This window comes from Salmo trutta, chromosome 36 (assembly GCF_901001165.1).
Source record: "Salmo trutta chromosome 36, fSalTru1.1, whole genome shotgun sequence".
NCBI lineage: Eukaryota > Metazoa > Chordata > Actinopteri > Salmoniformes > Salmonidae > Salmo > Salmo trutta.
In genome coordinates, this window is record NC_042992.1 from 29,732,588 (window position 1) to 29,804,676 (window position 72,089).

At 42.6% G+C, this 72,089-nt stretch overlaps 1 protein-coding gene across 1 annotated transcript; it reads left to right on the forward strand.

Moving 5' to 3' along the window:
- The first annotated feature begins 9,839 nt into the window (after positions 1-9,839).
- LOC115175812 (teashirt homolog 1-like) lies at positions 9,840-44,662 on the forward strand. Its single transcript, XM_029735340.1, has 3 exons — positions 9,840-10,359; positions 10,547-11,161; positions 40,170-44,662. The coding sequence occupies exons 2-3, from the start codon at positions 11,122-11,124 to the stop codon at positions 43,550-43,552; spliced, it is 3,423 nt and encodes a 1,140-aa protein (XP_029591200.1). The 5' UTR covers positions 9,840-10,359; positions 10,547-11,121; the 3' UTR covers positions 43,553-44,662.
- Positions 44,663-72,089: the final 27,427 nt, after the last annotated feature.

The following is a 72,089-nucleotide window of genomic DNA, read 5'->3' on the forward strand; positions in this document are numbered from 1 at the left end:
CAGTACATAACTGGGGCCAAGCTTCCTGCCATCCAGGACCTATATAATAGGTCCTGGATGGGGCGGGGGTGGCAGGTAACCTAGTGGTTAGGGCGTTGGGCCAGCAACCGGAAGGTTGCTAGATCAAATCCCCGAGCTAACAAGGTAAAAATCTGTCATTCTACAAGGCAGTTAACCCACTGTTCCTAGGCCGTCATTGTAAATAAGAATTTGTTCTTAACTGACTTGCCTAGTTAAATAAAGGTTAAATAAATAAATAAAATAGTAGGTGGTGTCAGAGACTCCATGGTAAGCGGTACTGGAGCGCCAAGTCTAGGACCAAAAGGCTCCTCAACAGCTTCTACCCCCAAGCAATAAGACTGCTGAACAATTCAGAAAATCGCCACCGGACAATTTACCTTGACCCCGCCCCCTCCCCCTCCCTTTGTACACTGCTGCTACTCCCTGTTTATTTGTTATCTATGCATAGTCACTTTGCCCCCACCTACATGTACAGATTACGTCAACTAGCCTGTAGCCCCGCACACTCACTCGGTACCGGTGCCCCCTGTATGTAGCCTCGTTATTGTTATTCTTATTGTGTTACTTTTTATTATTACTTTTTATATGTCTTCTTGGTAAAAATGTTCTTCTTTAACTGCACTGTTGGTTGAGGGCTTGTAAGTAAGCATTTCACGGTAAAGTCTACACTTGTTGTATTCGGCGCATGTGACAAATAAAGTTTGATTTGATTTTGAATTGATTTGATTATAATGGCGATTCTGATCCAACCATTAATTCATATATTGTACCCTGGCCTGAGAGGATGAACGTTCAATATGTAGCTAGATGTAGAAGGCTAATGTTAACTAGCTAACATTGCCCATGAAAGTAAGTTAAGTTTAGCCAGGTATCCTAGGACCAAAAATTAATAAAGGCGTGTACTGTAGAGCGATAGACCATTTCATCACATGAAAGAGGAGGATGGCATTGGCGTTTCTCTACAAGTAGGGTGAGTCAACATGTTTTTTCTACTTGCACAAACATACATACACACACACAGAAACCAGAACTATGTACAGCCACATCATATTTAGCTTATGTTGACTTGACTAAATTGTTTTTGGTATCTTTTAGTTGTCACTGTATTAGACTAAGCATGAGTCATTTGATGATTTTGACATTTTGAAGTTGAAACGATGCTGGAATAGTAGAGGCAGCACCTGTTTACTTAGCAATTAACTTGCTTGACCATGTTGTAGATCATGTAATTGTTTGTTAGATGCAATATGCCTTGTGGACTTCACCGGACAGAGGTTGCTTGCAGGTTTTGTAATGCATTTATTCTGCCACTATGTCTTCTTGTGGTATCGGCCTTTAGGCCTATACAGTGCCTTCGGAAAGTATTCAGACCCCTTTACTTTTTCTGAATTTTGATATGTTACAGCCTTATTCTGAAATGTATTAAATAAATAAAAATCCTCAGCAATATACACACAATACCCCATAATGACAAAGCAAAAACATTTATTTTTATGTTTGCAAATGTATAAATAATAAAAAACATAAGTATTCAGACCCTTTGCTGTGAGACTGAAATTGAGCTCAGGTGCATCCTGTTTCCATTGATCATCCTTAAGATGTTCCTACAACTGGATTGGAGTCCATCTGTGATAAATTCAATTGATTGAACAAGATTTAGAAAGGCATACACCTGTCTATATAAGGTCCCATAAGGTTGACAGTCAGAGCAAAAACCAAGCAAAGAGGTCGAAAGAATTGTCCGTAGAGCTACGAGACAAGATTGCGTCAAGGCATAGATCTGGGGAAGGGTACCAACAAATGTCTGCAGCATTGAAGGTACACAAGAACACAGTGGCCTCCATCATTCTTAATTGGAAGAAGTTTGGAACCACCAAGACTCTTCTTAGAGCTGGTCGCCCGGCCAAACTGAGCAATCGGGAGAGAAGGACCTTGGTCAGGGAGGTGAATAAGAACCCGATGGTCACTCTGACAGAGGTCCAGAGTTCCTCTGTGGAGATGGGAGAACCTTCCAGAAGGACAACCATCTCTGCAGCACTCCATCAATCCGGCCTTTATAGTAGAATGGTCAGACGGAAGCCACTCCTCAGTAAAAGGCACATGTAAAAAAAACGCTTGGAGTTTGCCAAAAGGCAACTAATGTCACGGTTGTCGAAAGGACAGGACCAAGGTGCAGCGTGTGTGTAGTTCCACATTTTATTTACTCTGTGAAACTATGCAATACATCAAATAACTGAAATGACAAAACAACAAACCGTGACGCAGAGGAGAAACAAACACTACTCAAAAATAAATCACCCACCAAACCCAGGAAGAAAAACCCCTACTTAAGTATGATCTCCAATTAGAGACAACGAGGACCAGCTGCCTCTAATTGGAGATCATCCCAAACAAACCAACATAGATATACAAAAACTAGAACCTAAGAACATAGAAATAGAAAACATAGAAAAACACAAAACACCCCCTGTCACGCCCTGACCTACTCTACCATAGGAAATAACATCTTACTATGGTCAGGACGTGACACCTAAAGACTCTCAGGCCATGAGAAACAGGATTCTCTGGTCTGATGAAACCAAGATGAACTCTTTGGCCTGAATGCCAAGCATCACGTCAGGATGCACGCCCAATTTTTCAGTTTTTTATTTGTTAAAAAAGTTTTAAATATCCAATAAATTTCGTTCCACTTCATGATTGTGTCCCACTTGTTGTTGATTCTTCACAAAAAAATACAGTTTTATATCTTTATGTTTGAAGCCTGAAATGTGGCAAAAGGTCGAAAAGTTCAAGGGGGCCGAATACTTTCGCAAGGCACTGTAGCTGTGCAGCAATACTCCCCATCCAACCTGACAGAGCTTGAGAGGATCTGCAGAGACCGGTGTGCCAAGCTTGTAGCATCACACCACAGAAGACTCGAGGTTGTAATCGCTTCCAAAGGTACTTCAACAAAGTACTGAGTAAAGGGTCTGAATACTTATGCTTTGTCATTATGGGGTGCTGTGTGTAGAATGATGAGGGGGAAAAAACAATTCAATAAATTTTACAATTAGGCTGTGACTTAAAAAATGTGGGAAAAGTCAAGGGGTGTGAATACTTTCCAAATGCACTACATATCACTGTCGCAAGGCATGTGAACTAACAGGTTATAAAGCAAACAACGCAATTATCACAGCACATAGGTTGTATTATGGCTTTTTTTCTGGCTTCCCGAGTGATTTTACCCACACACCGCTACTGAAAGCACACGCATATCACGTTGCTCAAAATGCAATAATGGTACAAATACAGTTTTCAAAGCAACTACTGTTGTTCTAGTTACAGAGAGGAGAGTCACAGCTTTCTGTGAGTATATGATTTATTTCTCACTTCTTAATATTGAGTTCATGGCACCACTTTACAATAGGAGTAGGCTGTAGGGTGGTTTTGATGCGCCTGCTGAGCGCAGTAGAGCGCGCCATTTGCAGCGAATAGGCCAACATCAAGTAGGCAAGGCCTAGCGCTGGAAAGTCTTTGTAGGACATTAGCCTACCTTTACTGATAGATTCATCAATTAGCCTAGATGGCACAGGAGGTTGGTGGCATCTTAATTGGGAAGGACGCGCTTGTGGTTATGATTGGAGTCGGAATCAGGGGAACGGTATCAAATACTCGGAGTGGAGGACAGCTCATAATAATGGCTGGAGCCGAGCATCCATTCCAGATATTATTATGAGCCTTCCTCCCCTCAGCAGCATCCTGTGCTGCATGGTTGTACACTGAGTGTACAAAACATTAGGAACACCTACCTAATATCGAGTTGCACCCCCTTTTCCCCTTAGAACAGCCTCAATTCATCAAGGCATGGACTCTACAAGGTTGACTCCAATGCTTCCCACAGTTGTGTCAAGTTGGCTTTATGTCCTTTGGATGGTGGACCATTAATACAGTGTGAAAAACCCAGCTGCGTTGCAGTTCTTGACACAATCAAATCGGTGCACCTGGCACCTACTACCATACCCCGTTCAAAGGCACTTATATATTATGTCTTGCCCAGTCACCCTCTGAATGGCACACATACACAATCCATGTCTCAATTGTCTCAAGGCTTAAAAATCCTTCTTTAACCCGTCTCATCCCCTTAATCTGCACTGATTGAAGTGTATTTAACAAGTGACATCAATAAGGGATCATAGCTTTCACCTGGATTCACCTGGTCAGTCTACGTCATGGAAAGAGCACTCAGTTTGGTACCCTCAGTGTATAGCAACAATATCATATTTAGATTTAGCAATCTAGCAAATTGTTTTGAGTTCCCACTTCCTCAGGTGGTGAATAATGTAGCCTATAGTATAGGCCAATATGCACAAAGATGTCGGCAAATTCTCTGAAGAGCCTGAAATAAATTGGATCATTCTGGATCCTATTTTGACAGGTTACATATCAAAATATCAATCATTCATTTCTTGGATATGTTAGATGAAATAGCTTACTTTTTCAATCATAGGCTACCATAGCAGGTATCTTAATTGGCACTAGGAAAAAAGGTCTAAAGACCTGCCGCTAATTTAAAGTAACTGTCCATAAAAAAAATACATTGTTGTATTTTTTGCTATCGAGCAAAATAGTTACATTTATCACAAAATAACATTTTGCCCATATCACCCAGCTCTAGTACATCCCCCAAAAATGATTTATCTTAATTTATCCCTGATTTATCATTATCGCCAAAACATTTTCCATTTATCACGGTATGGATTTTTTTTCCCATATCGCCCAGCTCTAAACTATAGTCTAACTGTCAATCCAAAATTCCATGACAATCACTGGATTAGGCTGAACATCATAATATCTTGAATCATGCATTCCTGCTTGGATGTGTTAGATAAAACATTTCTTGAATACCTCAGTAGTCTAAGAAGTATAATAAATAATAAAGAACTATGAATTACTTTACAAGACGGTTACTCGTGATTTGGCTCCAACCAAATCCTGGGCTGGTGCCATCAACTGTAAAAGTTAGTGACACCAGGGGAAAATGTTAGTCTGGAGCCCTGTAATAGTAAGTAAAACTTAGGGTTAGTGTTGCTGCAGAACACATATGACAGGCACTAATTTACAATATAGCCTATGTTGTTCGCTTGGCTTTTATAACGTATGCCTATAAAACTTAAGCAGACAGACAGGCAGATAGACAGAGAACAAGAAGAAGCACAGAGTGAGAAGATGCTGAGACAGATAGGCAGCACAGCAGGGAGTTAAACAAAATGGCTAGAGAAGCGGCTCAGTTATTTATAGTGGTGAGTTGTATCTCCAGTCCGCCCCTGTTTCTTAGTGTGACTGACAATGAGGTTCTCTGATAGCAGGTCAAAAGAAGCATCACACTCAAACATTTTGTCAGAAACTTTGCTGAAAATGTAATAATGAATAAATATAGACGTAGCACTTTGTATCCAAACTTTACATATAATAAAAAAGTTAATTTGTCAAACAAGTGTCAATTAGTGACAAAATAAATACATTGGCTAAACATTTTCTGCCGTTGTAGACATGTAACAGTAAGCTTCAAGACTTTTCTTTACAAAAACTTCCATTACTATTCTTGACATGTTTGAGAAACTTTTCATGGATATTACATTGCCATCTTACCCGTTTCCATCTTACATTTAGGGGCTGTAAAGTTAAGGGGTTAAAGAGTAATCTAGCTATGGCTAAATATCTTATCCTTACCTTATCAATAAAAGCTTAAAAATAAAATCCATATACATTTAGTTTGTATATCACAAATGTTTGGGATGAGGCTGTTTGTTTGAGTAAACAGTAGGCTACTTTAGGAATGTTCCCTCACCTTCTTGCACTGGGCCTTTAGCCGATGTAGTATGTAAAATCAGGGATGAAATGGTAGCTTCATCCTCACTGGTATCACTGTACACCATCCATACCCTCCGTGCGTGTTCACGTCAACCAATCTATACAAAAAAGAAAGAACAAGAAAAAAGAACATAATGTATGCAAATATACAGTACATTATAACTACATGAACATGTTCACAGGTACTGAAGGGAGTTTTTTTCAACATAGAAAAAACTGAGACCACGGTGACACAAAACGATGGTGACTCGTCGTCGCGTTGTCATTGTGTCAGTATGAAAAGGTACTTGATATGTGACGGGGGAAATGGGACTATGCCATGTTATTGTTTGCAAATGTGTAAGATCTTGACATACATGTGTGTGGACATGTGTGAAGGCGTCCTAGGTTTGTGTAGTTTAGAAGCAATTTGGACCATAATGCACTGATTCACTATGACTGGCTGTAAGGAAGGGGAGAAAAAAATTGTAAAAAGAAAAAAATATGTCTTCAAAGGCGCTAGCACCTAGCACTACAAAAATAAAAATTAATATAAAAAAAAACCTTCAATCTTGTCACTGGATATGCCGTACGTGTCCTCAGACACCCACTTCCAAGGAACTGCAACACAATTCCAAGAATATTCCAGGGAGTTATGGTCTGGCCTCCGATTTTCATTCTATGTTGTTACTGACAATGGTAGCAATGCTCTCAACAGGGTGCCATCTGACTCTGCATTTAGCCATGTCTCTTTTAGAATCACCATGTTCTTTCTCAAAGATTCAGTTATTTTGATCTTTCCAATGTTCATGATAGAATGAATCGTGTGGTGTAAAGTACTATCAGCATGGCTGCTTTTAGTTTTATTCAAAGTTAATTAAAAAAGTTGAATTCAAATTCTTTTTTTGTGTCCTGTAGATTTCATGGCTATGTTATTACTATGGTATTGTGGAATCTTCTTTGTAATAATCTTGTAAATAAGGTAAAAATACATCAAATAAGTTATACCCAATATTTAATGACATTGTAAGTACACAATAAAATGTAATGATTTAGGAGTAATGCATCAGCATTGCTCACCACAGCAACTTGTGAATAGTGGTGGACACTACTGAAAATACTTTGTTGTTGACAAACATATTACGAGAGGTTAGGCTAGTGCACGGGTCGTGCGATTTTGCTACATTATTTAAATATATTGCCCTAAACACATCTCCTATTGAAAAATCCCTAGGGACGTACAGCCAGCCACCATCTTGTTTCCCAGTTGAACCCTATGTGATAGGGCGTTTGTGTTGAGTCATCAGGGTCATTCAGCAACAATTATAGTTATGATGTAAGTTTATGGAGCCACACACTGACAACACCACGTGCGTGTGTATGTGAGTTTGCGTGTGTGTGATTGCTTGCGTGTGTGTTTGCATGCGTGCGTGCATGCATATGTATGTGTTTGTATACCAATGTATGTATTTGCGATGTGCATGCATGTATGTATGTGTGAGCTGCATGTGACTGCCTTCCTTTGGGCTGACAAGAAAGCAAACAGCACGATGTGTGCTTTGGTGTAATATGGATAATATCGCATAACATATAATATGTGTATCTAGATACATTTTCCATAATAAACACATGTGAAATAGCACCTCAATTAAAATATAGGCCTACAATATTGCAGAGCTTCACTTTCGGTCCATATGATCGTCGCATAAATATTATAACACATTTTCAATGCCATGCATATTATGAAAGTTAAAAACACAGGAGAGAACAAGGAGGACCTAATTATTTTACATCTTACTTTGAACCCAGCACAATGCATTGGGAAAATGTCATACACTCAGGGCTTTTTAGCTAACAAAAAACCTATGAACTCTAAATTAAACACATTATTTAGCAGGCATATTTTGTGCAAGTTCCTCGGGAATGTCAAATGACAATCACTTTGAGTTAAAGTTGAACTGCATTGTTATTGAGCAAGAGGAGGAAAGCATTGTCGAGAAGTGTCTTCATTCAGTATGAACCATTACGAACCCGTGGTAAAACTTCTCCTGAACAGGTTTTTGCCTTGAAAAATACATTTTGCGTAGTGTTCTGTTATCGTCAGAGCATTCACTGGTGAATAACGGGCAACAAATTAAGCTCTACACAATAAATGTAATACACTATGCTACACAGTTTTGGTTGAATAGTTTGTCATATTTCTAATAGCCTAACTTCTAAATTCTGTCAACTGGTCTATACCTAAATTACACCAAAAATGCCAGCAATAGCTTATAGAAAGAAAGAATCCAAACAAGAAGACAACACAAGACGCTGGTATGCTAAACTGCACACTGGACAGGGCGTACAACTAAGGCAGGGTGAAAGGTTGCATGGATCAACATCGGATCAAATATATATTAATATATATATATAATTCCATAAGGTATAAATCTGTATTAAGTAGCACAAAACATATATTCATTGTTTTTGACTGTTGACCAAAAAGGTTGTATGTCACTTAGCTTAACACATCTCATGGGTATCCTATGTTAAATTACACGGTCAAAATAATAATAAAAACAACAACAATAATAACAACAACAACTGTGTAAAATAATGTCGTTTAAGAATATGAAATTACAATTCAAATGTTCCAATAGTCAAACCGAACACTTACAACTGTAAAACGCAGCTAGAGAAGTCGTATAATCTTTCAAAACTCAGGAGGCCTATTCACTATGAAAAAGCTCCTATAACACCGAGCTCTGTCCATAATGTGCATAAAACCCTCGCCTGTCCGTGTCAGCTCTACTTCCCGATGCACTCACTATCTGACTGAAGATTAGTGACGTAGGAAACATCAATCGCGACAGGCATGCCAGGGTAGATGGAGGGATGTACTTGGAAATATTGCCACATTATTAGCCCCCTCCGACCACCACATACGATCATTCTGATAACACGTTGGCAATGTCTCAAGAATGTCGCACAGTGAGAAGTAAGGATTTTATTTTAGGGGGTAAAACGATGACATTAGTCTCTTGGTTAGTCATTTGTTACTTTTTGACTTGAGAAAAATATCTAACATTTTAAAAAAAGAGTGAAGTCGTGCGGCGTGAAACTTGAACAGATAGAGGCTAACATATGGTGCAAATTCCCGAGAACTCACCCAGGGTCAGTTTTAAGCAAGGTTCGTCTGCCGGCCGCCCGGGCGTTGGAAAGTTAATCCGTCTCTCAAAGACGCATCCATGCGCCGGAGAATGTGTATAGAGTTGGTGCATTTGCAAGAACCAGAGGCCGTGGTGGTGATGGAAGCTGGGCTGCGCTGGGAAATTCTCCCAAATATCCGCTGCATGGGGTGATGGGTAGAGACGTGCGTATACACTGCTGAGCAACGTAACACAGCTTCAATGTCACCCAAGTTATAGGCTAGCCTAATTAGCGCCATCAAAAGTGCATTAGGTAACAGATGCACTCGCACAGTAGCTAAAGAGCGCCTCATAAAAAAGAAAAGGAAAACTAACTGCACGGTCAATTGGGGTTCTCTTGATGTCGTAGGTATAGAATACTTTCAACAGCTTGGCTATCAGTTATTGTACAAATAGCCACTCTTCCTCGGTGCAGTCGGGCAGAATCAGTTGTATCAGCATGTTAATAACATAGTGAATGTTAGAAATTGATGAATAAGTAATGAATAGGGATGGAGTGCAGTGCACTGTTGCAGTCACAGTGGACCTGTGCACTCGGCGCCCCTCCCCTTCCCATGCGAAATAGTCACTTCTTAGCAAGGTGTAGCGAATCAATCTGCAACTTTCAATGGCCATTTTTTAAGGGTGTCACTGAAGAGGTAAAAATGCTAAATACCTTTACAGAAGCTCTGCAATCTAATATATGGCCTAAAAAGGTTCAACAAAGAATAGCAGGACAGAGAGCCTACAGAATATCCTGTCACTGTTATTTTCTGTTTATTTATTATCAGTTCTTTCTATTTTGCAGTCCATGCAAAACGAAGGCAGTAATAACCTAAGACATAGGCCTACGTGTTGGCTTATTGTCTCGTGTGCTAAAAACGAATTAGAAAACGAACCATCGTAATGCATGGACGTGGAGACACGTTATTCAGCAGAGCACTGCATTGGACAGGGGCTGTTTTATAATCCTGTTATAGAAAATAATGGCGAGAAAAAAACGGAACAATTAAAAAGATTGACACGGTGGGCTCTGACTGTCAGAGTGACGCTTCCAGAGGGGTGGAGTAACGGAGAGGCAGGAAAGGCATCTCGATGTGTCTTGTCTATCAGTCGAGCCTGTCTGATCAGTCGCGCATCCCCCCCACCAATGTGCGATACATATTTCTCACTGCGGAGACGAGACCCCCGCTTCGCCATCTGGAGTAAAACATAAGCAATAGGTCCCACATTCGTATCCTTTCGTGGAGTAGCTGTTGGCGTTTCGTTTGTTTAGGAAAAGTCTTTGGAGCAGTAATACATCAACTGTCCACATGAAAGCCGAAAGGACATCATTTTTGTGAGTATCGTCGGAATAGGCTATCCGAATCGAGCTCGGGGTGTTTCGGTCGCTTGAAGAGAGACAGAAAGTAGCTTGTTGGTTTGAGCTTTCTGCCGTGGCTATCATGACTGACACGGACTGATTGACATAACCCTCTAATGTCCATATCCCATCTCTCTCTCTCCCATTTTGTGTCGACTTGCAGAGATCGAGCAACCGAACAGCACCTGTGCGGAAACACAGTCTGGAACGCTATCCATCGCCGTGGAAGTTTGTGATACATTGAAAGACTTCTTTGTTACTTTCTACGCGAAAAATCGGTTATAAAGTGTCGTTCTAGGGGTGGAATCCTTTCTTTCGTGGAAGCACGGCGGGATTGAAGAGGCTTTGGCTGCTGTCCACGTTCTCCACGGTTATATTGAAACCTAAACGGAGGTCTTGCTATTTTTGATCATCATGCAATGAGTTATTACTCTGTTTCTACTCAAAACATCCATAGAGAAACATTTTTTTGTTTAGAGATATGCTATTGGGTTCTTGACATTTGCCAAACAATTGCGGAAAGATTAATTCGTTTTTTATAAAAAATAATACTTTCACGGACGCTCAGACTTCCTTTGCCAGTCAAAGAACGGGAATCGACATTTCTATTCCGATTCTGTTGAAGAGAAGGACAAAACGACGAGATATTTGCTTTGATTTCGTTGCACTGGTTTCCTCTTGGGTCGTCTTTTATTTTGGTCTCTGCATGAAAAGTCAAGCGGAAAGTCTACCAGCAGCATGCCGAGGAGAAAGCAGCAAGCGCCAAGGCGGTCCGTAGGTAAGCACAACCCTGAAGTCCATATCCTCAAGTTCGCCTTTTCCCATCCTTATTTAAAATAGCCCTAAATAGACACACATTCATAACGGAAAATAGCCATCTGTGTTATACATATTTAGCTTACAATCCAAAGGAGATAAACGTAACACCTTTTTTCAAATTGGCCAGAAAAAAGTATTTGCCAGCCTGTAGATCATGGAAATACTTTCCAGTTTTCTGTCACAGGTTAAAATTCACATATAGGTTGTCAAAACCCATCGGCCTATTGAACTTTCACACACAGAGATAATAGACCCAATGCAATTGAACGTGTGTTCGCTCATTTTATCTAGTGTTTGAGTCTCTGTATTCCACTCGTGGATTGCCATCCTTGATTTGATGCCTGATTGATCGCCTGTCATGCGACTCCCTTTGATCTATTCATTCCTTATAATAATCAGTAAATCATTCACCATGGAAACGCGCATGCGCTTGACAGCTTGAGCCACTCAAAGGACAACTTTGGCCCCTGTCGAGAAGCAGGAGAAAAGACTAATTGAAAGCAAAGTTCCCAAGCAGGGGTAAATACTTTGAGATTAATGACCACGGGGGAGGGACAAGGGAAGGAGGCGGAGGGAGGCTGCTGGGGCGTGTCAAGATCAGAAAGTAACACCCCAATACTCTTAAGAGTATGTTGACAATACTCCAGACTCACTAGGCTACTCCAGACTCTCTAGGCTACAGACTCTCTAGGCTACTCCAGACTCACTAGGCTACTCCAGACTCTCTAGGCTACTCCAGACTCTCTAGGCTACTCCAGACTCTCTAGGCTACTCCAGACTCACTAGGCTACTCCAGACTCTCTAGGCTACTCCAGACTCACTAGGCTACTCCAGACTCTCTAGGCTACTCCAGACTCACTAGGCTACTCCAGACTCTCTCTCTAGGCTACTCCAGACTCTCTCTCTAGGCTACTCCAGACTATCTAGGCTACAGACTCTCTAGGCTACTCCAGACTCTCTCTCTATCACTAGGCTACTCCAGATTCTCTAGGCTACAGACTCTCTAGGCTACAGACTCTCTAGGCTACTCCAGACTCTCTAGGCTACTCCAGACTCTCTAGGCTACTCCAGACTCTCTAGGCTACTCCAGACTCTCTAGGCTACTCCAGACTCTCTCTCTAGGCTACTCCAGACTCTCTCTCTAGGCTACTCCAGACTCTCTCTCTAGGCTACTCCAGACTCTCTCTCTAGGCTACTCCAGACTCTCTCTCTAGGCTACTCCAGACTCTCTAGGCTACTCCAGACTCACTAGGCTACTCCAGACTCACTAGGCTACTCCAGACTCTCTCTCTAGGCTACTCCAGACTCTCTCTCTAGGCTACTCCAGACTCTCTCTCTAGGCTACTCCAGACTCTCTAGGCTACTCCAGACTCTCTAGGCTACTCCAGACTCACTCTCTAGGCTACTCCAGACTCTCTCTCTAGGCTACTCCAGACTCTCTAGGCTACTCCAGACTCTCTAGGCTACTCCAGACTCACTAGGCTGCTCTGTCCCGATTCACTAGGCTACTCTACCAATTTTACTCACCTAGATTATATTTGAGGTTATAGTAGCCAATGCAGAGTGCACACTTTTTGTTTTCAGCTTTGATAGTGCTTCGAACATCTCATTCCAAAATCATGGGCATTAATATGGAGTTGGTCCCCCCTTTGCTGCTATAACAGCATCCTCTCTTCTGGGAAGGCTTTCCACTAGATGTTGGAACATTGCTGCGGGGACTTGCTTCCATTCAGCCACAAGAGCATTAGTGATGTCAGGCACTGATGTTGGGCGATTAGGCCTGGCTCACAGTCGGCGTTTCAATTTATTCCAAAGGTGTTCAATGGGGTTGAGGTCTGGGCAGGCCAGTCAAGTTCTTCCACCCCGATCTTGACAAACCACTTCTGTATGGCCTCGCTTTGTGCTCGGGGACATTGTCATGCTGAATCAGGAAAGGGCCTTCCCTTAAACTGTTGACACAAAGTTGGAAGCAGAGAATTGTCTAGAATGTAATTGTTTGCTGTAGTGTTAAGATTTCCCTTTACTGGAACTAAGGGGGGGCCAAGCCCAAACCATGAAAAACAGACCCAGACCATTATTTCTGCTCCACCAGACTTTACAGTTGGCACTATGCATTGGGGCAGTAAGCGTTCTCCTGGCGTCCTCCAAATTCAGATTCGTCCGCCGGACTGCCAGATAGTGAAGTGTGATTCTTCACTCCAGAGAATGTATTTCCACTGCTCCAGAGTCCAATGGTGGCGAGCTTTACACCACTCCAGCCGACGCTTGGCATTGCGCATGGTGATTTTAGGCTTGTGTGCGGTTGCTCGGCCATGGAAACCCTCTTCATGAAGCTCCCAAAGAACAGTACTTGTGCTGGCGTTGTGTCCAGAGGCAGTTTGGAACTTGGTAGTGAGTGTTGCAACCGAGTACAGATGATTTTTACGCGCTTCAGCACTCGACGGTCCCATTCTGTGAGCTTGTGTGGCCTACCACTTCACAGCTGAGCCGTTGTTGCTCCTAGACGTTTCCACTTCACAATAACAGCACTTACAGATGAGCTGGGCAGCTCCAGCAGGGCAGACATTTGACTAACTGACTTGTTGGAAAGATAGCATCCTATGATGGTGCCACGTTGAAAGTCACTGAGCTGTTCAGTAAGGCCATTCTACTGCCAATGTTTGTCTATAGAGATTGCATGGCTGTGTGCTCGATTTTATACACCTGACAGCAACGGGTGTGGCTGAAATAGCCAAATCAACTAATTTGAAGGGCTGTCCACATACTTTTGTTTATATAGTGTATATTTTTGGTGAGATGCACAATGATTTCTTTGACACTTAGGTATTTTTATGAAGTATCATGAAAGAAGACCAGAGTTGAGCTTGTCATTTTGGAGGTGTTTTTTTTCTTAGAACAGTGAATGATTGACAGGGATTTCCACCAGTCACCTAATGAGAAAACTGCCTTTGAAGTTCAGGCATTACCGACTGCTGCTGAACAAAACAGTTCTAGAATATTAAACAGACTTTGGAAATGTGAAGTTAAGCAGGTTGGGAAGGAGAGACTTTGAACTCTGTGGGGCTGTGATTTCAGCTTGACTGCAGAGATATAAATGTGAGGATATTCTGATATTAATACGTAATATGGATAAACTAGTAAAAAAAATGGTAACCTATGAAAAGGGCGTCACAGAAGGGTTTTTGTCACGACGCATGTAAGCTACAGTCAACTCTTAATAAATACAATGGCTTGAGACTGTCGTGAATACATTGTACTAAATTGGACCATGCAACTACCCACAGCAAAAACATTATTTGGGACTGGTAAACTGCACTGCACGTCATTATGGTATGCACGTATCCAATGTGTACACTTAACAGGAGGGGAATATATTGCATGCTTTAACCTAGTTTTACCATGCACTGAGTTGTACAAAATGCTGCTGAATTATCTGACCCAGCAGCTTGTGCACTTAACCGACAATCGGCTCCCTGCTCGACTCCCATCCAGCATTTGAATATTGATTTAATTGTCTGTTTAGTGAAAGGCACATGCATCACTGGCAGTAATGTTCAATCAAAAGTTGGCAGGCATCGTCTTTCCATTATTTCCAGTGCGTGACATATGGTGGTCTCCGTCAATACACTGTGACAAGAACTAGTTAGTGTGTTTGTGTGACAGAGAGACTCCTTCCTTACTGAAAAAATGCACCCCCACCACACACGCACGCACACACACACACACACACACACAACTCAAAACACATATTTTAAGTTAAATGAAAATCTTGACAAACACACACTGCAGTCAGGGAAAGAAGAATGCGAAAACAACTAGCCTAATTTTACTGAAAGACGATTGAATATCACTGTTTTAAAATGGAGGTCTCTGCTTTAATGGTGATTTCTAGCCCCTCGGAGGGCGCTGTACCTTGTTTCTATAACGGCCAGTTACTGTACATCAAGCTCCCCTCCATTTGGAACAACATAGCTGCATCTGTTGGTTTTGGCAGTTCCGTTCGATGCGGCGCAATCCGAGCAGCAGCAATTTTTGCTGCAGTCATTTGATCTCCGGGTGGGTGCTTCATTCTCATTTTGGGTGTGTTTTTATTTTGTAAGACGCTCATATTTGGAGTGACTTGCAAGTCCAGGGTAGGCTTACTGTACTTCATACATTTTCAAGCCAGAGATAAACAATCGGTAGCCTATGTAACGCAAGTGTCGTTATATAAGAGAGTACTACTTTTCTTTACAAATGTGTCCAGAGAAGCTTTGTTACACTACATGACCAAAAGTATGTGCACACCTGCTCGTCGAACATCTCATTCTAAAATCATGGGCATTAATGTGGAGTTGGTCCCCCCCTTCACTGCTATAACAGCCTCCACTCTTCTGGGAAGGCTTTCCACTAGATGTTAGATCATTGCTGCGGGGACTTACTTTCATTCAGCCACAAGAGCATTAGTCAGGTCAGGCATTGATGTTGGGCGATTAAGCCTGGCTCGCACTCGTCGTTCCAATTAATCCCGAAGGTGTTCGATGAGGTTGAGGTCAGGGCTCTGTGCAGGCCAATCAAGTTTTTCCACACCGAGCACAGAATCGTCTAGAATATCATTGTATGCTGTAGTGTTAAGATTTCCCTTTACTGGAACTAAGGAGGGGGGCCTAGCCCGAACCATGAAAAACAGCCCCAGACCATTATTCCTCCTCCAACTTAGGCTTGTGTGCGGCTGCTCGGCCATGGAAACCCATTTCATGAAGTTCCCGGACAAACAGTTATTGTGCTGACGTTGCTTCCTAAGGCAATTTGGAACTCGGTAGTGAGTGTTGCAACCGAGGACAAACAATTTTTACGTGAGACGCGCTTCAGCACTCTGCGGTATGTGAGCTTGTGTGGCCTACCACTTCGCGGCTGAACCGTTGTTGCTCCTAGATGTTTCCACTTCACAATAACAGCACTTACAGTTGACCGGGGCAGCTCTAGCAAGGCAGAATATTGACGAACTAACTTGTTGGAAAGGTGGCATCCTATGAAGTTGCCACTTTGAACGTCACGGAGCTCTTCAGTAAGCCCGTTCTACTGTCAGTGTTTGTTTATGGAGATTGCATGGCTGTGTACCTGATTTTATACACCTGTCAGTAACGGGTGTGGCTGAAATAGCCAAATTCACTCATTTGGAGGGGTGTCCACATGCTTTTGTGTATATGTAGTGGATTTTCATACTAGAGCTTATGGGTGACAAACTCTGACCTTTTGCCACTGTCGGCAAATGCTACTTAAATATGTAATCAAAATATTTATATTGATATTTGCACTTTGATGCAACCTGTACTACAAGAGTGCAGAATGTCACATTTCACGTCATCACCAATGCCGAGATTCTCTCCAAGGGTGTTAAGATATTGAGGCCTTGTCTTGTCTTGTTGTAATAGTACCATTTGCCACTTGCAATACAGTACGTGTTCATAAGTGTTGATTTGCAATACAATTATCTTCTATACCTCTACACGCAAAAATGTTATTGTACGACCTACCCAGGATAAACTCCATAATATTCAGATACTTATTCATCACCTCAACGACAAACAAGAAACTGCGACCAACACAAACACGCCTTTTCCATAAAATCACACCTTTTCCAGTGATGCTCTCCCCAGTCAAAAGGAGATGAGTCTCTTAATTATCAACCGAAAGAGAGGGGGGGATAAAGTTAAGCTTCCTCCCTTCGCTCGACGTCAAGCGGGCGGCATCATTAGCCCGACTCCATAATTATCTGGGATGCTGACGGATCTAGTGACAGGGCCCCGCCGATTAATGCTGACAAATTCAGCAAGTGTCAAGTTCCGCAGCTGCCTTGATGTAATCAAGTTGATATTAACCCAGGTCCCCACACACAGACACGTTCGGTCGCGCACACACACACACCTCCAGTCGCAGTATTAACTCAATTATTTAGAAGGGGTGTGGGGGGCAGCAGACAAATGGACTACCTGGCTAATCAATTCGAAGTTGCGGAGGCAATATAACACTGCTAGATAATGGCTGCGGTGATCCTCAGACCTAAGCTGAGTTTCCATGAGTCTTGTAGAAGTGTCCTGTAACAGGGATGGTCTAGGCGTCAGTACATTGTATAGGTTGCATTGCATATTGTCTTGCATCACCTCGATATCTATCTTCCGTCTGTACAGTTTGTTTATATAGTGGGGGGGGGGTTCCTTTACGAACGGATGTAAGCTATATGTTGCTTACTTTTTGGTGTTTCTCTTCCTGTGATTTCAGACTAAACGTTTGGTAGCACTGCAGGTTGTCAGACATTGCAGGTTATCAGACGTTGCTTCTCTTTTATGATAAGCTGTGTGTGTGTGTGTGTGTGTGCATATCTTAACCTAAGCTGTGGTATGTGTGTGTGTCTGTGCGAGTCTGTGTGTAGCTGCCACTGTCTCGTTACCCAAGCTATAGTTACCTAAGCTATATGCAAAGTTTCATTAACAGTTGATATTGACTCTTGTAGTCGATAGTCATGTTTGCCCCCTTATCCCTCAACGCAAATAGTTTCAATTTGCATCTGGGGTTGCAGCCAGGGGCCTATAGGAAATCAAAGAGTTACACACGCACACACACATACTCCCCTTCCTCATCTACATGGAGGTTAAGTGACAAATGAAGATCGATGACTGCTCTTATGGAAAAGAAAGAGTGGTGAAAAAAATATGCCTGGATTAAAAGAGTGCCAAGAGAGTGACGATGTGAAGCCGTCTGCCTCAGCAGCAGCGCCGCCGAGGTAAAACTATCCTTGGGTTTAACAAGCTTTTACGCAGCCGGGGAGAGCTGAGTTTCCATACACTCTGAGGGAGTTTTATTCTGTCTTTCTCGCATATACAGTACATGTCAAAAAGTTTGGGCACACCTACTCATTCCAGGGTTTTTCTTTGTTTTGACTATTTTCTACATTGGAAAATAATAGTGAAGCTATGAAATAGCACTAATGGAATCATGTAGTAACCAAAAAAGTGTTAAAGAAATAAAAATATATGTTATATTAGAGATTCTTCAATGTAGCCACCCTTTGCCTCGATCACAGCTTTGCACACTCTTTGCACACTCTTTGCATTCTCTCAACCAGCTTCATGGGGGGGGCAGGTACCCTAGTGGTTAGAGCGTTGGGCCGGTAACTGAAAGGTTGCTAGATCGAATCCCTGAGCTGACAAGGTACAAATCTGTTGCTCTGGCACTTAACCCACTGCTCCTAGGCCGTCATTGTAAATAAGAATTTGTTCTTAACTGACTTGCCTAGTTAAATAAAAAAACTATTCATGAGGTAGTCACCTGGAATGCATTTCAATTAACAGGTGTGCCTTGTTAATTTGTGGAATTTCTTCCCTTCTTAATGCATTTGAGCCAATCAGTTGTGTTGTGACAAGGTAGGGGTGGCATAGAGAAGCCCTATTTGGTAAAAGACCAAGTCCATATTATGGCAGGAACAGCTCAAATAAGCAAAGAGAAATGACAGTCCATCACTACTTTTAAGACATGAAGGTCAGTCAATCCGGAAAATTAAGAACTTTGAAAGTTTCTTCAAGTGCAGTCGCAAAAACCATCAAGCGCTATGATGAAACTGGCTCTCATGAGGACCACCACAGAAATGGAAGACCAAGAGATACCTCTGCTGCAGAGGATAAGTTCATTAGAGTTACCAGCCTCAGAAATTGCAGCCCAAATAAATGCTTGACAGAGTTCAAGTAACAGACACATCTCAACATCATCTGTTCAAAGGAGACTGCTTGAATCAGGCCATCATGGTCGAATTTCTGCAAAGAAACACTACTAAATGACACCAATTAGAAAAAGAGACTTGCTTGGGCAAGAAACACGAGCAATGGATAATCTGTCCTTTGGTCTGATGAGTCCAAATTTGAGATTTTTGGTTCCAACTGCCGTGTCTTTTTGAGACGCAGAGTAGGTGAATGGATGATCTCTGCATGTGTAGTTCCCACCGTGAAGCATGGAGGAGGAGGTGTGATGGTGTGGGGATGCTTTGCTGGTGACACTGTCAGTGATTTATTTAGAATTCAAGGCACACTTAACCAGTATGGCTACTACAGCATTCTGCAGCAATACGCCATCCCATCTGGTTTGCGCTTAGTGGGACTATCATTTGTTTTTCAACAGGACAATGACCCAACACACCACCAGGCTGTGTAAGGGCTATTTGAAGAAGGAGAGTGATAGAGTGATGGAGTGCTGCATCAGATGACCTGGCCTCCACAATCACCAAACCTCAAGCCAAATTATATGGTTTGGGTTGAGTTGGACCGCGGAGTGAAGGAAAAGCAGCCAACAAGTGCTCAGCATATGTGGGAACTCCTTCAAGTCTGTTGGAAAAGCATTCTAGGTGAAGCTGGTTGAGAGAATGCCAAGTGTGCAAAGCTGTCATCAAGGCAAAGAGTGGCTACTTTGAAGAATCTAAACTAGAAAATATATTTGTATTTGTTTAAATCTTTTTTGCTTACTACATTATTCCATATGTGTTATTTCATAGTTGTGATGTCTTCACTATTACTCTAAAATGTAGAAAATAGTAAAAAATAAAGAAAAACCCTTGAATGAGTAGGTTTGTCCAAACTTTTGACTGGTACTGTGTGATATACATCTGTCCACTCATTTCTATCAGCATGAGACAGAGACGGAGAGAGAGTGAGACAGAGACGATAAAGTTAAATGTTAGAAAGGAAGAGTCATGACCTGGAGAGGAGAGAGAGTGGAAGTCCGGAGTACACTCTGAGGTCAATGTGTACTCTGGAGAGTCCCTGTCTGAACGGCCTCCATCACACTGTGTGTGTGTGTGTGTTATTGTTAAGTGTTTGTGTGTGTGTTATTGTTTTTCCTCTTTTCCTATGTTTCCTTTGACTTGAGAGGATAAGGGTAGTTTATAGGCTCTCACTCTAGTCTTCTCTGAGCTTACATCAAGGTTTGTGTGTGTGCGTGCGTGAGGGAGAGTGCGCACCTGTGTCGGAGTCATGTGGGTGTTAACTGATAAGTGCCAGTCACATGGTGTTTTTGGAAAGGGTGTATGATGTTAGGCAGTCCTCTGTTTGTGTCGATTAGCTAGAACAAACAGACTCTGTGAGGATTTCTCTGTGTACTGAATTACAGTGGCCATGTCCAAATACCCATACTAGCCTCCTAAATAGTAGGCCGTTTGAGAATGGGGAAAAATAGTATGTGATTTTTTCGAAAATGCTGTAAATGTCTGGATGTCATACTCATTTCGGCTTCTCAATGAATTGTCAACTTTTTGTGAATTTCACACCCACAATGAATTCAACCCGGATAAAAGGAGGTCTTAGAGATTCTATAGTTTTCTAAAAGTAGCCTGATGTGCCTTTACTGTAGCTAAATACTGTAGCTAACGTTAGCTGCGTGATTTAGCAGGAGTTGAAGTTAGCTCTATACCCAAAAGCTTGCTGTTGTTGATAGACAACTTCATGTTTAAACTAGCTAGCCAGTTATATATGCGAAGCCGTAGCAAAGTAGTACGCTGCAGCCGTGGCATACTGCATACTTTTTTCCAAAACCTAAATAGTATGCGACGATGAGTAAATACTATGCATTTTTAGTATGTAGTACGCTAGTTTGGGTATTCTGACTAGAGGTCGACTGATTATGTTTTTATTTAATTTATTTGTAATAATGACAAATACAACAATACTGATTTTACTTTTTTTAAAATACTTATTTTAACTTAATATAATACATCAATAAAATCAATTTAGCCTCATATAAATAATGAAACATGTTCAATTTGGTTTAAATAATGCAAAAACAAAGTGTTGGAGAAGAAAGTAAAAGTGCATTATGTGCCATGTAAGAAAGGTAATGTTTAAGTTCCTTGCTCAGAACATGGGAACATATGAAAGCTGGTGGTTCCTTTTAACATGATTCTTCAATATTCCCAGGTAAGAAGTTTTAGGTTGTAGTTATTATAGGACTATTTCTCTCTATACAATTTGTATTTAATATACCTTTGACTATTGGATGTTCTTATAGGCACTTTAGTATTGCCAGTGTAACAGTATAGCTTGTGTCCCTCTCCTCGCCCCTACCTGGGCTCGAACCAGGAACACATCGACAACAGCCACCCTCGATGCATCGTTACCCATCGCTCCATAAAAGCCGCGGCCCTTGCAGGGCAAGGGGAACAACTACTCCAAGTCTCCGAGCGAGTGACGTCACCGATTGAAACGCTATTAGCGCGCACCCCCGCTAACTAGCTAGCCATTTCACATCGGTTACACCAGCCTAATCTCGGGAGTTGATAGGCTTGAAGTCATAAACAGCTCAATGCATTGCGAAGAGCTGCTGGCAAACGCATGAAAGTGCTGTTTGAATGAATGCTTACGAGCCTGCTGCTGCCTACCATCGCTCAGTCAGACTGCTCTATCAAATATCAAATCATAGACTTAATTATAACATAATAACACACAGAAATACGAGCCTTTGGTCATTACATTTTTTACATTTTAGTCATTTAGCAGACACTCTTATCCAGAGGAACTTACAGTTGTGAATGCATGCATTTCATTTCTTTTTTTTCTTTTTTGTACTGGCCCCCCGTGGGAATCGAACCCACAACCCTGGCGTTGCACACACCATGCTGGCATTGCAAACACCATGCTCTACCAACTGAGCCACAGGGAAGACAGGGAAGTCATTAATATGGTTGAATCCGGAAACTATAATTTCGAAAACAAAGCGTTTATTCTTTCAGTGAAATACGGAACCGTTCCGTATTTTCTCTAATGGGTGGCATCCCTAAGTCAAAATATTGCTCTTACATTGTACAACCTTCAATGTTATGTCATAATTATGTACAATTCTGGCAAATGAATTACGGTCTTTGTTAGGAATAAATGGACTTCACACAGTTCGCAATGAGCCAGGCGGCCCAAACTGCTGCATATACCCTGACTGCTTGCACGGAACGCAAGAGAAGTGACACAATTTCCCTAATTATAAGACATTCATGTTAGCAGGCAATATTAACTAAGTATGCAGGTTTAAAAATATATACTTGTGTATTGATTTTAAAGAAAGGCATTGATGTTTATGGTTAGGTTTGGTGCAACGACAGTGCTAAATCATCACCGGTTTGGCGAAGTAGGCTGTGATTCAATGAGAAATTAACAGGCACTGCATCGATTATATGCAGCGCAGGACACGCTAGATAAACTAGTAATATCATCAACCATGTGTAGTTAACTAGTGATTATGTGAAGATTGATTGTTTTTTATTAGTTTAATTAATGCTAGCTTTAATTCTTGCTGCCCTCGCGTAACAGGTAGTCAGCGTGCCACGCAGGCTCCTCGTGGAGTGCAATGTAAGGCAGGTGGTTAGAGCGTTGGACAAGTAACTCGATGGTTGCAAAAACGAATCTCCGAGCTGACAAGGTAAAAATCTGTCGTTCTGCCCCTGAACAATGCAGTTAACCCACCGTTCCTAGGCCGTCATTGAAAATAAGAATGTGTTCATAACTGACTTGCCTAGTTAAATAAAAGTGTAAAAAATCATTTAAAACATTATTTTTTTTTTAAATCGGCCAAATCGGTGTCCAAAAATACCGATTTCCGATTGTTAGGAAAACTTGAAATCGGCCCTAATTAATCGGCCATTCCGATTAATCGGTTGACCTCTAATTCTGACACGGCCAGTACGTGACAGAGTTTGATTCATTTTTCTTTTGTTTTTACAAACCATTACAATTTTATGAGTAAAGGATTGATAAACTTGTGAAGAGCTCGTTTAGTGCATTTGGCGCAAGCGCAATGTTTTGTTTTATTTTATATATTGGACAGTGAGTTTCAGCCAATGCTTTTTTTTGGACCATATTTAGCATGTATTATTTCATCTGAATGACCAATTAGCAAGAAACAAAAAGCAGCTCTCTGATATCCAACTCTAACTGCCTTTCAGAAGAAATCAACATCCGGGAACTTTGTGTAGCTCCTCCCCTAACTTATCAACTGCCTGTTTCCCACTTCCTATCTTAACCTCTCTGTACAAAACGAAACAAAATCACACAAATAAAAATCCTCTTTATTACCATAGCAGAAGCTTTGGACACTAATGTAGTAGAGTGAATTAAAGGGTGAGTGGAGGGAAGAGAGTGAAAAAAGTAGTGAAAAAGAAAGAGCGGGGGGGCGGGGGACTGCAAGGAAAAGGTATTAAAAGTGACAGATGAACAGGAGTGGGGAGAAATTCTCCCGCAGCAGCTGTGACTGCCGCCATTACCCTGACAGGTGTCAATTAAGAATTACTGGCGAGGCCCCCAGTCATTTCTACTACCCCCCACTACAAAACACCCAGCCCAGCTGTGTTGTGTGCAAGAGAAATAACACTTTACCCTTGTCGCTGTGTTAGCACTGTTAGCACGTAGCCAAAGCCCCCCATTGAAATTGAGCCGTCGGGCGGCGGGGTAGCCTCGTTAATCGATAACCAGTGTATTAGCAATTATTCTCCCCATTGATTTACGAGGGCCAGCGACTCCCGCCACGCTGTTATTAGCCCTTGACTAGATGTGTCTGCACTACACACGTGCACACAGATACATACATACATACATACATACACACACACACACACACACTCCTGCAAACTCTGTCCTGCCTCTGTTGCCAGGTGGATATATGTTGGACATCAACACACACGCATGGACATACACACACACACACACACTGTCCGACAGCTGTTGCTAGGTGGATATATGTTCCCTTAGAGGCAGTGGGGTCTAGAACAATCTCTCTCTCTTTCTCTCACACACTCTCTCTTATCACAGGCCCCCCATTTTACGCTGAGGAGCCCTAACACCCTTGGGCAAGCTGAGGGTAGGAGAGGGAGGGGGGAAATGAAATACAGGCCCATTTCAGGTAGTAATTTCTGTGTGTGTGCGTGTGCGTGCGTGCTCTGGATGGATGCTTTTGATAGGGTAGCGTGTATTAACGACTACTTGAAGGTGGCAACATTGTTCCATGTTAGCTAGTGTAATCATGCTAACATGGAATCAAGCCATGTCATGAACAGCCAATTGACACTTGGGAAGTTTCATGACATCAGCAGCAGTTTCCTCATGCTTAGATAGCACAAAGACTAAAGATTGAAGGGTGTTGGCATTTAATGCTCCAAATAAATTGTGCCAGAACATTCCTCAGGATTCATTTGGCTTCAGCATTGATCAAATATCAGATTCTCTTCCTTTCACTCAGAGTACATTGCTGTGTCAACAAGGGCTATTTTTTCCCAGACCCAGATTAAGCCTCCATTAAAATTGCCTTTAGTCCAGAAGACCAGTCCGATAATACTTTGTCTGAGTGCATTTCAGTTAGCCAGGCCCAGTGAAAAATAATATGTTGAACCCCTAATCAGTGACTTGTTACACAGACTTCCATCTATAAGGCTTTCCAGACACACCAGGGGTATCAACAAGCCATAAGCATGTGTGACTAAACTGCCATACTTGGAGAAACATCCCGTAACAACAACACATTTGACAGAGAAGTCAAACGTGCTGCTTTACAAGACGTTGTTGTATCGTTCCTCTCGTTAAAGTTTCACTTGAAATGCGTTAACCCCTTGCGTTTTGTTTCCCCTACCTTACTTGTTGGGGTTGAGATGTTTACATTGCGATGCTACTCATCTTTTTCTCCCTTTGTTCGGGATTTGGGGCATTTCGATATAAATCCACAACTCTAAATCTGCGTTCGCAGTATATCACGACTTAAGACAAATAAAAATTGGTGCTGTTTTTGCTGCGAGCTGATGGATAAAAGCTGGTCTCAGCACATTGAGATGGGGGGGATTTCTATCCCCGAGGAGTGTTTATTTAACCGATAAGGGTCTTAGAAAAGCAATGAATATAATTTTTTCCCGGACAACAGTTTACTGGGCCCTGTAGATAAGATATCTGGGAATGGATACTGCCCACAGATGACAGTTTGTCCTTGAGACTGGACCAGACGCCAGGGCAGGTTGCACAGCTTTCTGCTGAAGCCTCACCTCCCTCTCTCTTTTTCCATTTCTCTCTCCTTCCTCAATCTCTCTGTCACAGTCTCGGTCTCATCTTTATTGCTCTCTCTCTCTTTCTCTCGCTCTCTCTCCCTATTTGTCTCTCTCGTTTCTACCTCTGTCCTCTCTCTCTCTCATATTCTCTCTCATTTTGTCTACCTCTCTGCCTTAATCTACTCTCATACTCTCTCGCTTATTCTTTCTCTCTTTATTCATCCCCTTCTCTCTCCCTCAAGGTGTAACCGCGCAGAGCCAGCGAGCCTGTTATAAGAATATGAACTAGAAGACAAAAGGAGAGAGTGTAATGCACTTCTCTCTTCGGCTCAGTGAGCTTGTGTCCTATGCAGCACTCTGGCAAACCTGTTTTATATGTTCCTCGGTCTAGCACTGTCGATAGTCATGAAGCGCCATACGTCCTGCTTGTACAATCTCAATAGGTTTTGGAGAGGGAAAGGAGGAGAGTAATTTACTGCTTTTTGTCTGGTTTCTTCGATGGCACATGTGGCCACAAAATGGGCCGAAAGCTTCCTTTGGTCCAATGCAGACTCAGACAGTGTCAGTCACTGGGGGGGCTCTAAGCTCAACTCTAAGTCTTCTGTCTTAGGGAACAGCGGGGTGCCCCCAGACCCTCCAGACCCCTTCTCTGTCTGTCTCTCTGTCTGTGTCATGTCTGCCCTGTCACGTAGTCTGTCATACAGTCTGTCTTAAGACCTGTCTGTCTGTTAGTACGGCTTACTGTGGGTTGTTCAGACTCTCTGTCTTTCAAATTGTCTGTATGCCCTTTCAGCGGATCTCTCATATGTCTGTCTCTCTTTCCCATGTCTGTCTTGTCACTCAATCTCTCATACGGTCTGTCTGAAGACTTGTGTGTGCGTTAGTCTGACTGTCTTTCAAGTGGTCTGTCTGTACGTCCCTCTGTCTTCTACTCCTGCTGACTGTTCATCTGTCCCACAGCGGGGAAAATTAATCAAGCCATCTGCAATGATTGAATCCTGTCTGTCTGACACTGAGAGAGCGAGAAAGCTAGAGTCAGGCAGTGGTTAGCTAAGTCGAACATTGGCTAACTATTGTGGCTGACTCAAACATCCATGTTTTTAATATCTCTGGTCATCCGGCAATCATTGACCTGGGTTCGTTGTTGACGCCTTCAGTATCTGTCTGCCTGTGAGAACACAGGTTCAGAGGTTAAAAGGTTAATTGACTATAGGTGTTTTTGGTTGGATTGAAACTAATTATAATTTATCCAATTATCAGTGCGACTTTGACGGGATCCATTTGATCACACAATGTGATGCGAGGTGATTTGTAGATTGTTGACGCTGCGCACTCCCAGCTAAAATGTAGCAGAGCTCAAACACACTACGCAAGTGTGCCGTTTCACTGCTCTGCAGATGATGTTTAATCGCACTTGATCGTTGCAGTGATAATCTGGTAATAGAGAATTCGAAATATTCACTGTCTGTTCGTTGCCAATAATGCAAGGGCTGTTAGCCCTGCGTGAGTGCGAGCGTGCGTGCGTTACAGTATAGAGGGATAGAGTGTCTAAGTCTTGGGGCGGACAGTGAGGAAAAATAGACGGAGGTAAAGGGGGAGACGGCATGGTGTGAGAGGGGGAGTGCAAAAGGCACAGAGGGAGTGGTAAAGAGGAAGGTAAGGGGCAGGGCAGAGTGAGTGTAAAGAGAGGAGGAGCGAGAAACAGTGAGGGGGGAGGTTGGGTGGGAGAGTGGGGCATAGAGGAGAGAGAGAAAGAGCATGAGCAGGATAGAGAGAAAGAAAAAGACAAGGAACTGATAAGTAGGGAGAGAGGAGCGAGGGAGGAGCAAGTGAGAAAGTGAGAGAGGAGGAGGAGTGAAAGAGAAGCATTAAGAGAGAGAGGGAGGGAGAGCAAATGGGAGGGAGGGAGGGAGGGTGTGAGAGAGAAAAGGCCTGGAGGAGGTCAGCCATGCCTGCCACTCATCACTCACTCCTTAATGACTCTTTTTTTTCTCTCTCTCTCTCTCTCCCTTTTCCCGGAGTCTCAGCCCAGCCCAACGCCCAATCAAATGGGGTCATCCAAAGTTCACGACCCCCACTACCACCGCAGTCCCCACAACACCCGTGCATTGTGTGTGTGTTTTGTCTGGCAACTAGATGCTTTGTTTTTTAGGAAACACATTTTTCAGACATCTGACAAAATGGCAGGTGTGGATGGTTGATGAAAGACTTCTGTCAGTGAAGTATTTCGTTTTTCATTGGTCCTTCATTTGGATATCTTTTAAATCTGTCAGGTACACCAGATTGTATGTTATGGTGCAATATGGAATTTTTTCACCGTTTACAATTGTGAATTACACGATAAGATATTCTATCGAATGTCCCAGTTAAAGTTTTTTGTACTTCTGTTCAGTCTTCTGTTGAATATCTGTGTGCGTGTGTGTGTGCGCTTGTCTGTGTGCGTGTGTGTGCACTATATATTGGTGTGATGCTGGCATCGGCTCGGTTCCTATACCAGCTTGCGCAGGGTGTTGACGGACCAGGTGTGTGTGTGGTACCACAGTGTCCCATTCCCCTTGGCTTGGTTTGTCAGCTATCTGGCTCTGGGAAGCATCAAGCAACAAAACTCAAAGTGAAGCCTTTTCACTCTCTCCCCTGCACACCACATTTGGGAAACAGCTGGAAAGACCATGACTATGATTTGTCTCCCTCTGCTAGTATGTCTGACAGCTTCTAATGCACCACACACACTCGAGCGTGCGCACACACACACACACACACATGCAGGTAGAAACCCACATGCACTTATACTCCCCTTGAGGAGATATAAAATGAACAGTCCAATTTGGAGGTATTCAGTATATTAAATGAAGTCAGTGTCTCTGGGGTGGATGGAGGGAGATTGGATAGGGTTTCATGGAACGAGTGGAACTATTCATTATGTGAGAGGTGTACTTTTCTAGACTGTGTGTGTCTGTGCACGTACGTTCCTACAAGGTGTGTGTATCAGATAGTGTGTGTTCTCAAATATCTCTTTGCAAAGTTTGTGATCACACACAACCACACACACACACACACACACACACACACACACACACACACCACACACACACACACACACACACACACACACACACACACACACAGGGTCTCGTATAAAGGAACACACACAGGGTATCGTATAAAGGGCTGTGGTCTTTTGGTACTCGCTGCCAAAATGGCCCTGATTTCCTTTAGCCCAGCTTGGCCGGGTCATACATCACTAAGGGGCCTCCCAGCTCCAGTGGCAGGGGCTGACAGAATGACACGTGTCATTTATCATGGAGGGGCCAGGCCTTGGCAGACTACACAGACTGGACCGCATATGACACTGCCTGAGAGAGAGGGGGAGAGAGACCGAGAGAGGGGGAGAGAGACCGAGAGAGGGGGAGAGAGACCGAGGAAGATGGAGAGCACAGAAAGTAAAGTTTGTATGATACACAGATGGAATACATACAGACACACACAGTCTCTCCTAGCTGTCCGTGTCTTTTCCTTCTGTCCTCTACATATCCCTCCCTCTCTTCTCCTTCTTTCTCTATTTTTCTCTATCTCACATGCACCCATCCCTAACCCCACCCATCCTCCCCCTTCTCCTACTCTCCCCCTCCTTCTCCTCTGCATCTCTCCCACCAAGTCATTCGCCTGGTCCCCTTTTTCGTTTGTCTTCATAAGCCTAATTTATTTTGGCTGCCACATGCAAGCTGACAGGGATCACTCACTACTGCCCTCCCTGCGCGCTCACACACACACATTTCTCTCCACGACTGTTCCGAGATCAACCCAACAGTCACCATTCCCTTGGTTAGAGGGCACTTTCAGAGACTGTGCAAAAGTTTAATTGCCAGGGAGGTAAGCTTCTCTTTCGTCTCCATTTCTAGAATGTTCTAGCACTCCAAAGTCTGCCCTCAGTACGATATTATGTTGTGTTGAGCGATGGTTTCCTGTCTCTCTCTCTCTCGCGTGCGCTCTCGCTCTCTCTCACTCTTTCTCTCTCAGTCCATTTTTCACCATGCTCACTCCTTCACTTACTGCTTCTCTCTTTGCTCTCTCTCTCACTCTTTCGCTCTGTCACTCTGTCCATTTCTCACCATGCACATTCCTTCACTTACTGCGTCTGTCTGTCTGTCTGTCTGTCTGTCTGTCTGTCTGTCTGTCTGTCTGTCTGTCTTTGTCTCCCCTTTCTCCTCCTCCCCTCTCTCTCTTTCCTAAGCTGTTATGGATGGTTTACTAAGAGTCATGTCCCTACCCTGGGAAATCTCAACACACACCACTGTGAACAGGCGCGCACACAACACATACTCACACACACACACACAATCAGAGATGTGGGTATTGATCCCCAGTGACGTGGTTTCTTCTGTGAAAGGCCAGTTTGTGATTTAGTGTCTCTCCTCCTTCAGGGCCTCTCTCGTTCCCCCTCTGCCTCCCTCTTTTGTCAGTTCACTGTCACGGCCATCAGGAAAAGGCCTCACGCCCCCCCCACCTCCTTGGAGCACACACACACAAACACACATACATAAACACAAACACACATGCATAAACACACACACACTCCCGTGTGGACTGACAGAATTGTTACTCTTTCCTGTCCCCTTTTTGTTCATTGCTGAACTTTCCAGTTACACTTAAAAGGTATAAATGAGGTTGTTTGACCACACAGACCAGTGCAATACTGTAACAAGATCCATTTTCTGTCACGTTGTTTGTATGTGAATGGAGTTGGCATTGTTTTGTGGAATGAAGACGATGTTCTCATGTGATCAGTTACTTCGATTTGACAATCACTGTGTCTGTGCGTGCATACATGTGTTTGCCTGTGCAGCCAGCTTTGCTGTCTCTAATCTGACTCATCCACAGGCTGTGTGGGTTTTTCCCTCAGAGACAAGGGGTCAGTTTCAGGGAAGAGTGTGTGTGTGTGTGTGTCCTGTCTGTGTGCATGTTGTTCCTCAGCGGTGTACAAAGCAGACAGCCCATGTGAATATAGGGGAGGGCTGAGGGTACAGGGACGGGTTGATTGATGGGTTATTGTGCAACCAGACCCAGACAGAACTGGTGAGGTCATGGCCTCTTCTTGCCCCCCCCCCCCCCCCTCATCATTCTCACCACTATTCACTCCCCCATGCTGCCTTTCTCCCTTCACAGTCCACTTTGTTTTCTTTTGTCTCTCCTCCTCTAGTGCAGTTTTTTGTTACGACCAAGCCGATTGGGCAGCAACCGGTGATTATCCAATCAGGGAGATGGTTACTAACTTAACTTCCTCATGGAAAATGTTCACCAAATAAAGTGTGACCGATGCATCAAGGGTTCATGGAAAGGTGTATCCAAGAAAGCCTTTTGTTTTCTCTCCCTCGCCATTTTCTCTCCTACGCAGAAAGAGAGTGATTTATGGTAATTATCCATCTTTGGGGTCATCCATCAACTGGTTGTTGCTAGGAGATGGGAGCAGCTGTTGTTTGGGCCAGGGAAGTTCCACTGTCAGGGGGCTGTACACAGGTGACTTCAGAGGGAGATTTAAAGGGACAGGCCCTATTTTTGTTTTCTTTTTTCCCCCAGAGAAAACTCTTGTACATGTGGATTTCAGTTTGTTTTAATGTGTTTTTAGGTTTAGTTCATGCAGAGAAAAGACTAGGACTGGATAGAAACACTAGGGACTGGATTTCGTCAAGCTCCCTGGAATTCCTTGAAGTCAAAGAATATCTGTGGAATGAATAGGTAGATAGTGATACAAATAATGTCCCCACATGATTCAATTTGGCCCTACCAATGCCACAGATATTTGGGAAGGATGTCACTGCAGGTGGTCTTAGGACATGCTTATCCTAGAACATGTTTGGCGGAGTCCTACCCTTAGCGAAACCTGAGCGCTTATAGTGGCTCTAGAAGCAGTCCGATATTGACTTTGTTAACCTTTCCAAAACCATAGGTTTTTAAATGTAGCTCTTCAGAAATCACTATATGACGCAGAGGCTTCACTAACTACAATAGCTAAACCTTGCAGTCAGTTTCTCCCAAAGCTTAGCCAGGTGGGTGTCATAGGCTACACTAACGCTCAACTAACATTAGCAAACCGTTAGGACTTTTTGGTTGCATTATTTCAGCGAAGCAGTGATATTGGGGGCAGAGGCTATACTGGTCCATTATGTTCAGTAACATTCAGCTAACATTAGCGAAACGTTGGGACTTTGTAGTTGCATAGGTTTTAACAGCAGCAGCCAGCTAGATGGGGGTTGGCTCTGCAGTGCTTATGATATAATGGCCATTGTCTCATCTCTGAGCAGCCTGGAGTTGACAGTGGAGGGAAAAGGTGATTTATAGACTGCACCCGTCGCTATGGCTGCTCAAAGATGGCTCCCAGAGAACATGGACAAACAGAGGGGAGAAAGGAGAAAATGAGAACAGGGAAGGAGAGAGACATGTACTGCAATGCAGGAGCAAAGAGCAGGGGATTAAAATGAGTGATTACCAGAAGTTTATTTGTGACATTTCTTTAGTTTTTTTGTTTGTTGCTGAATCAGTTAACTTTAAGGTTTCATGCTGCTTGTTCTTAATAGTTTAAAGGTGAACTAAAGTAACCACCCTTTGCCTTGATGACAGCTTTGCACACTCTTGGCATTCTCTCAACCAGCTTCATGAAGTAGTCACCTGGAATGCGTTTCAATTAAAAATTGCCTTGTGAATTTGGGGAATTTCTTTCCTTCTTAATGTGTTTGAGCCAATCAGTTGTGTTGTGACAAGGTAAGGGTGGTATACAGAAGATAGCCCTATTTGGTAAAAGACCAAGTCCAATGGACATTAGACTGGTGGAAATCTGTCCTTTGGTCTGATGAGTCCAAATTTGAGATTTTTGGTTCCAACCGGCATGTCTTTGTGAGACGCAGAGTATGTGAATGGATGATCTCTGCATGTGTGGTTCCCACAGTGAAGCATGGAGGAGGAGGTGTGATGGTGTGGGGGTGCTTTGCTAGTGACACTGTCAGTGATTCTTTTAGAATTCAAGGCACACTTAACCAGCATGGCTACCACAGCATTCTGCAGTAATACGCCATCTGGTTTGCGCTTAGTGGGACTATTATTTGTTTTTCAACAGGACAATGACCCAAAACACACCTCCTGTAAAAGCTATTTTATCAATAAGGAGAGTTATGGAGTGCTGCATCAAATGACCTGGCCTCCTCAATCACCTGACCTCAACCCAATTATGATGGTTTGGTATGAGTTGGACCGCAGAGTGAAGGAAAAGCAGCCAACAAGTGCTCAGCATATGTGCTAACTACTTCAAGACTGTTGGAAAAGCATTCCTCATGAAGCTGGTTGAGAGAATGCCAAGAGTGTGCAAAGCTGTTATCAAGGCAAAGGGTGGCTACTTTGAAGAGTCTAAAATGTAAACTATATTTTGATTTGTTTAACACTTTGTTTGGTCACTACATTATTCCATATGTGTTATTTCATAGTTTTTATGACTTCACTATTATTCTACAATGTAGAAAATAGTACAAACAAAGAAGTGATGTAGACAATTGCATTGTTAGAAGCTACAATCTATCTGCAATATTAAAGCTGATCTAGCCCCTAAAATGTATTATTTATTACAATAAATAATAATAAATTATGAAACGGGTGGTCACGATTGGTAACTTTTCCCATGACTAAGAATTTGTGGTGGAAGACATGCAGTGAGTAAACTGTTAGTAATGTCTTCATGCCTGACTTATCTCCCTCTTCTGGATGGGGATATCAGTGGTCAAAGATGATAGAACTCCCCCCTCCACAACCCAATAGTCCTGTCACCTCCCCTCCCCTTACCCCATTGTTTGAAGCTGATGTAAAATGCACAGTCTACAGTATATGACCCATTTTAGCAGGCCATTAGCATAATTTGGCTGTGGCCAGCAAGTTAATGTACTCGCAGATGACAGGGAAATTGTGCTACACAACCTTAGGGTTTAAACAAAGACCTATGACGAAGTAGGCCACGCTTTGCATAAGGATGGACTTTACATTGGAGTGTGTGTGTTTGTGTGTGAAATGCGCCCAATACAACAGGTGCAGTAGACCTTACCGTGAAATGCTTACTTACAAGCCCTTAACCCACAATGCCGTTCAAGAAATAGAGTTAAGAAAATATTGACTACATAAACTAAAGTACATTTTTTATAAAAAGTAACACAATAAAATAACAATACCAAGGCTATATACAGAGAGTACCGATACCAAGTCAATGTGCGGGGGTTACAGGTTTGTCAAGGTAATTTGTAAAATGACTATGCATAGATAATAAACAGCAAGTAGCAGCAGTGTAAAATCAAAGGGGGGGTCAATGTAAATAGTCCGGGTGGTCATTTAATTAGTTGTTCAGCAGTCTTATGGCTTGGGGGTAGAAGCTGTTAAGGAGCCTTTTGGTCCTAGACTTGGCGCTCCGGTACAGCTTGCTGTGCGGTAGCAGAAAGAACTGTCTGACTTGGGTGACTGGGGTCTGACAATTGGGCCTTCCTCTGACACAGCCTAGTATATAAGTCCTGGATGTCAGGCAGCTTGGCCTAAGTAATGTACTGGGCCGTACGCACTACCCTCTGTATCGCCTTACGGTCGGATGTTCTCGGTGGTGCCACCTTAGAACTTTTTGAGGATCTGGGGACCCATGCCAAATCTTTTCAGTGTCATGGGGGGGAAACGGTGTTGTCGTGCCCTCTTCACGACTATCTTGGTGTGTTTGGACCATGATAGTTTGTTGGTGATGTGGACACCAAGGAACTTGAAACTCTCGACCCGCTCCACTACAGCCCCGTCGATGAGAATGGGGGTGTTTTCCGAAAGGTGGATGAGAAGGCACAAATATGTTATACCTTTGATAAAAGGTGTGTCATATCAAATTATCTTAATACAACTTTGTATCTTTAATGTATATTTGCATTAAACATCTTTATTATCTTTAGCCGACATTTCATATGTCTTGTCGGAAGTGAACACGGGCACTCAGTTGCATAGCAAACATTGTTGTCCTCCACCTCATGAAGATTTGTTTGGAAAGCCGAATAGATGAATTTGCACGTCCTGCTGGAACAGTACACCAGCTATTGGAGGCCCCGCTGGTATTGTGCCATATGGTTAATTATTCCACATGGGCGGCGGGGATTGGGGGGCGTGGAACTGTGAACAGACTTTTCTAAGAGGAAGTTGAGGGTAAAGCATATATTAATGTATAGCAACCACTCCACAGAATCCACGGCAGCACAAATCAATGTCACTTTATAGAGGCGGGAGGGGGGGGGGCGTTATACTGGAGAGAGGTGGGTGGAGTCCGTGTAAAACAAGCCTCAGAACTTCAAAGCCCCCCCCCCCACCCCCGCTTAGGGTAACTCCCTAAGCAAGGATTGTATGATGGAAAAAGAGGGGTAAAAACAGAATTGATTTGTTTAACCTTTATTTAGCTAGGCAAGTCAGTTAAGAACAAATTCTTATTTACAATGACGGCCTACCAAAAGGCCTCCTGCGGGGACGGGGCCTGGGATTGCTCTTCCCTGCTATAGATTGTGCCTGGGCATATTGAGGGGCAAATTGGTTTGGACACCCGAAATAGCATTCAAACTTTTGCTGAAATAATACCTTCATTATACCATCAGCAGTCATGAGATAAGTAAAAAAAACAAAGATATCCTCACCATTACAGTAAATAAAATGCCCAACAAATAGGATGCCCTGTGGCTTTTTTCTTCTTCTTTTTTTTACAAAGGGAACAACTGAGAATGATCTGGAAATGAAGCCTATGCTGTCGACCCTTTTACACACAGACGTAAATGAAAAGGTCTGGCAGTTTTTCCTCAGTTAGTCTTAGCGAACGTAGGCACTAGGCCTAAACTCCAGCTTGCTTTAGCATCGGGCCCGCTAGCGCTTGGAACAGACAGGATCACACCACCCCGGCATGTGCAGCAGTGGCTGTCCCAGAGAAGAAGAAAGAAAGAGAAGGGGAGAAAGAGATTGTGCCGTATTCTCCCTGACATGCTCTGCATTACCATAATTGGGTTTTCTACATGATAGGACAGAGGAAATAATAATGTCATTTTATTTACAGCCTGTCCCACTGTCCCCCTCTCCCTGACACACACACACATACACCATGCAGGTCAAATGACACACACTGATCAGGCCTGTCCAAAGCCATCACAGCAGAGGGGCCGGTGACAAAGCGAAGCGGGGAGAAAGGAATACGACTCGCAACGTTTCAGCCCCCATTTTGAAGGCCGTCTAAACGGCGACTCGGTTGCCCGTCTGGAATAGCAGAGAGCCCGACACAGGCTAAATCAGAGGAGTGAGAGCAGGCGGAATTGGACATTAGCACCACAAATGACTGCCGGGATTGGTCCTCTTCTCAGAGACAGAGTAAATAAATAAGGAGGGTTGAGAGGGGTGTGTGTGTGTGTGGCATGTGTGTGAGTTGCAATTCGGTGGTGCTGCTTCGCGCTCAACTGCACTCGCTCCCTGTCGCACGTTGTTTCTCTCCCGAAGGCTTTGGTTAAGTTTGACACCAGCCAAATGGTGTAGCCTCAGCGTCCCATGACAGATAGCATTATGGGTTTAAGTGGCAGATTTGCACAAGAGAAACGAGCAAGTAGAAATATACAGTATGTGAAATGACTCCATTTTTTTCAGACGTTCTAATATAACATTATATGGAGAGAGAAACTGCCGGTTCTCTCAGAAAGCAAAACTTCATTTCCATGTAATTTGTTTTGAAGCAGTTGATTCTCAAGTTGTTCCGATGTAATTTTTGAGAATGTCAAGGCGGCACTGCGTGTGAGAGAAAGCACAGCTAGTTGGGAATTCATTGTGCATAGTATCACAAACTCTGTGCCACAGACACAATGCAGAAACAGTACTGTGAGAGTACGAAGGTTATTTTTATGCTTAGCTATAACAGATGACCATTTTTTTTTATAAATGTAGTATTATATCACAGATTTGAGCTTGGCATAGAGAAGGCTTGTACATGTTTGCGTGTGAGTGACTGTGAGAATGTCCGTCTGTTTCCATCTATGTACTATACACTTAGGGGTGGTGTGTGGTGTGTGTGTGTGTGTGTGTGTGTGTGTGTGTGTGTGTGTGTGTGTGTGTGTGTGTGTGTGTGTGTGTGTGTGTGTGTGTGTGTGTGACAGCAAAGGCCCGGTAGTGTCCTGCCGAGGTGTCACCTGTCTGGAGGAAGCCCGGGCCAAAGTGACAGGCTCGTCTCTGGACGCAGATGGCCTGCTCTCCCTCTCCTTTCCACAGCCGTCACACGTCCCCTCTGTGTTTGACACACACATTTGCGCACACACATACTAACACACACACATGTCATTGACACTGACACAAACACACACATGGGTTGTCAGATACAAAAAAAAACGCATGAATGTAGTGAGACCATCACGAACACACACACACACACACACACACACACACAGGGACACACCTGATTGATACATGCACACAGAATATCTCCCTAGCACACCAGGTGGGTAGATAGGAATAGATGCTTACAAACTAACCCTCACTCACACACACAAACACACACAAACAAATGCACACCTTCTACTTTGTATCTTGCTGCCTCAGGTTACAGTCAATTTCACATACTTTCCCTCTACCATTTCAGACCCACCCATAGACAGACAAACTCCCCTGCTCACACCTCTGTCAGCTAACTCCTAAATGCACCTTTTTTCCTCCTTTTTTTGTTACAAACCTTTTCCTCTTCCATTCTCCATGACAGCACAAAGTGGGCTTATTTTTATTTTCCCTCCTTTTTTTGACTGACAACCACAACAGGCATCCCCCTTCCTTCCCTGCCCCATTTTAATCCTCCCCCCTCCCTCTCCCTCCCCCTCCCTCCATTGTTCTGAGTGAAGCTTGAAAGCGGCGGCTCAACGAGTAGTGTCAGCATCTCTCCATCTCTGATTGCCTTATTAGCCGCCGGTGGCACCAGGAGCTCTTTTTTCCCCCCACAGATGGCAAAAAACGAGGGAGAGAAGAAGAAAAAATGTCCGACTTCTATGTTTTTTTTCTTTCTTCTGTCCACAAAGGCTTGTTTGTGGACACTGACACCCACCCCCCTGACCCGAACACCTGACACTGATACATGATTTGACACTTGAACTGCGTCGTTGGTTAAGGGCTTGTAAGTAAGCATTTCACGGTATTCGGCGCATGTGACAAATACAATTTCATTTGATTTGATGGCTGTCGAGGTGGAGGCAGCAGACTGCAGATGTCGGGGGAAGTGTGTGTGTAGGGGGGGTCTGGGCTGAAGTGTGTGCAGGAAAAGACTGACTTTATTTTTAAGAGGTGTCAGGTTGTCTTGTCTGTCTTTTCTGTCAAGGCGTTCCCTCTTTACCCATTCCACTCATTGAGAGCTAAGGGTAATAACTATATTAGAGACGGCAATTTTTTGGGGGGGGGTGTGCGTTCTTTAGTGTGATGAGCTATTTAGAGACGGCGAGAGAGTAAGCGTGATGGGGGAGTTTTCAGTGCTTTGAGGTACTCAACCAAAAATGAAATACGGAATGCTCTTGACAATGCACCGACTGCTGATTTTTAGATTTTGTTGACATTGGCTTGAATTTGATTCTTTTTGAAAGGGTGTAATGCTGGACTCTGGGGTAGGCATAGTTGGACAGATAGATTGCAGGTATTATGTGAGCAATAGTGTAGTATTATCTTTTGTGTGTACGTGTACACTCTAGCACAGCGATGGATGTTCATACACATTTATACCAGCACAGGCACACAGACACAGAGAGACTGAGACACACACACACACACACACACACACACACACACACACACACACACACACACACACACACACACACACACCGTAGTCACAGTTGCTTATGGCCCTCCAGCTTTTCCCAGGCAGCAGTAAATGGCAGCTCACAAACATCAGGTATTATGTCTTCTCTGATTATGGGCCTGAGCGGCAACACGCTGTTCTGGGGCTGACAGCACATCTGCCTCCTCGCTAGAGACTGATACTGGCACCTTGGACAAGCATCTTATGGGAGAGGATAAGGTGAACTGCCTGAGCACTGTCTCCATCTGTCTGTCTCTGTCTCTCTTTCACTCTCTCGCTCCCTCTCTCTGTCCTTTTCTCAGTGTATTTCTCCTTTACGATTACCGTGCAGCACGTTTTCATATTGAATGAAACGTTACATAAATATTGCAAAATTCGAACAGGTTTGACAGCTGGAAGTACGTTCCTCTACAATTCTTAATTTGCTACTTAGTGCAGTTTAGAGAAAGTTGATATCTGACATTGTCTCGGAGTCCAGAGGTCCTGGAATTATACTTGAGAGACAGTTGACACTGGTTATAGGCTTATTCTCAAAGTAACATTTCTGCCGTAATTCCTGCATAGCTACAGGGGTTGGAATCCCATGTCGTTTGTCTGCCATTAAAGATAACCACTCAGGCAGCTGATCAACACTGGCAGTGCCTTGTTAAGTGCTCAGCCCCGTTCCATAATGGTCATTAAGTAAATGGTATGGATGGAGTATTTTTCTCTCATCTTGTGCCCCGACAAAGAGTTCCATTATTCTCTTTTCGTGGCTGGCAACACTTAAAAGTGTCAAATCCAGAGGAAAATGCTATTTCATTAGCCGCATACAATAGCCATGCTGTTGTTACTCATTAAACATTTAATCGTCCTTTATCTGATGAACTACCACACAAGGACTACATCATCTTTTTGGTATTGAAGAAAACATTTCTTTATTTTTATAAACATATAGGTCAAATGTGTCGTTTTTCCTCAATTCTGATTTTTTTTAAATACTATGATGAAGTACTATGATTAAATGTAGAGGAACCTTGATATAACCTTGACAGTCATTCTGTGTGGAGAAAGTATACTCAGAACTCTCGCCCCCATCCTCTGTGGGTAACACTGTTTCCCTTCTCCCCGCAAGCCGGCACACTGGACTCCCTGAGAACTAGTACAGCATGGACGGTGACAACATGGCATGTCATGTCCACCGGCAATTTCCACGCGTCGTACTGTGAGGACTTCCACTGCCAATGCCAACTCTATGCCATCCCAGCCGAGGGCCTGGCACGCTCACCCGCTATCGCTACATCACACGTCACGGGCAGGGTGTGAGTGGCACAGTGGCAGCAGAGACTGGTTCAAAGTCAGAGAGAGTCAGTGCCCTCCATCTAGAAGAGAGGAAGCCATTTTAGTACATGAACTGGCTTGTGACTTTTGGGGTCACCTTTTTTTCTGGGCAGTCTAATCATTTGGATATTTGAAATGGATAGGATTTAAGACTGTCAACTTTCTTTTGTATATTTGCATTCAACAGGATACATCCATATAGAGTGTATGATAGCATGCAGTTAAAACATAAAATCACTACAAAGCAACAAACATGAGAGTTATAACATACTGAATGTAGGCTACTGACCTTTTTTGTCAAACGCAGTGGACTCTCAGTGTTGATTAATATGCATCTGCTGCTTTGGGAACCGGTTTTCCATCATGTAGAATTGTGCTTGTGTCCCTAGTTTTTGAACTCAAGGGGAAATATTCCTCTTGCTCATCTGTGTTCTCCTTTACCCTTGCTGAGCCATACTGTTTGATACCTTCGTTAGGCTGCACAGTGTAGGGGACTATCTATCATCGTCAAGATATGGATGTTTGCCACTTTTATAATTGCAAAGCTGCGTCCTCTGCCAGGACTATTGACTAAAATATCTTAAGAATCATTACACCCACACACTCTTACACACTCAGAGATACAGACATGCATGGTATACACACGTTAAACACAAACACACATTACGGGATAAACACATCAAGAATCTTTATACACATCTGATGGAATGTTCTGCCCCAATGAGTTGGCTGATGTCTCTTTTTCTCTCCTCTTGTGTTTTTCAGCTTATGGGGACGAGGAGGAATTTAAGGCTGATGACAAGATCGATGAGGAGCACCTGCAGGACGACGGCCTCTCCTTAGACGGCCATGACGGCGAGTACCTCTGCAACGAGGATGACGACGCCGGGGACCGATTCAGCTTCCAGAACTCCCCACTCAGCAATGGGACCAACCCGGACGCCGGCTATGCCTCTCCGCTCAGTGATACCAGCGACCAGCTTATTGACTTCCAGAGTACTCCCTCCAAGGACGGACTTGATAAGGAGGAGGAAGAGGCAGTCAGAGGAGAAGTAGAACACCTGAAGGTCCCCAACGGCCTGTCTCTGCAGGACAGCCTGGCGCAGATGAAAGCCGTCTATGCTAACCTGATCTCTGAAGCCTCTTGGTCCAGCATCACCATGGACATGCTGAGAAGTAACAGCAACAAGGTCAGCAGTGTGATCAGCAACAGCAATGGAAGCAACCTCAAGGGGAGCAACGTTATCCTTAACAGTCATGCTAACAGCCTTGTGAACAATAATAACCACACCAACAGCAGCAGTGGCACCTCTGCACCTACCAACACTACCAGCAACACTAGCGCTACAAGCACCGCTAATACTACCAACACTGCCAGCACCGGTGGAGTGGCCTACGACTGGCACCAAGCAGCTTTGGCCAAAACTCTTCAGCATACACCATACAATCTCCTCCCCGAGCCAAGCCTCTTCAGCACTGTGCAGCTGTACCGGCAGAACAACAAGCTCTACGGCCCAGTATTCACCGGTGCCAGCAAGTTCCGGTGCAAGGATTGCAGCGGAGCCTATGACACACTGGTGGGGCTCACGGTGCACATGAGTGAGTCAGGCCACTACCGTGATGACAACAAAGACAAGGAGGAGGAGCGGGGAAAGAGGTGGTCCAAGCCCCGTAAGCGCTCCCTCATGGAGATGGAAGGAAAGGAGGATGCTCAAAAGGTGCTCAAGTGCATGTACTGCGGACACTCCTTTGAATCCCTGCAGGACCTGAGCGTCCACATGATCAAAACGAAACACTACCAGAAAGTGCCTCTAAAAGAACCCATGTCAGCCCTCGTCTCAAAGCTGGTGCCCCCTACCAGAAAAAGAGCATTTCAGGACTTGGTGTCCCCGTGCTCACCAGAGTTTGTCCACAACACACCTGGTGTACACCTGGGAGAGACCTCAAAAGACCAGAAAGTAGTTAACCCCTATGTCACAGCGAATAACCGCTACGGCTACCAAAATGGCGCCAGTTACACCTGGCAGTTTGAGGCGCGTAAGGCCCAGATCCTCAAATGCATGGAGTGCGGGAGTTCCCACGACACCCTGCAACAACTGACAGCCCACATGATGGTCACAGGACACTTTCTGAAAGTGACCAACTCAGCATCCAAAAAGGGGAAGCAGTTGGTGTTTGACCCCGTGGTTGAGGAAAATATACAGTCCATTCCTCTCCCTCCGACCTCTACACGACTCCTGGTGCCCAATGTGAAGTCACAGCCTGATTCTCCTCCCTTGCACTCCTCCTCCGCTGAAGAGAAAAGGGAGGAGCATGAGGAGAACATGGAGAGGAGTGAACCAGAGAAGAAGATCAAAGAGGAGAAAGAGGATCCGACTGAGAAATGCGAGAAACCTGGCAAGGCTGGACATTACAAGTATCTCACAGAGGAAGACCTGGAGGAGACTCCCAAAGGAGGTCTGGATATCCTGAAGTCCTTAGAGTTCACTGTGTCAAGTGCAATCAGCAAGGCCCAGACTGGCACGCCCACTTGGGGTGGTGCTGGCTACCCTAGCATCCACGCTGCCTACCAGCTCCATGGGTCTTTGAAGTCCTCCATGCAGAGTGTCCAGGTGGTTCAACCCTTGTTCAGCACTAGCAGCTTGAAGATGATGTCCTCTGACTCCAGCAATCTGATCCACTCTCCAAGCAGCCCTTCCCCACCTCCAAGCCACAAGAACAATGTGTTGGCCATGGAAGAGCTGGTGGAAAAAGTCACAGGGAAGGTCACTGTGAAGAAGGAGAAGGAGGAAAAGACCTCCGAAAATAAATGCAAAGCGAGATCTGCCAAGTCACCCTGTCCACTGTCCAAGGAGAGGAAGGGCTCACCCAAGGTGGATAGCATCAACAAGCCAGTGAAAAACATTGCCGTAGAGGATCAGAGTGAGCCTAGAAGCAGAGAGGGAGAGGCAAAAGACAACAAAGCAGATTTGTCAACGAAGAACGGAACAGACGTGCAGAAAACGGCAGTTGGCAACAGCTGTAACAGCTTGGGAATCATCACTGATCACTCACCGGAGCAGCCTTTTGTCAACCCCCTCAGTGCGTTGCAGTCCATCATGAACAATCACTTGGGAAAGGCCTCAAAGACGGCCACCCCCTATCTAGACCCTCTGTCGAAGCTGTACAAGATCAGTAACAACATCCTGGAGAAGCCCATGAACGTCTCCACTCAGGTCAAACAAGTTCAGTCAATCAATCGATTCTATGACAGCAATGACCAGCCCATGGACTTGACGAAATCCAAAGTCACTAACGGACTAATTACGAACAGCACCTCCACTACGCTAAACAGCACTACCAACTGTAATACCAATAACAGCAACAGACCCATCCTCTCAAGCTTGTCTGAATCTCTGTCGTCCCAAAATGCTTTGATGGACATCTCCGACATGGTCAAGAACCTGACTGGCCGTCTGACGCCCAAATCCTCCACTCCGTCCTCCATCTCGGAGAAATCTGATGCAGACAACAGCGCCTTTGAGGATGGCTTGGAGGAGCTCTCTGCAGTCCAGAAAAGGAAAGGACGGCAGTCCAACTGGAATCCTCAGCACCTCCTCATCCTTCAGGCCCAGTTTACCTCCTGTCTCCGGGAGACGTCTGAAGGCAAGTTCGTCATGACTGACCTAGGCCCCCAGGAGCGGGTCCACATCTGCAAGTTCACCGGTCTCTCCTTGACCACTATCTCCCATTGGCTGGCCAACGTCAAGTACCAGCTGAGGAGGACAGGCGGGACAAAATTCCTGAAGAACATTGACTCGGGCCAGCCCCTGTTTCTGTGCAGTGACTGTGCCTCTCAGTTTAGGACTCCTTCCTCTTACATAAATCATTTGGAGTCCCACTTAGGCTTTAGCATGAAGGAACTCTCCAAGCTTTCAATAGATCACATTAGGGAGCAGCAGGCAGTTACCAGAATGATAACAGAGAAGACTTTCAGTTCCCTGGGACTTACCGAGGAAGACTCAGGCTCTGTATTTCAGTGCACGCTCTGCAATCGGACCTTTGTCAGCAAGCACGCGGTCAAGCTTCACCTTAGCAAAACACATGGCAAGTCGCCAGAGGACCACCTCATCTTTGTCACTGAACTAGAAAAGTTTGATAAAGCCTAAATGAGGTGGACAAAGCTGATGGCATGACTGATTACTGAATTGTTGCACTATATCTCAATACTGCACTGCATCATAACTGAGACTTTGGAATCAGTCCGAAGTAACTGCTGTCATAAAACTGGGCCATGTTCTGTTTTGGATTTCAGTTGTCTTTTATTTTTCAACACACATTCAGCAGATAGTTTCTATGATCTTTAGGATCTTTTGTCTGTGCATGTTTTTCAGTGAATTAAACCAACATAAAAAAAATGTTGACACAAACACACAAATTCTGAAAATATGTGATTGATATGAAGGTTTTTTGTTGTTTTCAACTAATCATATTGGAAATACATTTTAAGAGAAAAAGTAAGAAGGATTTCTGCACTTGGGCTACTATGAAGAGGCACACATTAGGATTGTTAAAATAAACTCCATGGCACGATGACATTTCAACGTTTAGATTCTCACTTCTGATCACCTCAAAATTGCATATGGGATAGAACATGTTAAAGGATGATATGTAGGCCTGCTGACAAACTGCAGAAAGAACAGAATACTCATGAATATGTTAAGCTTTTCTCTGCATATTTGTTTCACTAATCAAGTATTATTTCATGGTGGTATTGCCATATTTGCTTTGATACCAGTTGTATTTTTATGATTGTGTGCCGCTTCAGTTTCAACTTGTAAATGAAGTTTTAAAACTGATAAATATATAAATGATCAGCAAGTATGTGTAAATGTATGTAATCATATCTTGCTATTTGCAGAAGCTCAACATTCTTTGTACTGTGTGCATTTTTATATTGTCACTTTATAGAAAATATGGAAAAAACAAATAACTATGTACTGTATATAGGTATAAATATATACAGTATATATATACTGTAGAGCCAGACATGTCCTTTTTTCAATGAAAAGTAGGTCCTTCGTTGTGGTTTACATGATTAAATATAACTACACGGCCATCTCTTCTGATGCATGGTACTGTATGTTAAAATAAACATGCAATGCACAATAAATTATACATTTCAATGTTTTATCATTAATACTGTTCAGAAATCTATCCTCTAAATCATGAAAGTATTGTTTTTTTTCTGCAATTGTAAAATAAACTCTAAACCTGGATTCTGCTTTGTTAAATTGGATATTTTTTTCAATAAGGCTATGTAGCGTCATGGAGGAAAACATACATTTTATTTATTCGTAATGGATATGTAAATTCTCGACTTCAAGATAACCTGACCCTCAGAAAAAATATTTGTGTTTTAAGTGGTCAAGACATGACCTTTCTCATGTCTAGTTTATCACTGATTAGAGACACTCATATTGACTGTCAAATTGTGTTTGTCTGTCAGCCTCTTGATGACAAACACCAATGAGCATTAATGAAGTCACAGAAACAAGGTAATGTGTCACAGTGACCAACAAGCTGCACTTTGAAGAGATTCACGTGACAATGGAGTCGAGAAACTTCTGGGTTTGGCACAACAGCGCCTGTTAAGCTTCTCTGTCTTCTCATAGCAGTTTGCTGTTTCTGGTGACGGCCTTCCCCTTTTGTTAATGATCTTAGCGCGGTCCTAGCGCTTAGACTATGTAAATCGCTGTAATCATAAGTAAGGCCACAATGCAGTTACCTGCAGAGCAGACGGCAACATCGGGAGGCACAGTTATTAAGCAGATTTGCATAGCTTTGCCTCGCACGCAACACACTGGATTCCGGGGGGATTCGTGGGCCTCAGGAATCAAACGTTTACTCCTTTTAACTCAATTACGGGACGGTTATGTGTTGTGGACACGGGGCCACAGAGAAAAAGAACAATACTGGGTATGAGAGAGAATATATCTCAAACTCTCTTTTACTTGAACGGACAAATAGTTTCCCAAAACCGTACACATCAGTCAATCAAATAATATTACGAATCTCTTGAATGTCATGGATTGGTAATGACAGGTGTCATAGTATAGTCATAAGTGTTGTGTATGTCATGTGCCATAAATCATTGGTTAAATAGTATCATAGTTACACCAGTGTGACCGGTAGAGAACTAAACTTATTGTTTTGATGATTGCAAAATCTAATATCTTCTGCCCAATCCAATGATGTCATTAGATATTGTAACATACACATTGTAAATTACAGTAAGAGATTAGTTTCTATGCCATCACAGATAGGCCAGAGCAATTGTCCTCCACAAGTTCAGAGATCAGTAGTCAATGGCATCTGACTATTTGAGAAAATCAGAACACAAAGAATTGACGCTCAGCACATTTAATCCCAGTAGGAATAGTTTCAAATTTAAGTTACCACAGGAAATGGGTATATACAGTAGGCTTAGTCACTTCTCTTGCCAAAATATAGAGAATAAAGGACATTGTCATTAAAATCAGGATTTGTGAGGGACTTAACAGTTTCAGGTGTATTATAGAATTAAGCCTCCAATTTCTCTGAGGCACCTGGGAACTTGATAAAGGGGGCATGGCAGGTTTCTTCCGGAAGGTATTTAAGATGACACAGTACTGCCACCCCACACATCTCTTTTACACTCGCCTGAGGCATTTTAGAGAGAAACAATAAGGAGCTGGGGAAGTCAGTACCTGGAAGCCATAAAAGGAAAAAAACACATTCTAAGGGATTTAAGTCACAGAGAAAAGTTGAGTCGATATGGGACATAAACATTAGGGGTAAACAATGCTTTGAAAAACAAATATATGGGGTTTGTTCAGTTGTTACATACAGGTGGAAATATTCTTAAATGGAAAACATTTATTGGGAGAAGTTCAGGTACAGTATTTTATGAAATTATGTATCGGCTTATGTTTAGTCACTGATTGGGTAGACGTGGGGTCCACTTACCAAGTTCCCTTTATGTAAAGAAGTTGCTGGTTGAGTGGTATAGTCTACTATCTACTGGAATATAATTAAAAATGCTTTACCTGTGCTTGATTGAGCTTGCTTGGCACAATGGAACAGTCCCAAACGTGCAAACCATCTGGTACTCCAGGCAGGCTCTAGCAAACGCTCAAGGCCATTTGAACTCATGGTCTGGTATCACATGCTGCACATATACCGTTCCTTCAGATAGTATTCATACCCCTTGACTTATTCCACATTTTGTTTTGTTGTGTTACAGCCTGAATTCAGAATGGATTAACTGTATTTCTTTCTCACCCATCGACACACAATATCCCATAATGACAAAGTGATTTTTACTTTTGAAATATTAGCAAATTTATTGAAAATGAAATACAGAAATATCTAAATTACACATGAATATTCACACCCCTGAGTCAATACATTTTAGAACTAATACCATTGTCAGTGATTACAGCTATGAGTCCTTCTGGGTAAGTCTCTAAGAGCTTTGCACACCTTGGTTGTACAATATTCACACATTATTATTTTAAAAATTATTCAAGCTCTGTCAAGTTGGTTGTTGATTGGTTGGTTGGCTAAACAGCCATTTTCAAGTCTTGCCCTATATTTTCAAGGTGATTTAAGTCAAAACTAACTTAGACCCCTCAGGAATAACTCCAGTGTATATTTGGCCTTGTGTTTTAGGTTATTGTTCTGCTGAAAGTTGAATTTGTCTTCCAGTAACTGTTGGAAAGCAGACTGAACGGGGATTTCCTCTAGGATTTTGCCTGTGCTTAGCTCTATTCCGTTTATTTTTATGCCCAAAAAACTTCCTAGTTCTTGCCGATGACAAGCATACCCATAACATGATGCTGCCACCACCATGCTTGAAAATATGAATAGTGGTACTCAGTGATGTATTGTGTTGAATTTGCCCCAAACAATACACTTTGTATTCAGAACATGAAGTTAATTTCTTTGCCACATTTTTTGCAGTTACTTTAGTGCCTTTTTCCAAACAGGTTGCATGTTTTGGAATATTTTTACTCTGTACAGGCGTCCTTTTCACTCTGTCATTTAGGTTAGTATTGTGGAGTAACTACAATGTTGTTGATCCATTCTCAGTTTTCTCCTATAACAGCCAGTCAACTCTGTGTAATATTCATATGTGTAAACATACTGAATTATAATTGGATGCATTTTACCGCCGTATCATACTGTGCTATGATTGGTTAAGACCACACAGATGGTTAGGTCATGGTCAGTTGATCATGGTTGGAGATAAGTGAACATGCAAGTTGTAGCTAGCTAATAAAGAGCTACGTTAAGAAATATCCTGTAGTACTATATTTTATTATTTTGTACAAAACAAGACACTCTGTAACTGTTTTAAAGCCACCATTGACCTCATGATGAAATCCCTAAGCGGTTTCCTTCCTCTCCAGCAAAAGAGTTAGGTAGGATCACTATCTTTGTAGAGACTAGGTGTATTGATACACCATCCAAAGTGTAATTAATAACTTCACCATGCTCAAAAGGATATTCAATATGTGCTTTGTTTTTTAGCCATTTACCAGTAGGTGCCCTTATTTGCAAGATATTGGAAAACCTCCCTTGTCTTTGTGGTTAAATCTGTGTTTGAAATTCACTGTTCGACTGAGGGACCTTACAGATATGTAATGAACACGAGGGGAGACAGAGAGCTGGTTTCAAGCACAGCAGGTGTTTATTGTAAAGGACCACAGGAGGAGGCAGGTAGCTGGGTCCAGGGGCAGGCAGAAGACACACAGGAGGAGACACACAGGAGGAGGCAGGTAGCTGGGTCCAGGGGCAGGCAGAAGGTCATACACAGGAGGAGGCAGGTAGCTGGGTCCAGGGGCAGGCAGAAGGTCATACACAGGAGGAGGCAGGTAGCTGGGTCCAGGGGCAGGCAGCAGGTCATACACAGGGGGTCCAAAAGGGCAACAGTACAGGCAGAGAAAAGGCTAGTAACGTAGTCTAGGCAATGGGTAGATAACAGAAAATCCGATAGGCTAAAGTACAGGTAGGGAATAGGCAAAAGGCATCATTAGTGAGGCAGGCAAAAACTATCATGCACGGGAGGAGTAAAATCAAGGGGAAAAAAGAGCTCAGAAAGACGTGTCACAAAAAAAAACAATACCTCACAGTGATGCGGTGCAAAGAATTGAACTAAATAGTGTGATAATGACATACAGGTGTGTGAACAGGTGATTAGAATTCAGGTGATTGGGATCTGGAGAGTGAGTTGCATTCAGGGGATCTGGGTGTTTGAGAGTGTAAGCTGGAAAGTGGGCTGGAAAGTGGGCTGTGTTCAGGGGACCTATATGTTTGAGGGTGTGAGTTGGAAGCCGACGTTACAAGATAATTGCATGTGTGGGGTATAGAGATGAGGTAGTCATAAAAAAAATAATGTTAAACACTATTATTGCACACAGAGTGAGTCAATGCAAATTATGTGACTTGTTAAGCACATTTGTAAACATTTCTGAAAACCTAATTCCACTTTGACCTTATGGGGTATTGTGTGTAGGCCATTGACACGCAATCTACATTTAATCCATTTTACATTAATGTGGTAGCACAACAAAATGTGGTAAAAGTCAAGGGGTGTGAATACTTTCTGAAGGCATTACACATGATAGAAAAGCCCAATCACAGAATTAAGTTTTAACATGGACCAGCATTGCTTTCAACCACAGGAAATATGATTATATGTTTTCCTAGATTTCATTTGTAAAGGAGCTGTCATCACACAAACACAGCCCCTCAATCAGTCAGCCAATGTTTTGTTTGTTCTCTTGCGATTCCTCTTTCTTTGCTTTAAAGAAAAACCGAAAAATGTATTGGCTAGATGTCATCAATAGTACCCGACAAACACACACACACAGGCAGTGGCATAAATATGATGTTAAGCAAAAGGGTGTTTACAGCAAAAGGCCTCATGATGAATTCTATATGTTTACGATTTATAATAATCAAAAGGAAAAGCCCTGAGTCAGAGTGCTGCAGTGTACTGCAAATGAATTTGACTATTTTTGAAAATATCATTCCATGATGTATTGGTGGCCAGACAATTGGAGACAGTAGCTAGGTTTCTATCCAATTGGTGACAGATTTTCATGCGAATATTAAAAAATCTGCATCAAGAAAATACGCGCAATTTCCCACCAGTAGGGTGTGATGATGAAGTAGTGCACACAAAACAGAATTTTTTTCCTTCAGTTTTCATGTACCGAATACAAAATAAAAAGTTCAATATGTTTCCATTGCATTATCGACTCCACCGATAGTTTTGTCACAAAAACTGTTGCTTTAAATAGCAAATGTGTCTCCTCTGGTCTTGGCACGTGTGCTCTACCCAACAGCTGGCAGATAGCCTACAGTACAGGTAGGCTGTGTGGGTAGGCTAGTCTACATGATGACATTATTATGGATAAGAATATCTGTATTTGTCAAACTGCTGTCAAGCATCGATCATTATGTCACCAGAATAAGACCTTAGTTATTGTAAAGGACCATCAAACTGATCACCGTGCACTTTCACCACCCTGTGAAGTTCATCACAATTTATTTCATCTGTAGCCTAATAAACTGCATGGTTTTCTAAGTCCTAGTGGGAGGACCACACACCATGTCATCGATATGATGGTTATTATATCAATATTTGCGCATAAAGGCATTTCCACCGTAATTTCTCGCATTATGAATTTTACAGACACAAGAAAGGTCCCACCAGTGTGACGAACAAATTATCTGTAGGCATTTATAAACTTGTAACGAAACGTCCGGTTTCCATCACAGCTGTTGATTTTCTTTACATGGTATTCCTTTACTTGCATAAAAACTGTGTCTGGAAACATGGTTAGTGAATGTAAAGTCTTGCGACTTGTGGCAGACATGTCGTTGTACGTTCATTTCCTCCTCACAAAATGAATACAAAGGGAAACTGTGTAAATAATATAAACAACCCCGTGTCACTCATCATATATTTCTCTGTTCCACTCAGACACCTGCAAGAGTACAAGTAAAAGTACATAAGAATTACAATCCTTACCACAGTGTTGAACGACATGTACCTCACCTATATCCCAGTAGGGACTTACTGTATGTCATAGGGAGTAGGGATGTCCTAAACTGTACTCTGCATTGCTGCTGTGATTCAATCATACTGTAAACGATTAGTCGCTAACTTCCATCATCTATCCCAGGGATACTCAACTACCATTTGAGAAGGTCAGGTCACACAAATTTCCTGTGGCAAAGATTCCGTGGATATTTGGCGTACAGTAGTAACAAGCCACCACATGTTTTATTTATTTTAATTTTTGTCAGGGCCAGTGGTCTGTATGAGCCTCTTCTGGGTTTGAATTCGGACCATAGTCCGCCTGTTGAGGATGGCTGATCTATCCATTTCCATTTCCTGGCCTTCAGGCCTGAAGATAGGAAATGAAGACTCAAAACAAAACCGTTAATGTCGGACAGTGTTCATTCAATTGCTAGAAATACAGCCATCTTGTAAAGTGTTGTGGCCCTGTCAGAAGTAAACCGTGTTCAGAGATAGAGCTCAGCCGCTATTCATCAGGCTAACGCTCCTGAAGAATGGAGATGTGACAAAAGCGTCTCTTTGGAGAATAATGATGGCTGCCAAACCGTGTTTTTGAATCTATCAGGCACTTTTTCTTGATGATGCCCGCAGGTGTGTGGGGATGACAGGCTACAGCATCTTCGCTTTGGCATCAGTCACTGTTGGAAGCAACTAAAAGCATACCTCTTCATTGTTGAATAGCTTAACTTTTTATTTTACCTTTATTTTGTCTAAATGCTGTTGTACACTGAACAAAAATATAAACGCAACATATGTTGGTCCCATGTGTCATGAGCTGAAATAAAATATCCCTGAAATGTTCCATACGCGCAAAAAGCTTATTTTTCTCAAATGATGTGCACTCGTTTGTTTACATCCCTGTTAGTGAGCATTTCTCCTTTGGCAAGATAATCCATCCACCTGACAGGTGTGGCATATCAAGAAGCTGATTAAACAGCATGATCATTACACAGGTGCACCTTGTGCTGGGGGTAATAAACAACCACTCTAAAATGTGCAGTTTTGTCACACAACACACTGCCACAGATGTGTCAAGTTTTGACTGCAGGAATGTCCACTAGAGCTTTTGCCAGAGAATTGAATGTTCATTTCTCTACCATAAACCACCTTTAAAGTCATTTTAGAGAATTTGGCAGTATGTCCAACCAGCCTCACAACCACAGACCACGTGTAGGGCGTCATGTGGGCGAGCAGTTTGCTGATGTCAACGTTGTGAACAGTGTACGCCATGGTGGTGATGGGGTTATGGTACGGGCAGGCATAAGCTGCGGACAACAAACACAATTGCATTTTATCAATGGCAATTTGAATGCACAGAGATACTGTGACAAGATCCTGAGGCCCATTGTCGTGCCTATCATCCCCCGCCATCACCTCATGTTTCAGCATGACAATGCACTCCCCCATGTCGCAAGGATCTGTACACATTTCCTGGAAGCTGAAAATGTCCCAGTTCTTCCATGGCTTGGATACTTACCAGACATGTCACCCATTGAGCATGTTTGGGATGCTCTGAATCGACATGTCCGACAGCATGTTCCAGTTCCCGCCAATATCCAGCAACTTCGCACAGCCATTGAGGAGGAGTGGGACAACATTTCACAGACCACAATCAACAGCCTGATCAACTCTATGCGAAGGGGATGTGTAAGGAGGTAAATGGTGGTCACACCTGATACTGACTGGTTTTCTGATCCACACCCCTGGGTTTTATAAGGTATCTTTGACCAACAGATACATATCTGTATTCCCAGTCATGTGAAATCCATAGTTTAGGGCCCAATTAATTTATTTCAATTGACTGATTTCCTTATATGAACTGTAACTCAGTAAAATCTTTGAAATTGTTTCATGTTGCGTTTATATTTTTGTTCGGTATAATTTACCTTGAAGTGACTCAATAAGCCATTATATCCTTTCTGACTGATGGGATATATACCATCTCATGGATAGGGATATACCATCTCATGTACAAACAATGTGAAGAAATACATTTTTATGTCTAATTTATGTATTTTTCCCTCAGTCCACATGCGTTGTGGTAAGATTAGTATACATTTCCATGCATTTGAGACTAAATGATTGAATTGCACCCGGGCTGAATGATATTTCTTCAGTCTGTAATTGCATAGGGCCTCCACAGGCAACAAATGCTACTACTGCTGCAGTGGGATTCCTCTAGCAATCAAATGTTAAATTGATAAGAGAAGGAAAAAAGTCACCTGTGTACATTAGTAATAACAGAGATAACTCTTTCCCCTTTTGTGTATAGGAAAATGTAGATTTGTCCTTTAGGGCCTGAGGAAGAGAGATGGCTCGTTCTTTCTCGAAGCCTGAGGTTCTGTCGACATTCCCTTGTTACCTGAGACTATTCCTGGCACAGGTTGCCCGATTTTAATGTCAATGTGTTTTCCAACCCCCCGAGGTACAAGAGAAACCGCTGTCACATGGTTGGTATATAAGCCTTGGACATTGTGGTGGGTCCCGTAACGTGTGGAGTCTCATTCACATTCTGTCCATTCCTGATTCCTGACATTTGCATGAGAATAAGCGCAAACTCCAAAAAGTGACACGTCCCAGACAGGCGATCACAACTTGGCTGTCATAATTATGCCTGTGAATTCAGGTGACACAGATCTTGTGTCCTCATCAAGTCTGACTTGACAGTGGTTCATGTTCCCTCCTGCTTTTTTGGGGGGGTTGGTTTTGTTTTTAATCAGCGAGACGGCTGTTTCCTGGTTGCGGGAGCCTACGGAGGGGCAGTGGTCTAGCCAGTGTGGCATCATTAGCCAAAAACCTGCGAGCTGCTGACACATGTCGAAGGAGGCTCACCCGACCCACGGACGATGCATCCGCATAATGTTGAGAGGTGAAGGTGTTTCTATGTACAGCAGTGCTGTCAGGTGGATTCTCGCAGGGATGGGACTCCAGAGGGATGATGGGAGGAGATGGGGGATAGAGCTTTCTACTTCAAAGGATGGTCGTATACAAACCTAGATAGGTAGTCATACACACTTTCCATAACTGCAGTGTCCTTATTGGTAGTCAACAACAACTCAAAGTCAACAACAACACTGTCTGATCAAATTTACAGTATGTTTCCCTATCGGAACAGCAATAGTCATGACTTCTACCTCTGCGGTCCCAATCAGTCTCATGTTCATAGCATTCACTTGTCATGAGAGCGACAATCGCATTCGCTTGATAGTCCCCCACCATTACTGCAACATTGAAATATTCATACAATATCCATCACACACAAAAAAGTCAACTATAATAATGATTCATTGTCATGCATCCATACTGAGAAGCAGACTATACCTCACTTGCTTCCTGCCGGAAGCACTCACAGTATGTACAGACATGTCCTATCGATTTAAAATTGATTGAGAAACGTTTATATCTATCACTGCCGCTGGTGCTGCCGACATCATTGACATTGTCAGCCGCCATGTCACTTTGAAGGTACACTGTTTCTTCTCCATCCTCATCCATCAGTCTATCTATGCATAATATATATCTGGGGTCATGTACATGGTTTTTGGGGTCATGTACATGGTTGGCTCTCCTGTCTCTGATGTAGTAACAAGACTCTAGAGGGGGAAGGGGCATTTTGTGGGGACTGGAGAGGCTTCATTATGACCTCATCAATGGGAACAAGACGAGTGTATGATGAGAACTGAGATCATCATTACAATTCAGGGGGTGACCTTTGAACCGAAAAGAAGGTAAGGGCAACTTCCTCGATATTGTGCTTTTCCCATATTAAGGAAAATGTTAGTGATTTAGTTAAGCGAACTGTATCTTATATTTATCCATTATTCTTTTTAAAATTCTTCAAGCTCTGTCAAGTTGGTTGTTGATCATTGCTAGAAAGCCATTTTCAAGTCTTGCCAAAGATTTTAAAAGTTGTAACTAGGCCACTCAGGAGCATTTAATGTAATCTTGGGAAGCAACTCCAGTGTAGATTTGTCTTTGTGTTTTGAGTTATTGTCCTGCTGAAATTGAAATTAATCTCCCAGTGTCTATTGGAAAGAAGACTGAACCAGATTTTCTTCTAGGATTTTGCCTGTGCTTAGCTGTATTCCGTTTCTTTTCATCCTAAAAAACTCGCTAGTCCTTGCTGATGACAAGCATTCCCATAACATGATGCAGGCACCACCATACTTGAAAATATGAAGAGTGGTAGTCAGTGATGTGTTGTGCTGGATTTTCCCCAAACGTAACGCTTTTATTTTTTTTGCAACAATTTTTGCAGAATTGCTTAAGTGCCTTGTTGCAAACAGGATGAATGTTTTGGAATATTGTTATTATGTACATGCTTCCTTCTTTTCACTCTGTCATTTAGGTTAGTAACTACAATGTTGTTGATCCATCCTCAGTTTTCTCATATCACAACCATTAAACTCTTAACTGTTTTAAAATCTCTATTGGCCTCACAGTGAAATCCTTGAGCAATTTCATTCCTCTCCATCAACTGAGTTAGGAAGGATGCCTGTATCTTTTTAGTGACTGGGTATATTGATACACCATCCAAAGCCTAATCAATAACTTCACCATGCTCAAAGGAATATTCAACATCTCATTTAAAAAATATATATTATATGCGAGGCATTGGAAAACCTCCCTGGTCTTTGTGGTTGAATCTGTGCTTGAAATTCACTACTAGATTGAAGGACCTTACAGATTTGTATGTGTGGGGTACAGAGATGGGGTAGTCATTCAAAAATCATGTTAACCACTATTATTGAACACAGAATGAGTCCATGCAACTTATTATGTGACTTGTTAAGCACATTTTTACTCCTGAACTTATTTAGGCTTGCCATAACAAAGGGGTTGAATACTTATTGACTCAAGACATTACATTTTTTATTAATTTAGAAAATGTTCTACACACATAATTACATTTTGACATTATGGGGTATTGTGTGTAGATCAGTGACACAAAACCTCAATTTAATATTTGTTTTATTCAGGCTGTAACACAACAAAATGTGGAAAAAGTAAAGGGGGTGTGAATACATTCTGAAGGATCTGTATGTCTTTAAGAGATCTATTAATAGGGGAACAAACAATCCACTTAATGCCCAAAGTGAAGGGGAGAGTCCCCCAGATTAAATTCCTTCGCTTCTGCCGCACCCACGTCAGGGTCGATGATTTAGCACACAGAACTGCTGGTCCTTTGTCATTCAGCTAGAGTCGTCGTTCTCTGTCAGGTGGCAGGAGGGAGGCTGAAGTTCACCATTAGCAATAACACTAAATGCATGGCTACACGATGGTCCGATAGCTCATGAATATGAATATAAATATAAATAGACATGTTGAAGAGGGGATGGATGCTGGCTTGTCACTTTCGTCTTACCTAACATTTCCACCGAGAGTTTGCCGTGTCCCAGATCTTGCGACGGAAGCAGCAGAGCTGACTTCAACAAAGTTTGCGGGGGACAGAGGCCTATAGTTTGTCACACTTTGAGAATACATTGTCACACCTACTTTTCATGTCAATTAGATTCCCAGGTGATCAGGTTTTTGTTAGCTTGAATACAATTACAGCAGAATGGATTAATCAAATGCAGGGATGCTCCCCTGCAAATAGCCAGGGGAGCCTCAGCTGATTTTAAGTCCTTGTTTGGAAGTGCTTTATAAAAAAATATTTGTCTTTCAATTACATTCATTGTGCTTTTTCATCTGTACTGATATTAAAGAGCAGACAACAAATCTTTGTTTTCAGAGAGGTGAAGATGAAGGGGAGGAGATGAGGAGAGGAGATGAGGAGATGAGTAGAGTAAACCACTTCTGACTATAGAGATGCATCCATAGAGTCCCAGCTGACCAGAGCACCAATCAGAAGGGTGGTGGGCGTGGCTTACTTCCGTAGATGCTGAGATTCTCATTTGGGCAAAAATAGGTTCACTCCTCGACTACTCCGACCTCCTCTCCTCCGTGACCCGGAAACCGATAAGCGGTCGAGTGGCCAAGGAAAGTGTCAATAAGTTAATTGGCAAACAGTGGAGTGTCCTCCTTGACTCGATACCCTCCTCCTACTAAAGAACCTCGTGTATCCTATTGGCTCCCTTTCGTGGAACCGTTTTGAAATCCACAACACCCCCTTTGAATCAGCCGTTGTTTTCCCGCAGGAGAAAAGCATGCACACGTTTAAAAACAATCAGCTACTTATCTTCTATCTATAAAATGTCTGGCACAACCAGCTACATTTATTTTTACCACTTATATTTTGGGATTCCTCTGTAAAAATAAAACATTCTTCCATCGTCAGTGTTAGGGTTAGGGGAGGGGCTTAAGTCCTTCTGAAGGATACACTCTAATTTATGCATCCTCCTCCTTGTAGCTGGTTGGATAGTGAAGCTACTGTGCCCTGGTTATAACTAGAAGCAATGCAAAGGCCAGTTCTATGTAAAGCAAAGACTAGCACATTTGACTAAGTTAAGCCCACTGTATTAGCATAGCAGATATAAACCACATATTGTTGTTGACATTGACATACTGCACACAGGGCTGTTTGACTGTAGGGAGGTACACTAAATAATGAAACGAAGGATGGCAGTTATTATTCACAAGCATTGTCACTTATTATAATATTTGTTATGGTGGACATCTCTGGAGATGCACAATCCAGGAATACACTCTGTACTGACTATTAGAAAGTGCTGCACGTATCCTAGCTGTCCAGTCATTGAGTTTGATGGGTATAGGCCTTATTTTGAGTTGAGCAAGACACTCGCCAAACCCGTCTCAGCCCAGGCTGCGACTTCCACAGTGTCACTATCTTCGCTGGCTTCCATTTCACCTAACAGTGGGAACTTTGACGTGCGACATTGAATACGACTCCCCTAGCACAACAACACACAGAGATTGAGTTCCCCTGGTGGTGCACTCACTGCCTGTGTGTCTGTTGTTGTTGTGTTTTATAACTTTCACTCCGAGTTAAGCCAACCCCGACTGCCAGGAGATGTGTCAAAAACAGGCGGAAGAGGGGAAAGAGGGAGAGCATTAGCGTATGCCAAAGCCAACCTGTCACTCAGCGACAGGCTGTTTGACAATCATAGGCTGTCATCACTTTCTGATCAGACATGTCAGCGGGAACGCGGGGAACGAGACAGCAATGCAGAGGAAAAATCCACACGTTTCAACCACCCCCCCCACACACACACACACACATCACTGATAGGCGAGTCACTTCTGTTATTTATATACACACACGCCACATTTCGGAGAGCCAACAAATCAAATATGTCACAAAGTGCCACACAACACCATTGCGAAAAATCCTACATTTTGAAATCAGTTCTATGGGCCAATGTATTGAAATTAAGAATTGGATGTGTTTGTAAGTAATGGGATGTTATATTTGACTTAATTGTTCTGAGTTAAAACATTTACTGAAAACTTGATTGGATGCCATTGAATTACTCAGTCGAATTACTCTAGCAACTTAATCTAAAAGATCCAGCGTAAAGTATGTGAATATGAGTGGGAAGTATGTGTTGGGAATGTGTACAGTGCACTGACCTTGCAATCTGTCAATAGCTGACACTCTAGTGATGAGTCGTTTGCAAACGAGACGGATCTTTGAACCGGATCTTTTTGGCCTTGCTTCCTCACTTAGGATTTCTGGTGTGTTTAAGACTACAAGACTTGTTTCAGATCGAGGATGGCCCATGTAGCCCGTTCCTGCAGTCAAATGACCTACTGGCCTCATGGGTGGGATGTTAGTAACATTTTTCCATTATTTCATAATTAATAAACATTATTAAAAAAATCAACATTCCATGTTTCTATGTCAAATGATTTTGTTATATTTCAGTCTTCTGTCATGTATTACTGGAAAATATATAAAACGCAACATGCAACAATTTCAACGATTTTACTGAGTTACAGGTCATATAAGGAAATCAGTCAATTGAAATAAATTCATTAGGCTTTATGGTTTTCACATGACTGTGCAAGGGTGCAGCAATGGGTGGGCCTGGGAGGTCCACCTACTTAGGTCCACCTACTTAGGAGCCAGGCCCACCCACTGGGAAGCCAGGCCCAGCCAATCAGAATTAGTTTTATCCGACAAAAGGGCTTTATTACAGAAATAAATACTCCACAGTTTCATCAGCTGTCCGGGTGGCTGGTCTTAGAAGATCCCGCAAGTGAAGAAGCTGGATGTGGAGGACCTGTGATTACACGTGGTCTGCGGTTGTGAGGCCGGTTCGAAGTACTGCCAAATTCTCTAAAATGATGTTGGAGGCAGCTTATGGTATAGAAATTAATATTAAATTCTCTGGCAACAACTCTGGTGGACATTCCTGCAGTCAGCATGCCAATTGCATGCTCCCTCAAAACTTGAGACATCTGTGGCATTGTGTTGTGTGACAAAACTGCACATTTTAGAGTGGCCATTTATTGCCGGCAGCACAAGGTGCACCTGTGTAATGATCATGCTGTTTAATCAGCTTCTTGATATGCCACACCTGTCAGGTGGATGGATTATCTTGGCAAAGGAGGAATAATGCTCACTAACAGTGACGTAAACAAATTTGTGCACAACATTTGAGAGAAATAATCTTTTTGTGCTTAAGGAACACTTCTGGGGTCTTTAATTTCAGGTCATGAAACACGGGACCAACACTTTACATGTTGCGTTTATATGTTTGTACAGTATAGATGAAACAGTAGTTAGCCTCCGTCTAGAATGACTGGGTTTATCAAGACTTTTGGGCACCACTATGGCGCCGCTGGCAGAGGGCGGTTTGAGAACGTTCATAACAATGGCATGACTTGCTACTGCAAGTTTTCCAGCTGACGCCAGCTGAACACCTTTTAGTTTACATGCTAAAAACCTTACCTTTGGTTCATGCAACTATCGATTTAACATGAACCTTATTGTTTGTTGCTATGGAGTTGCGATTATTGTTTTTTTTCAATGTAGTCCTTTGTGATTGTGTGTGTGCGTGTGTGTGCGTGCGTGTCGGCCTGTATGTGCTTGCGTATGTGTGCGTGGTTGTTGGGATGTAGTGTCTGTCAGCAGAGAGCGAAACCTCTATAGTAAAATCAGTGTTTATATCAGCCTACAGTACAACTAGTACTCATAACCCTCCCCTTTAACCCCTTCGCCACCATGGGGCACTCTGTTCACAATGTTGACGTCAGGAAACTGCTCGCCCACACGACACCATACACATGGTTGTGAGTCTGGTTGGACGTACTGCCAAATTCTCGAATGGTAGAGAAATTAACATTCAATTCTCTGCCAACAGCTCTGGTGGACATTCCTGCAGTCAGCATACCAATTGCACACGCCCTCAAAACTTGACACATCTAAGGCATTGTTTTGTGTGACAAAACTGCACATTTTAGAGTTGCCTTTTACTGTCATTAGCACAAGGTGCACCTGTGTTATGATCCTGCTGTTTAATCAGCTTCTTGATATGCCACACCTGTCAGGTGGATGGATTATCTTGGCAAATGAGAAAATGTCACTAACAGGGATGTAAACAAATTTGTGCCAAAAAATTTAGAGAAATAAGCTTTTTGTGCTTATGGAGAATTTCAGGGATATTTTATTTCAGCTCATGAAACATGGGACCAACACTTTACATGTTGCGTTTATATTTTGGTTCAGTGTAGAATAAATACATTTGGTACATACAGTAGTATCTGACATACCTTAATGTGGAATGGCAACCCTAAAACACCAATGACAGAATGACGGTAAGATACTTAATATTAATTCCACAAAAACATAAATTGTTTGCTATCTGTGTCTTCCCAGGGACAGGCGTTAAGCACAGTGACGCAGACAAAAGAATGGAGAAGTTAAATCAACGAGAATTGAGGCACAAAGATAAGTGAGAAGGGTATCAAATTAAAAAAGGGTGAATAAAAATGCATGAAAATTGATTTTAAGTTGTGTTAGTTCCAATACAGAAAACCTAAAAAATGGGCTCACAAAAACGCCTCAGCAAGCAAAATGGTACCATTAACAATATAATAGGATTATAGTTTATGTTTGTTTGTTATGGTGGATAAAGGAAATCAGGGTTAAGAGAAAAAGCTTAACTCCACTCTGTTATCACTGCCTTGGAAAATTAGCGGCAGACAGAGACTATTTGCATATTCATTTATTGTTTTCGGAATTAACCTCTTTAATTAGACCTAGCATAGCGAACTAGCTATTGCCACTTATTTCAGCCAAACAGGCTGTCATAAACACGTACAAAAATCTGCTGGTTCTGGGGTGTCACTTCTAAATACAATTTATCATCAAACGTTTATAAATTTGCACGCCAATGATCAGAACTTGAGTAATGTGTGAGTGGGAGGTGATTTCTTCATGAATAACATCAAAGTTGAAGTGCGGGCACTTAACACAACGTGGTTAAAAGAGGCATTATCTTTGAGTGTGTGTGTGTTTGTGCTCATGTGTTAATGCGCATCTTAAGTGGATAATTAAAAAGCCAAGTGGAATTGTCATTTGATTTTAATTATCGTGTACAACTTCAGACAGTCCTTGATACAACGTTCCCAAAAAAGGCATATGGCTGAATACAAGAGGATAATGTGACAGGCTGTTAATTACAGACTTGGGTTATCATCATTCTCTGGGGATAAACATGGCTTACACCACTACACACCTACAGTAAATAGAGGCTGAGGACACACAGGCCAGAATTCAATTGTAGCAAAGGGAGATTCAAAACGCAGTGAAAGTAGACAAAAAGTAGATGCCTATACATGCCACAGCAAACAAAATGGACAGATTGAAAGCTAGTTGGTCAGGCTTGTCTTATATATTCAAGCCCCACCAATGCAACTTGCTCAAAAGAATGAGTCCCGCCATTTTCAGATTCACCATCTCCCTATTCAGCTGCACCTACTGTACAAATCCACACAAATGGTATGCCTACTGATGAGCCTTAAAGGTACCCAGGGATCAAGGTAGATTCATCCTCTTGGAACTGCAGATTCCATTGCACGGAGCCATTTGCATCTTTCGACCCTTTCGTTACACATCGCTGGTGGTCTAACTTGTTAGTGCTCTGTGGAGCTGCTATCAGAGGATATGATGGTCATTGATCTCAGTCTCTCTAACCCGTTCTCCATTAGTGCTCCCCTCACCCATTCTCCGTTTGGGCTCCACTCACCGTGTCGACTTTCCCCCACCGTGGTTCGTCAACGTAATAACCTCTCTGGGCTCGTTTAGGAAAAAGCTGTGTTAACGACATGACCGCATTTGCTCAAGTTTAAAATACGGACCTTAATTGAAAATGTAACCCCCACAGCCACCCAGCACCCCCAAGGCTTCCCCTGAAAGAGAACGATGAAGAGGGGCCTGGACAAAAGAGAACGAAAAGGGGGGGAGGTGAAGGAAAAAAACAGAGTGAGGCCGGCTAGATATCAGAAGACGGATATGATGGCAGGCGGTTTTGGCCTGTGCGTCACTCCACATCGCCTTGGCTACTGATCCGTTCTCCCGACACTGCCCGCCGAGCACATTTCCATCAAACTGATCAAAAAGCTCCTCTGATGGCTCCAGGCACTGCTTGCTGTTAGGGCTTCATATTAACCATCTCCCAGACCACTAGGGTGGTGTAACACAGTCCTTTGAGTGTCCATGTATTATCAGAGAGTGAGATTCTTGTTCTGGTGTGTGTGTGTGTGTGTGTGTGTGTGTGTGTGTGTGTGTGTGTGTGTGTGTGTGTGTGTGTGTGTGTGTGTGTGTACACCAGCGTTATTGTTGTTTGGATCTGAGTGTGTCATATTGAAAGCAATTAGTACAGCTAACAGGCCCCAAGGTGCGTTCAACCCGTTCTTATCACACACACACACACACACACACACACACACACACACACACACACACACACACACACACACACACACACACACACACACACACACACACACACACACATACACACACACACACACACACACACACACACACACACACTCACACACCCCTCTGTCTCCAGCAGACGAGGCTATGTGTGCTCCTGATGATAATGTTAATATTCCAAGGCCCCAAGCAGAGGATTGGAATGGGCCTTGGTAATGACCCATTAAAGGAGAAGGAGAGTGGCAGCCATCTCTACACACTCAGTGAGCCATCATCATACTGTACGCCTGGCATTAGATTGCAATACAACACATAGTATACCACTGCTGTTTTAAGATATGGGCAGGCAATAACTACGGACAACGAACACAATTGCATTTTATCGATTGGTAAGTTGAATGCACAAAAATACCCATTGTGAGCCAGATTTTTTTTTTAAGGTATCTGTGACCAACAGATACATATCTGTATTCCCAGTCAAGTGAAATCCATAGATTAGGGCCTAATTAATTTATTTCAATTGACTGATATCCTCATATAAACTGTAAAAGTAAAATATTTGAAATTGTTGCATGTTACGTATTTTTTTTTGCACATATTTTTGTTCAGTACACCGTTAAAACAAGGTGGCGCTTGTATGTGTAGGCAATACAACTGTAGAAAGCTGTCCCTGGACAATGAAACAAAGTAAAAACACCAGTCACTTCAACCAATGGTTTAGCTCTTTATACAAGACTTTAGTGATTGTGATAGCACATAGAAACAACAGTCTAAAACATGGGGCTAATTCAAGAGTGCAACGTCACAGACCATTCAGATAGAATAGACTTAGAATTTCTACCTGCATTGTTTTGGATATTTTAACCTTCTTAACAAACCCCTGATGCCACTCATTTGACTATTGTAACACATTGTTCAATCAGACCGATTGAGAACAGTAAATTACAACTAAGACAAGCCAACCAAGTCCTAGACATGTCAATAAGTAAACCGCACTATGGTCTGGCTTCGAGCCAGCTTTGAAAGAAAGATGGTCGTTTCTCAGCCAAACCCCCCAGCTTGTACAAATGGCTACTCATGTTTACATTCAATAGTGGCTCTGCTAGTCACAGCCGCAGAGTTCTTGACAGGCTTGTCTCGAGTTCAGCAACCTTGTCTGCGTTGACAGCTGCCGCTATTAAGGGCATGGAGCTGCCATGGCACCCGGCTGTGTTACTGACTGGTTAAAGGCACTTGGTCGTGGAGTGCACGGGGTTATTTTTCCCTCTAAAACACCCATCTAGTATGTTTCTGTCAGCTAGCTATGCTATACATGTGTCTTGCTGTCGATCCATGGAGTATCAGCACAAAGGTTGAGACGTGTGAAGGTGTGAAGCGTAGATGGAGACGGAATGAGAGGGAGAGAGAAAGAGTGAGGGATTGGTTGTGAAGTTGTAGCGTTGTCCTCCTACGGTAAGTGATGGAGTTCTAAAAATGCACTGTGCGTCATACTGAAGATGCCTGGAGTACATTTTGAACTTTTGATTGTGTACTCTCTCTCTCGGAAGAAGCTCTGCAGTCTCGAAATAGCTTAAATTGGAGATTACTTTGGGGTGTATCAAATTAGAGTTAAGATGATGAAAAACTGACAGGCAATACTTTACTACCAGTGTTGGATTAGAGTTATTGGAACAATTTACTTTGGCTTTATGGCCCTAATGTGCTGAAGTCAAAGAGGAATACTGAACTGAAACTGTCTAATACAAATAGTAGTGTAAAGATTGAACTGAAAATGAATAAATGACCCTTTGTCTTGCTTAATATTATTACCTAGAAGTTCATATTAAGTTGTCTATAGTATTTTGGATTTGGTCATTGAATCAGAAATCTCATTGATTTAGCAAACACTTTACCAATTCACCACCCATTGCCATAGCATAGATTATAAAGATTGATTGGCATATTCTGTACTATTCCAGTGTTTCCATTGCACCAGGCAAGCTCAATAAAGCACAGCTAAAGTATTTGAAAGAAAACCCATACAATATTGAAACCTGGTCTGATTCATCCTGTAAACAGGTTTGGTGTACGACTGACTGTCTTGTCTGCCTCTCCTCTTCAGTGACCTTCCACAGCATGTGTAGTAACATTAGGAGAAATGTGACAAGAGCCAATATGACAGCTTTGCAGGTGTGAGAGGAAAGAGCAGAAAGTTTTCAAGGACACAGTATGTGTGTATGCACCTAGAAGGGCCAACAAACGCCACCAACTGGCACAGCAAGCGCGGCAAAACTGGGCTGCTGGCGAGAAACAGAGAGTATTGGCACCCGGGAATGTTCCCATGTCTTGGAAAAAGGATGGTACAGAGGAGAGACAACAATGATGATAAATAGATTGGGGTCAATTCCATTTCAATTCAGTCAATTCAGTTGACCCAATTCCAGTTTACTTTCTGAAATGTATGCCATTCATTACATTTGCAATTGATGTTTGAAATGAATTAGAAATGTATGTTCTATGTGTGTGTGCTCACCCATATACTGCTACAAACTAGACAGGATTAAATGAAGATTAAGGAAAAAGTAGACTTAAATAGTCCATTAAAATGTTCCTTCCTAAACTTAAATAATACCTAACTTGCAATGATGGTGTCCTGAACAGTTGACGGGTAACTATTGTGGAAGTGTTTGTTTGGGTCTCAGTTGTCAATTAAGTTCTTAAGAGGCTAAGCCAAATCCTTGTAAAGTGTCTCCTGAACCCGGCTCAAGACGTTGAGTCCTCTTTAATATTTGCGGTACTGTATGTGGTGACATACCTTTCAGACGCACCTTCCAGTTTAACTGTCTTTTTTAACGTCTCTCTCTCTCTCTCTCTCTCTCTCTCTCTCTCTCCACACAAATCATAAAGTCTGGAATCCAATGTATGATTTACCGGACAGTCTAATTCATTGTCGAAAACAGGTACATCATTTTGCCATGTCAACCCTTGGCAAATGTATGTATTATCTCCTTTGTCTGTACCCAAGGTACAGAACTCCTTCACTCCTTAATGTTTTTAATATGAGTCCTTAATCTCCTTCATTAGTGGCCACCTCTTAATTGTCTGTTGCTTCTCAGACATCAGACTTTGATAAGAGGATTGTAATGGCCAATGTTTCGGGGGCTGATTTCCCCAAATACCATGCTAGACAAGATAAAGATCAGGATCATGTCCATTAGGAACCAAATGGGGAAAAACTGCCTGAAACAGGGAGGGATTTCCTGGACTTGTCTAATAAGAAACGATCATTTTCATTTCACGTTGCAAAATGTTTTCCTATGCAAACCTCAATGAACATGACCCTGTCCACTTATAGGGGTCTTTAGAATTGGGGAGGTGGGGAAGAAGGGGGATTGTAATTATTTGATATTTCCCGCTGTTTTCATTTGCAGGGTTCCGCCATGTGCCATATGGAGAGTAATTCAGAATGCTGCTGTCTACAAAGGGGATGATGGGCATGATTGGGCAGTGACTTGAAATGTCTGGAAGTTCAATATTGTAAGTAATTGTGTCACCTTAGTGGAATGAAATCCCTCCTGTTTTGTTAACATTTTCAGATTGCTTTGTAGTTTGTCACAAATATACATATTGTATATTCTATCTTTTTCTTACCATCTTGCCTATTGGCAAGAAAGCGGACAACGACCTTGTATTGGCTCTGTTCTTAGTATTCGATAACGAAAGCACCAGTGCAAATAGCTTTCATATCATGGCCTTTCCGCATCTTGCCTGTGAATAGATTATTTTCTATATCCTCAAGACAGGGGTCCAGACAAAATAATAGATGAAAATTGTAATGTACCATCTATAAAATTTTAATACCCCCCCCCAACTCATGATCTGTTTTACTTCAAAGTCTTGGCAATTTCTGATCCGCATGACATTCACACTCCTCCAGGGTCAAACAACATCTTGCAGCCTTCATAAAATGATTAAATATTTTAAACAGCCTCCGCTCATACCTCCGTCGCCCCCCGAGACCGATGCTGTTATCATTTTTGTCAAAGCCTGTTTCTATCTGCATTTGTCATTCTCGCACACATTTACCAGTTATCAATCGCTGTGTCAGAATGCAAAATAACTGATGTTCTTCAGGGCAATATTGGATGGACTATCTGAGGCTTTTAATCAATGCATAGTTTCTTTCTCTCTCTCTCTCTCTCTCTCTCTCTCTCTCTCTCTCTCTCTCTCTCTCTCTCTCTCTCTCTCTCTCTCTCTCTCTCTCTCTCTCTCTCTCTCTCTCTCTCTCTCTCTCTCTCTCTCTCTCTCGCTCCTTTCTACCCTTCCACTCACATAAATATTTGAAAGTTGTAGCTGAATGTAATGTATTTGCACAGAGAGCGAGAAAAAAGAGAGAGCAGTGACAGAAGCAGTATATTATTAAACGTTACACCTCAGGGCTAACAGAGTATCAAGGGGCTTTGCGTCTGGGAATGACTGGGAACGCTTGGATTCACGGCGGAATCACACACACACACACAAGCTTTCTGTTGTCCATAAATCAACTTTGCTAATATAATCTTTCTCACTCAAAGGCAGAGTGAATACTCTGAATATGGATGGTGGACGGATGCGACAGGTCGTGCTTGCTGCATCGCACCTGACTCTGGCTGTTTGGGTTTACAGTACAGTGCAAGGCCACTGCCACTAGTAATAAGGTTGTTAATGTATCTCTCTCGATCAAAAATATTCTTCTTCGTCTTGTTTCCGCTGTTTTTGTAGGGTGTTGAGAGGAGACTTGAAAGCAAGGGATGGGGTTAGAAGGTTACATCGCTGTGACAGATGGGTATTAAATTCTCTGGCAACAGCTTTGGTGGACATTCCTGCAGTCAGCATGCCAATTGCACGCTCCCTCAAAACTTGAGACATCTGTGTTGTGTGACAAAACTGCACATTTTAGAGTAGCCTTTTATTGTCCTCAGTACAAGGTGCACCTGTGTAATGATCATGCGGTTTAATCAGCTTCTTGATATGCCACACCTGTCAGATGGATGGATTATTTTGGCAAAGGAGAAATGGTCACTAACAGGGATGTAATCAAATTTGTGCACACATTTTAAGAGAAAACCGCTTTTTGTGAGTATGGAACGTTTCTGGGATCTTTTATTTCAGCTCATGAAACATGGGACCAACACTTTACATGCTGCTTTTATATTTTTGTTCAGTATATATCCTTAATGTGGTCTGCCAAAAATTGACTCATATTAATTGAAATAGTGAAAAAAGGCTTACGAAAAAATGCTGCCACAAGTTTGAAGAGGAATTAAACGTAGGGGCGATAATCGCTCAGACAGAATTCCCCATTAAAGCCCATTTTGTCATCGAGTGCCAGGGGGTCAAGGTTTAATTGTTTTATGGCCCGTGCCAAGCCACTAAGACCGTACAGCTTGAGGAAAAAATCCCCAATATTTTTACCATAAATGAAAAACCTGATGACATGACCATGCAAAATTATCCACTTATCTAACACAGCGGTGTTAGCATCCTTAGCTAGTGTATTTCTAAAACGTCTCAACACGCTTGACAAAACAAATGAAAATAAAAAAACTAAATTAACTTACACCCAGACATAATGGAGGTGTCAATTTAATGTTTTATCCCCACCCCTCACTGTAACAGCCCTAGTTAGTTAGGGGAAAGCTGCTCAACCTCCCTGGAACAGTATTCAGCCAACTACGCAGAAAGCTTTCATTTCGGTTCTATAGTTATTTGTTGTCTGTCCGATGTCTTTGCCCTGGGTGGTTGAAGTAGACGAGGACATGTTTTGGGGAGGATGGGTGGATGCAGTGGGATGCAAAGGGGTGGGTGAAAAGAGGAAGGGCTAAGCAATGAGTCTCCACAGATGCAATTTAGGTTCAAATCAAACCTTTGGGAAGCTGAGAAAGCCCTGGTGATAGACACCAAAATCACAATGTATTGTCTTGGGGAGAGTCGGTGGCCTCTCACCTGACTGACAGTCTATGGGTTTTTACATGTCCTGTAGAAGGGTTTTTTACCGTTTGTGCTGGATGCCTAAGAGGACGCTGTCATGTTGTGTTCAGGCTTTAAATTACTGTTTGAAGTCACAGCTTGGGCACAAACCTTGTTATTCTGCATTGTACCTCAGTGAGAGAATATCCTCTATAACCCAAGATGGTATTATGGCTGACGTGTATATTTAGAGTTATGTCCATAAATGAATGTGTAACATATTGCTTATGAAGAGACACCTTAACATCCCCATATAATGCTTACAGCAGGTATCCCCAACTGGAGGCCTGTGGGCCAAATTCGGTTTTATTTTCTGAGCAAGAAAAATGAACTTCTTTTTGTGTGCAATTTTCATTGATGGACATAAAAGACTGTAAAAACACCAGGAAATCAGCTCCAAGTTATTTTAATTTAAGAAATCTGTTCCCAAGTATTCCCACGCATAATAGACAGACACATGATTGTATACAAATGTAAGCAACGTTTGAAATGCTTATATTTTAGTCAAACATATCTGTTTGGGCCAATTTGGAATTATGTTCCGGCCCCCCGACCATCCGCTCCAGAAATAAATCGGCCAGCAGTTGAATCAAGTTGATGATCCCTGGCTTACAGCATATAAGGCCAGGAGTTTCTCATGACTACTGTACATAACCTTGACCAGGAAAACCTCTGGGGCCTTTAACTGAGGTTATAATTAACAGACATGCTGCATTACATCTTTGGTAAGGCCCTATTGCTTGAAGAGACCTGGGTCATGTTCATTAGGCACCAAACGGACGGAAACAAGGAGAAAGTAACTGATCCAATAAGAAATGCTCATTTTAGTGTTCCGTTGCAAGATGTTTTCCATTACGGTGCCTAATGAACACGACTCTGATTGTATTGACAATCAGAAACCTTGACCTTTGACGAGTCCAAGGTAAATATGTTCAATAGCCCCTTTCCCTTCTAAATGAGACTGCTCAGTTAATAATTGATAAAGAGTACAGGGTTCCTGATCCGATTACTGTTGGTGTGGGACTCAATTAGCAGAAGATGTACCATCGTCTGCTGTCCCTCAATCAGCTGTAAACCAATAAACTGCCTCTAGTTATACCTCTTGAACAGTGACATGACTGATCTTAGGTCAGTCCTACCGACTGAGTGCCTTGAGCACAGTCATCCAATAGCTCTCATTGCCTGACTTTGAACTATATGAATTCACTAAAATGGTTTATTTTTCTGTAGGTCCCATTTCGTATCCTTGCTGACCAGAAGGTGACATCAACAAGGTCGAGACTGCCAACTGGTAGGTTCAAACCTTCCATCATGTTCCACTGCTTTTATCTGAAGGGGAGTGGTTTTCATCTCTTCAGATTTGGGACCGACCAAATGTTCAAATAAAATAAAATAAAATTGTATTGGTCACATACAAATATGTATATGTTATTGTGTGTTCCTAGCTCCAACAGCACAGTAGTATCTACCAATTCACAACAATACACACATCTAAAAGTAAAAGAATGTAATAAAGAAATATATAAATATTAGATCAAGCAATGTCAGAGTGGCATTGACTAAAATACAGTAGAATAGAATACAGTATATACATATGAGATGAGTAAACCAGTATGTAAACATTATTAAAGTGACTAGTGTTCCATTATTAAAGTGGCCAGTGATTTCAAGTCTATGTATATAGGGCAGCAGCCTCTAAGGTGAAGGGTTGAGTAACCGGGTGGTAGTCAGCTAGTGATGGCTATTTAACAGTCTGATGGCCTTGAGATAGAAGCTGTTTTTCAGTCTCTCGGTCCCATCTTTGATGCACCTGTACTGACCTCGCCATCTGGAGGATAGCGGGGTGAACAGGCCGTGGCTTGGGTGGTTGATGTCCTTGATTATCTTGTTGGCCTTCCTGTGACATCGGGTGCTGTAGGTGTCCTGGAGGGCAGGCAGTGTGCCCCTGGTGATGCGTTGGGCAGACCGTAACACCCTATGGAGAGCCCTATGATTGCGGGTGGTGCAGTTGCCGTACCAGGTGGTGATACAGCCCGACAGGATGCTCTCAATTGTGCATCTCTAAAAGTTTGTGAGGGTCTTAGGGCCAAGCCTAATTTCTTCAGCTTCCTGAGGTTGAAGAGGCACTGTTGAGCCTTCTTCACCACACTGTCTGTTTGGTAGACAATTTCAGATCATCAGTGATTTGTATGCCGAGGAACTTTAACCTCTCTAGTACATGTGGGACGATTTCGTCCCACCTACGTAACAGCCACTGAAATCCAGTGGCGCGATTTTTGAATCGTTAGAAATGCTATAACTTCAATTTCTCAAACATATGACTATTTCACAGCTATTTAAAGACAAGAATCTCGTTAATCTAACCCCACTGTCCGATTTCAAAAAGGCTTTACAACAAAAGCAAAACATTAGATTATGTCAGCAGAGTACCCAGCCAGAAATAATCACACAGCCATTTTTCAAGCTAGCATATCATGTCACATAAACCCAAACCACAGCTAAATGCAGCACTAACCTTTTATAATCTTCATCAGATGACACACCTAGGACATTGTGTTATACAATACATGCATGTCTGTTCAATCAAGTTCATATTTATATCAAAAACCAGCTTTTTACATTAGCATGTGACGTTCAGAAAAAGCATAACCACCGCAAACTTCCGGTGAATTTACTAACAGTTTGCTAAATTACTCACGATAAACGTTCACAAAAAGCATAACAATTATTTTAAGAATTATAGATACATTACCCCTCTATGCACTCGATATGTCCGATTTTAAAATAGCTTTTCGGATGAAGCACATTTTGCAATAATCTAAGTACATAGCCCGGCATTACAGGGCTAGCTATTTAGATACCCACCCAGGTCAGCATCCACCAAAATCACATTTCCTATAAGAAAGATGTTCTTACCTTGCTTGTTCTTCATCAGAATACACTGCCAGGACTTCTACTTCAATAACAAATGTTGGTTTGGTCCCAAATAATCCATCGTTATGTTCCAACAGCGACGTTTTGTTCGTGAGTTCTAGAATGCTTTTTCGCGGTGTCGCGCATGGCGCATTGGCGTGTCAAAAATGTCTAAATATTCCATTACCGTACTTCGAAGCATGTCAACCGCTGTTTAAAACCAATTTTTATGCCATTTATGTCATAGAGAAGTGTTAATATTCCGACCGGGAGTATGCATTGAGCCTAAACAGCCGAATAAAATTTCTCCTCAGAAGCGACTCATGCACGCGCATCATTGAAAGGTCCTCCGAGCATCCACTTACAAAAGGCGATAATATATTTCAACCTGAGGTTCCCTCGTAAACCTTCAGTTATTTCGCGGGCTCTGAGAGCCTATTGGAGCCCTGGGAATTGTCACGTTACAGCTAAGATCCTTACTTTTCAATAAAAAGAGGTAAGACGCACGACTCCTTGTCAGACAGGGTACTTCCTGCTTGAAGCCTTGTCAGGTTTTTGCCTGCCATAGGAGTTCTGTTATACTCACAGACACCATTCAAACAGTTTTAGAAAATTCAGAGTGTTTTCTATCCAAACCTGAACAATAATATGCATATTCTAGCTTCTGAGTTGGTGTAGGAGGCCGTTAAAAATGGGAACATATTTTTTCCAAAATTCTCAATACTGCCCCCTATACCAAACAGGTTAAGCTTTCCACCTTCTCTACTGTGGTCCCATCGATGTAGATAGGGGTGTGCACTCTCTGCTGTTTCCTAAAGTC

What these genes read in the sequence shown, in the direction of transcription:
- LOC115175812 (XM_029735340.1), top strand. Translation starts at nt 11,122, where the DNA reads ATGCCGAGGAGAAAGCAGCAAGCGCCAAGGCGGTCCGTAG. An exon ending in AGCGCCAAGGCGGTCCGTAG is followed by an intron (nt 11,162 to 40,169) that starts GTAAGCACAACC and finishes TGTGTTTTTCAG; the next exon opens with CTTATGGGGACGAGGAGGAA.